Source organism: Tamandua tetradactyla, chromosome 5, assembly GCF_023851605.1.
Source record: "Tamandua tetradactyla isolate mTamTet1 chromosome 5, mTamTet1.pri, whole genome shotgun sequence".
In the NCBI taxonomy this organism is placed as follows: domain Eukaryota; kingdom Metazoa; phylum Chordata; class Mammalia; order Pilosa; family Myrmecophagidae; genus Tamandua; species Tamandua tetradactyla.
The window spans coordinates 62,459,028-62,531,116 of NC_135331.1; the positions used below are offsets into that span (position 1 = coordinate 62,459,028).

At 37.9% G+C, this 72,089-nt stretch overlaps 1 pseudogene; it reads right to left on the reverse strand.

Moving 5' to 3' along the window:
• Window positions 1–25,773: 25,773 nt before the first annotated feature.
• Window positions 25,774–28,133, reverse strand: LOC143683117 (heat shock protein 105 kDa pseudogene; annotated as a pseudogene).
• Between the last annotated feature and the right edge of the window lie 43,956 nt (window positions 28,134–72,089).

Below are 72,089 nucleotides of genomic sequence, written 5' to 3' on the forward strand. Positions count from 1 at the left end.
ATTGGGCACTCAGCAGTGGCTGTAGCCAGGTTAGCCTTGGTGAGTGGAAGTCCATGTTGCTGAGCCCATGTATAATCTCCATCCCTACCACCATGACCACTTTGTTCATGAGCCCATTGGGCAATAACAGGAGTTGCTGGGGAAAGAGGCTGACCGGTATCCATAGAACGGGTCAGCTTATCCACTTGATTATTAAAATCTTCCTCTGCTGAAGTCACCCTCTGGTGTGCATTCACATGGGACACAAATATCTTCATGTTTTTGGCCCACTCAGAAAGGTCTATCCACATACTTCTTCCCCAGACCTCTTTGTCACTAATTTTCCAATTATGGTCTTTCCAAGTCCCTGACCATCCAGCCAAACCATTAGCAACAGCCCATGAGTCAGTATACAAATGCACCTCTGGCCAGTTTTCCTTCCAAGCAAAATGAACAACCAGGTGCACTGCTCAAAGTTCTGCCCACTGGGAGGTTTTCCCCTTACCACTGTCCTTCAAGGACACCCCAGAAAGGGGTTGTAGTGTTGCAGCTGTCCACTTTCGGGTGGTACCTGCATATCGTGCTGAACCATCTGTAAACCAGGCCCGAGTTTTCTCTTCCTCAGTCAATTCACTGTAAGGAACTCCCCAAGAGGCCATAGCTCTGGTCTGGAAAAGAGAAGGTAATGTGGCAGCAGGAGTGGAAACCATGGGCATTTGTGCCACTTCTTCATGTAACTTACTTGTGCCTTCAGGACCTGCTCTGGCTCTATCTCGTATATACCATTTCCACTTTACAATAGAGTGCTGCTGTGCACGCCCCACTTTATGGCTTGGTGGGTCAGACAACACCCAACTCATGATAGGCAACTCAGGTCTCATGGTAACTTGGTGGCCCATGGTTAAGCGTTCAGTCTCTACTAAGGCCCAGTAGCAGGCCAAAAGCTGTTTCTCAAAAGGAGAGTAGTTATCTGCAGCAGATGGTAAGGCTTTGCTCCAAAATCTTAAGGGTCTGCATTGTGATTCTCCTATAGGGGCCTGCCAAAGCTCCAGACAGCATCTCTATTTGCCACTGACACTTCCAGCACCATTGGATCTGCTGGATCATATGGCCCAAGTGGCAGAGCAGCTTGCACAGCAGCCTGGACCTGTCGCAGAGCCTCCTCTTGTTCAGGTCCCCACTCAAAATTAGCAGCTTTTCTGGTCACTCGATAAATGGGCCGGAGTAGCACACCCAAATGAGGAATATGTTGTCGCCAAAATCCAAAAAGACCAACTAGGCGTTGTGCCTCTTTTTTGGTTGTGGGAGGGGCCAGATGCAGCAAGTTATCCTTCACCTTAGAAGGGATATCTCGACATGCCCCACACCACTGGACACCTAGAAATTTTACTGAGGTGGAAGGCCCCTGTATTTTTGTTGGATTTATCTCCCATCCTCTGACATGCAAATGTCTTACCAGTAAATCTAGAGTAGTTGCTACTGCTTGCTCACTAGGTCCAATCAACATGATATCATCAATATAATGGACCAGTGTGATGTCTTGTGGGAGGGAGAAACGATCAAGGTCTCTGCGAACAAGATTATGACATAGGACTGGAGAGTTGATATACCCCTGAGGTAGGACAGTGAAAGTATACTGCTGACCTTGCCAGCTGAAAGCAAACTATTTCTGGTGGTCCTTACTAATAGCTATTGAGAAAAAAGCATTTGCCAGATCAATAGCTGCATACCAGGTACCAGGGGATGTATTGATTTGCTCAAGCAATGATACTACATCTGGAACAGCAGCTGCAATTGGAGTTACCACCTGATTGAGTTTACGATAATCCACTGTCATTCTCCAAGACCCATCTGTTTTCTGCACAGGCCAAATAGGAGAGTTGAATGGGGATGTGGTGGGAATCACCACCCCTGCATCTTTCAAGTCCTTAAGAGTGGCAGTAATCTCTGCAATCCCTCCAGGAATACGGTATTGCTTTTGATTTACTATTTTGCTTGGTAGGGGCAGTTCTAGTGGCTTCCACTTGGCCTTTCCCACCATAATAGCCCTCACTGCACGAGTTAGAGAACCAACGTGGGGATTCTGCCAGTTGCTCAGTATGTCTATGCCAATTATACATTCCGGAACTGGGGAAATAACTACAGGATGGGTCCGGGGGCCCACTGGACCCACTGTGAGACGGACCTGAGCTAAAACTCCATTGATCACCTGGCCTCCATAAGCCCCCACTCTGACTGGTGGACCAGAGTGATGTTTTTGGGTCCCCTGGAATTAATGTCACTTCTGAACCAGTGTCTAATAATCCCTGAAATATCTGATCATTTCCTTTTCCCCAATGCACAGTTACCCTGGTAAAAGGCCGTCGGTCTCCTTGGGGAAGACTTAGAGGAAGGTTAACAGTATAAATTTGTGGCAGTGTAACAGGTTTCTCCCCCATAGGGACCTTGCCTCCCCTTCATTCAAGGGGCTCAGGGTCTGTAAACTGTTTCAAGTCTGGAAATTGATTAAGGGGCCGTGACTCCATGTTTTTGTAATTCAGGTTAGACTTCTGTTCCCTTGACCTAGAACTCTTTTGTTTATACAGCTCCAACAAGAATTTAGTATACTGCCCTTCTATTGTATATCTAGGCACCCCATGATTTCCTAGCCAATGCCACAAATCTCTGCGTGTCATATAATTTTGATGCCTCCTTTGAGTTTGTTGTCTATTATAATACCCACGTCTACCCTGTCTTTGGTGATTAAGTGCTGCCACCTGGCTTCTGCCAACTTGGGATCCTGTCATCCCTATTGTGTTTAAGGATTCCAGCTCAGTGACAGCAGTTCCTACAGTAATATCTGATCTACAGAGAAGTGCAACCGCAGAGCTCTTGAGGGATGATGGTGCTAGTCTCACAAACTTATTTCTCACTGTTCTGGTAAAAGGTGCATCCTCTGGACATTCCTGGGGTGTAAGAGCAGGCTTTGCATGATAAATCCACTCTAACATCCCAATCTCTCTAAGCCTCTGGATCCCCTCATCTACATTATACCAGGGCAGTTCTGGCATTTCAACCTCAGGTAATGTTGGCCACCTTTTGATCCATATTTCAACCAACCACCCAAACAAGCTGTTAACACCTTTTCTAACTGCTCTAGCTATAACATTGAATGCAGAATCTCTGCTTAGTGGGCCCATATCAATAAATTCAGGCTGATCCAGCCTTATATTCCTCCCACCATTATCCCACACTCTTAAAATCCATTGCCACACATATTCCCCTGGTTTCTGTCTATATAAATTGGAAAACCCACACAGTTCTTTTGGAGTATAACGTACCTCCTCATGTGTGATACTTTGTACCTCACCTTTAGGGGCCTGTTGGGACTTTAGTCTAGTTATAGGTCTAGAAGAAATGAGGGGTGGTGGGGGTGGGTCATGAAAAGAATTAGAAATATCTTCCAAGCCATTTGCTTCAGGGCTTTCATTTGCAGTTTCATCTGGTGAAACAGGATTAATAACTCTAGGGATAATCCCTTCAGGAGGAGGTTGGGTGGCCAATTCCTCAAGGCAGGCTGGAGGTGGGGCAGCTATGTCCTCAGGGCAGACTATTACAGGGTTATCTAAAGAAGGCTCAGCATGGTCTAGGGTTTCAACCTCACCCCCAACATCATTATCAATCCATATGTCACCATCCCATTTTTCAGGGTCCCACTCCTTTCCAATCAATGCCCTCACTTTAACGGCAGAGTCCTTAGTGTCTCTGAGCCCAGTCAGAGTAGAAAACCATTCATAAAAACCCATTTTTAAGATTCCATTCCTTAAGAACCACTCCTGGTACCAAGATGTATTAGTTAGGGTTCTCTAGAGAAACAGAATCAACAGGGAACACTTGCAAATATAAAATTTATGAAAGTGTCTCACGTGACCGTAGGAATGCAGAGTCCAAAATCCACAGGGCAGGCTGCGAAGCTGATGACTCCAATGGATGGCCTGGATGAACTCCACAGGAAAGGCTCACCAGCCAAAGCAGGAATGGCACCTGTCTCCTCTGAGTCCTCCTTAAAAGGCTTCCCATGATTTCATTTAGCATCACTAATTGCAGAAGACACTCCCCTTTGGCTGATTACAAATGGAATCAGCTGTGGATGTAGCTGACGTGATCATGACCTAATCCTATGAAATGTCCTCATTGCAACAGACAGGCCAGTGCTTGCCCAATCAGATGAACAGGTACCACAACTTGGCCAAGTTGACACCTGTCCCTAACCATGACACCAATGTTACAAATAAACTCACCGCCCTCTCCTCTATATGGAACATGACTTCCAGGGATGAGTTTGGCCCTGGCATTGTGGGATTGAGAATGACAAAAAGGGGGGAAAGAAATGGAACAAAATTAGATTTCAGTGGCTAAGAGATTTTAAACAGAGTTGAGAAGTCATTTTGCAGGTTACTCTCATGCAAACTTTAGGCATATATTTCAAACATATGACAACATGCCGTGCCCCAACTAACAATATTCCTGAAAACCTTAGGGGGTGCCCTGGGACTTGTGTAGGTCTCTATAAAAGTTTTCCATAGTGAGTTTATTTTTTCCAGTGACTTTAGGCCTCTGAAGCCTAGACTAGATAAGTCCTGAAATCCAGAGGTGTCGGTCTCTCCAGGAACAATAGCTAGTTTTATCCCTCTACCCCAGAAGATCAATACCTCTTTTCAGCACAAAGAAGTTAAAATGGCATTGCCCAGATATCACTGAGAGAAAGATAAGACTGAGAGAAAGATCAAATGAGAAGGAGGTTGTGCTGGTTTGAATCTGTGGTGGACCCCAGAAAAGCCATGTCCTTTAATCCTCATTCAGTGTTGCTGGCTGGGAGCATTTTGACTGCTCCCATGGAAATGTGATCCACCCAATTGTGGGTGGTAACTTTTGATCAGATAGCTTCCATGGAGTTGTAACTCCAACTATTAATCCTTTAAAGGAGGAAACATTTTGGAAAGAGTTCCTTTTTAGAGCCACAAGAAAGCCACAGAACCTCAAAACAGAGAGCCCACCAGCCAGTAAGCTTTGAAGCTGAAGAAGGAAAACACCTCCTGGGGAGCTTCATGAAACAGAAAGCAAGGAAAGAAAGCTAGCAGACTGTTGCCATGTTCACCAATTGCCTTCCCAGTTGAAAGAGAAATGCTGAACGGCCTTGGTTTTCTTGAACCAAGGTATCTGTCTCTGGATGCCTTAATTTGGATGTTTTTATAGATTTGCTTTAATTAGGGCATTTTCTCAGTCTTAGAACTGTGAACTAGATACTTATTAAATTCCTCTTTTTAAAAAACCATTCCATTTCTGGTGTATTGCATTCCAGCAGTTAACAAACTAGAACAGAGGTGTAACTGAGAAATTAGGATTTAACAAATGACTGAGACTACTGACTCATTAGAGAGATATTTCCTTTTAGTGTCCAATGTTTTAGAATACCCGGAAGGAGATACCTGAAGTCGTTGAACTGTAATCTAGTGTTCTAGTTTGCTAACTGCCGGAATGCACCACAGCAGAGATGGAATGGCTTTTAATAAAAGGAGATTTATTTTGTTAGTTCTTCAGAGGAAAGGCAGCTAACTTTCCACTGAGGTTCTTACGTGGAAGGCAGAGGATGGCCTTTGCTGATCTTTTCTCCAGGCCCCTGGGTTCCAACAACTTTCCCCGGGGTGACTTCTTTCTGCATCTCCAAAGGCCTGGGCTGAGCTGCAAGTGCTGAGATGAGGAATGCTGAGCTGCTTAGGCTGTGCTACGTTGCAGTCTCTCATTTAAGCACCAGCCAATTAAGTCAAATGTCACTCATTGCAGCAGACACGCCTCCTAGCCGACTGCAGATGTAATTAGCAACAGATGAGGTTCACGTACCATTCATTGGGGGCCGCAGCAACAAAACTAGGTATGCTCACCTTGCCAAGTTGACAACTGAATCTAACTAACACATCTGGTAGCTCTGATTTTTGATAATGATTGTACAACTACATTGAAAAACAAGTCAGTGCCTGTATTTGTATGGATTTACTTCTGGATGTTTTGTTTTGTTCCACTGATATATATGTCAGTACTACACTGTCTTAGTTAACCAATCTCTATTCTGTCTTAAAATTGGGTAGACTGCAATACTAGGGGTCAATAAGAGGGAAGAGTAAGAAGTATGGGATGTTTTGGTTTTTTTCTTTTTTCAGTTCTTGTTCTGGAGTAATGTGAATGTTCTAAAAATGATCATGCTGATGAATATCTGATTATATAATGATATTGTGAGCCATTGATTATATACTTTGGATGGATTGTATGATATGTGAAGATGTCTCAATAAAATTTCATTTAAAAACACAGAAAAAAATACACGAGCATTAACTTTCTGAGGCAACTCCCATAACTCAATGCTGATAATCAGACACAATTATTACTACATGTTGCCAATGAATCTATTATTTTAGATTTAGGGTGGTTCAGTGTGCAATGATGTCTGACCAGCTGTAAGAAATCAGAAGAAGCAAGTTTCAAATTAAAAGGGATGTTTAGCAAAAGGGTTCACTGGCATGCAGGAAAGTAACTTCTCTTTCTATTACTTGGCATTCTTAAACCACCTCTGGACTGAATATAGTTTGCACTTTCTTCTTTAAAAAAATAAAATAATAAAACAGGAGCATGAGATATGGTTTTCTTTTAAGAAAACCAGGTTTCCAGGTTTGGGCATCAAGAATGGATGTGTTACAGAGTATAAATTATATAGTTGTAGTAGCTCTCATTCATATTGCAATGAAATACCTGTGTACTTGTTTAATGGCTGTCACTCAGCAACTACCATCTCCCAATATTATAATCTCTGTGACGACTGGGATAGTTGCTACCTGCATACCATCTTGGCACCTAGTTTAAGGCCTTGGATGGTGCTTGCTCAGTAACGAATTGTTGATTCATTGAGTGAATGCATGGGTCCACAGCTAAGAACTGGAAAGAACATGAATCTCAGCCCAAGTGACTGAGCTCACACTCTGTCCTCTAGTGATTATTTGGAATTTGTGACAGAATAAAATGTCATAATCCATGGATTATGGATTATTATTTCTCAGTGAATTCAAATATTGTTATTTAATTAGCTATGTTTAGTGATTAGCTTGCTCAAGTCACTTGATCTGTTCTTGTGGTTTGATTTCATCATTTCTTCTTAATGGAAATGCATTTATATCACAGCTTATACATATATCATGATTCTTTTTGAGACCTCATGGCTAGGGCCAAGGATTCAATTCTCAGAGGGAGGTAGTAGATTTTCCAGGGAGATTTTCTAGTAGAAAGTCCTTTGCAGTAGCTTGAAGCTGAGTGGACCTCAGAAGACCATGTTCTTAAAGCTAATCCATTCCTGTGGGTGTTGGCCCATTGTCGGGGGGGACACTTTTACTAGTTTATTTAAGCTGAGACATGCCTCAGGTGGGTCTTAATCTTACAGAGTCCTTTATAGGATGATAAAATCAGACAAATATACAAAAGCTGAGAGAAAAAGCCACAGAAACAGAAAGAAAGCCATAAAGCCAGAAACTGAAAGTAATGAAACCCAGAAGAAAAGGGAGAGATAAGCAAATGCCATGTGCCTTGTCATCTCACAGAGCAGTCTGGCATCATCTGATGATGCTTTGACTTGGACATTTCATGGCCTCAAACTGTGAGCCTTTAACTAATAAATCCCCCTTGTTAAAAGCCTATTTCTGGTATATTGCATTTCGGCAACTTTAGCAAACTAAAACAGTTCATGTCACTGTTCTAAAGAAAAGTCCTGAAGCAAATGTGAGCAGATATTGGTTGTTAACTGTCTTGAACCCATATTCATCAGTTAACCAGTTGGGCTACTCATTTCCCAGCTATTATGTGAGAAATTATATTAAACATTCTCTAATCCCCTGTGTGGGCTTGAAAGGATTATATCCCCAGAAAAGCTATGTTTTAATCCTGATCCATCTTGTGGTTGGAAACTTGATTATGTTATCTCAACAGAGATATGGCATGCCTGATTGTGGGTATTAACCTTTGATTAGAGGAAGGTGTGACTCTAGCCTTTCCAGTTGGGTCTTGATAAGTTTACATTTTGGGGTGGGCTCGGTAGCGGAGTTCTTGCTTGCTATGCTGGAGACCTAGGTTCGCTTCCCAGTGCCTGCCCAAGAAAATAAAAAGAGGAAACATTTTGGAAAGAGCGTCAGAGCCATGGGAACCACAAGAGCCCATGCAGCCAGAGACCTTTGGAGATGAAGAAGGAAAATGCCCTCAGGGGAGATTTATGAAACAAGGAGCCTGGAGAGAAAGCTAGCAGATGTCACTATGTACCATGTGCCTTTCCAGTTAGAGAGAAACCCTGAACATCATCAGCCTTCTTGAATCAAGGTGTCTTTACCTGGATATAGTAGTTTGGACATTTCTATAACCTTGCTTTAATGTGGACATTTTCACAGCTTTAGAACTATAGACTTGCAACTTAATAAATTCCCCTTTTGAAAAGCTGCTCCATTTCTGGTATGTCACATTCTGGCAGCTTTCAAACTAGTGCATCTCCCTTCTTGTGTTAAACTTTTGTTGAATTAATAGTAACTGAATGATATAAATTTATGTTCCTTAATTATCAATATAATTCCACGAGATAGAGAGGAGGAAAATAAGACAGGGAGGAGATTGAATCTAAGCCTGCCTAAATTCAAAACGTAATCATTATTTAAGGAAGACTGGATCACGTGGTGGAACAAGCACCACTATCAAGAAATAATAATTGTAAATACATTTCCTATTAAAAATCATTCACTAATGGTTAAAAGAAGAGAGCTACACTTAGTCTTTATGCTAATAGAACAGAAAAATTAAACAGGTCAAAGTTGCTTCTGAAACATTGTATATATAATGTAGAAATTATTTGAATAAGATTATATGATTAATTCTCTAGGGTGCAATATTCAGGTACTAGGCTAGAAATCAAAAGACCTTTATTTTGGTACTAACCTATTTATTTATTCTGCCTTAAAATGAAGTGATTTTTCTTCAGCATAATGAAGATGACAGTAAGTATTCTATCTGTGTAGTATTTTTATGAACATCAGTTATGATAGAAAATATTACTGTGATTAATATAGTTTGTAATCTGAAACTTGTATGCAACACAGACTAATATTAGTGTCATTCAATGCAGGCTTTGGGATCCTAGAAATGAGGAAAAGCATCCTGAATTGTTATGAAATTCCACTCATATTTGTTATGAGTATCGAAATCATCATAAATCTTCAGCCCTACTGAAGATTTATAAGAGCTCTTAAGATATATGTGAGGCTTAACTTTTATGATTCTATGAGTTATTGATTTTTTAAATGGTGTGATCTCTTCAAAATACAACTATGAATCTTACTAGCAGAGTGGAATCAGAATTCTCAGGGTGTTGAAGTAGCCTGGGTAACCATTTTCCTTCCTCTTTGGTGGTGAGACGCATCCAGGCTGGTATTACTTTTCTTAGAGCTTCACGTGTTTGGTGGCTTGGAGCTATGCACCCCAGAAAAAAAACATTATTCATCTTAATCCAATCTTGTAGCTCTGAACTCATTGTACGTAGAAAATTTTGATGAAGATACTTTTGTTAAGGTGAGGTCCAGCTGAAGCAAGCTGATTCTTAATCGTATAACTGGAAGCCTTACAGAGAAGACCACAGAGAAAGAGAAGCTATGGGGAGCAGCTAGGAGGTGGAAGTCAACTGAACCTGGAAGAGAAATGAAAAGATAGCACCATGTGCATTGCCCTGTGACAGGAAAGCCAAGGAGTTCCAAGGATTGCCAGCTATCCAGAAAATACTGATCTGGGGAGAAAGAAGCCTTTTGGACTCTGAAGTGGTAAGCCAGTTAATTCCTGTAGTTAAGTCAACTTATTGTACAGTATTTGTTTTAGCAGCTGGGAAACAAAAACAATCTGAGAAGGAAAATCATAGAGGATATAGTGTCATAATAATGACCTAACGTTTTTCACTATCTTTGCTCTAAATTTGGTAAAACTGACAACACGAAAGAATCCAACATTGAATTTTGTGGCCTCCACTGAAGCTAAGACACATTCCCCCAATGAAATGTATCCCCACAATCAACAAGGAAAAAACAGAGGAAGCAAGTCTTTTTGAGAAACTCGTACCAGGTGAATGTGGCAGATCTTGGTACAGACACCAAATCTGAGAAGCACCCATGGCAAAATGGCTGGGGATAGGATACCAGGGTCATTGTTCATAATGCCGATTCAGCTGCCATGCCTATGAGCAGATCAGTGGCATAGTTTGAATATTGTTTCTCTTTGTATAACTTCTAAGTCCAACTTTCTGACAGTCCTACAACTTCTGAGCGCTAGCTAACCTCCACTAACAAATTTCTGTTATGTTTCAACTAGTGTACTCTGTCCTTGTGGCTAATAAACCTGACTAAAATAAGTTGCATTATTTTAAGGCTCCACATAGTAGGCTTGTGATAACAAGACAATGGTTCCTCAAAGATGTCCACATCCTCATCCCCAGAACCTGTGAATAAGTGAAATTGCTTAGAAAGGGATTTTTGCAGATGTGATTCCATCTTTGAGATGGGAAGAGAAACCTGAATTACCAAGACACACCTAATCTAATCACAAAAATCCCTAAATGAAGAAAACTTTTTTCTTGGCAAGTGTCAAAGAGAGAGGGGAAAGATGTCAGAGAGATGTGACAGAAGAAAAGGCAGAGGGGATTTGAAACATGAGAAGGATTCTAGCCACCATTGCTGGCTCTGAAGTTAAAGGAAGGGGGACATGATCCAAGGAATGTGAGTGGTCTTTAGAAACTGGAATGGTCCTCAACTGAAAATCAGCAAGGAAACAACCAAATGGAACTGAATTCTGCCATAAATATGAATGAGTATTTCCATAACCCCCACCAGATTTCTTGTGTACAGAAATGTAAAATATTAAATTTGTTTTGTTTGAAGCCATGCCATTTATGATCTTGGAAAACAAATACATGGCTATAACAACTTCTAAAGTTTATGGAACAACGTCTGAGCCAGGTATTGTTCCAGTATATGGATAAAAGCAGGAAACATGAGTCAGTCCCTGGAGACATTGATAGAATGGGAAGCCAGAGTTGTATGCAAAAAGTACAAAGTTTAAAATCACACAGTTGTTTAAGCTATCAATTATCAGGTATGCTGCTCTATTATTCAGCCAGCATCAAAACCACATGGGCTATCAATATTCTTTCATTTATCATTTGACTCTTGATATAACCAGCTTCATGTACTTGAACACTCCTACTCTGTAACCTCCCATATTCTCTTCCTGTCACTCATTCTTTTCTTTGCTGGAACCTCAGTATAACATTACTAGCTGTGGTTTTGGCCATATTATAATCCAGTAATGGCTTGACAATGATTTTACTTCTTCTCTTGCTGACTGTTTTATTTCACTGTCTGCAGCAGCCTATCTTATAAGATTCCCACTGTGAACTCTGCATCGAGATGCTAACTCAGAAGGATCTTTCTGTTTAATATACAGGAAGCAAAGCATAAAGCAGAAATGAGTGGTAAGATTGGTAGACAAGGATCAGAAGACTCAGAATTTAGTCAATGCTAATGACATTGGAAAATTGAATTCCTAATGCTCCTATTTCTTTACATAAAAAATTTGGATAAGGGCATTCATGGTGGCTCAGCAGGCAAGAATTCTTGCCTGCCATGCCAGAGGACCCAGGTTCGATTCCCGGTGCCTGCCCATGTAAAAAAGAAGAAAAAAAAAATTGGATAATAATAACACTTCATAGATTGCTAATAGTCCTAAATGAAGTAATTTTCTTAAAACTTTTAGTATAGTTTTTGGAACATAGTAAATGCTTTATAAATTAGTCTTTTGTTACTGGTCTGTGTATAGGGCATAGATGGTAATGTACTTTGTGTGCATGGAAAGTATGTTGAAAGCAAGGAGAAAGGGAGATGCTTCTACTTAATTTTTTTTTAACTAGAACTGTCTTCGTGAAATTAGTGTTTTGACCTTTGAAATGTATTTGATCCTCAATGTTTATTTGATAAATTTATATATTTAATACTCTTTTGAGTTTTACCTAACATAAATATACTTTGAAGACTCTTTGAAATGGAGAATACCATGAAGGAAAAATTAATGGTCTAAAGCCATATTTCCTAAAATATAGTTCATGGCACTTATTGGAATGGAGAATTTCAGGTCCCATAAAAGACCTACTGAAGTAGAATCTGCATTTTAATGAAATTCCAGAATAATTCATGTGCATGCTAAAGTTGTGGAATCACTGATCTAAAGCAGAAACAGTACTACTAAAAATTGTCATTACATTAAAGTTATGCTCATATCTCCTCCACATTGTCTCATCATTTACAAAATGGGGACAGTATACTAGCTACTTCATAGAGCTAAGATGAAGATTAATGACCCATGTCATTATTAATTAGATAATAAATGCAAAGCTCTCTGTTAGAGACTTGCCCAATAATAAGTGCTTATCAGATGTAAATATGATCAATATTCTTCTTTATAAACCCATCCTCTATATAAATCTTCCTTCTCCTTTTCCAACAATTCTGTTTAAATAACAACTACTCACAACACTTTGTGTACTGTGAGGCAACTATTTACTGGAATTAGCATCTACAAAGGATTAAAAAGCAAACCAATGCCCCTTTTTGTCCCAATTTTTGGCTGGACAGAGAGAATAAGATAAGAAACAGGGTCTTACTTTGATCTAATAGTTACTGATTTTTAATATAGATTGACTTGTTGCCTGTGAAAATTCTTCAGCTCTACATATTTAGGCTTGTGAAAAATGAGAAGGAAGTCAGACATAAAATCTTAAATGAGAAAAGGTATAAACCAAAGACGTGTAGTTTTATATCACTCACAAAAGTATAAGCACAAAATAGAAAAATGAGGGTCTAGTTAGAAGTCAAGACAAATTGGGTTTACATTCTGACTCTTTTTCTTTCTTATTATATGACCTTTGGCAAATCACTTAACTTCTCTGAAGTTGAATTTCCTCATCTATAGGATCTACCTTAAAGAATTGTGGTCCTTAATAAATGTAAACATCTTTTTGATGGTGTCTGGCATGTAGTAGACATCAAGAGTAGTCTACTTTTTCTCTCTTTACAGATGCTGAGATACATAAATGGAATATGTTTAATGTAGGGTTTATGTAAATATTGACTCACATATTGTCTCTGTGTTTTCCTGCTTCTCTTCACGTTGCTTTACCAAGTTACTTTTTCTGCAGTCCCACTTCTCCATGGACAAACCAGAAATAAAGACTCTTATACAAGTACGTAACAAAAGGATTCAGTCATAGACTTACAGAGCAGCCTGGGGCTAAATAAAAGTATCTGGGTGCATGAGAAGAGGAAATGGAGGGTAAAAAAGTGACCGCTTAGGAAAAAAGGAGAAAAGATACCCTAGACTTTGAATGCAATAGAGGAAACAATATTTTACTTCCAAGAAACTAGCGAAACAAGAAAAAGGGGATGACAATCAACATTCTTCTAAGTAGGGATTCTTACCAATGTATCACCTAGAGAAAAACTCTCGTCAGCCATCCTGGACCCTCCAGTATACCTGAAGAGCAGCTGGGGGATTTAGGCAGCATCTTAGTGACTAGGATGGGACCAGACAGAACCAGAAGTTTCACTATGAGTCCTTGAGGCACTGCACATCCTGTCAAGGATTGCTTCTTTTAGATTCTTGAGCCAAAAGAAGGCAGAGACAGATAAGGTGTCTGGAAGAAGACTAGGACTGAAGCTAAGTCTTTAAGTGGCTCTGACAAATGAACATGAAAGCCTTGAATTTTTGCTTCCCGGATTTAAGTGACTACTGGGGCTTTAGGAAGTCACCAATCGCTTGGAAAATTCTAACGAACATTATTTTTATAATGTGTCATTTGTTGTAAATAAATTATTATACTATATTATTCTTCTAATGTATTTGGATACATAGTCGCACAGGTCATTTGGACCAATGTTCATACTGAAGACTACTTCAAAGGATGGGTGAATTTTTTTTTTTTCATCTCCATGAAAACATCGCAGAGTTAAAAAGGCAGTAAAAAATTGAAAGGTCAATATTTAAAGGTAGAAATTTAAATATGGTGGGTGTTTGGTGGCACTTTTACACTAGGGGCACTGCCTGATTCTCAAAGAGAAAGCTCAGTGTTTGAAAAGCTAAGCAGTGCTTTTGACAAGCTCTGAAGAGTATGGGGAAAACCTGGGTGAACAATAAGCAGATTGGCTGTCCCATAAATTGATTTCAAGTTTCAAATGATCTCAAAATTGATATCATTCCTAGTACCTCTGGCGGCTTTTAAGAGTTTAAAAAGCTCTGCTTATTATTTTCCCTGAGATAAGTGATAAGATTGTAAATTTTGGCAGATTATAAGAAACATAAAAAAAAAAAAGAGCAAATGGAAGTTCCAGAAATTTAAAGCATGAAAACTGAAATTAAGAAACTAATGGATTGGTTCAACAGTAAAATAGGCAAAACTGAAGAATTAGTGAACTGGAAATAGGTTTGGAGAAAATTTCCAAATGTCAGGAAAAAGAGACAAATATTTAAAATGCAGAAGAGTATTTAAGAAACAAATGGGAAAAGTGGGATAATCAAGTACATGTGCAATTTGAGCCCGAGAAGAGGAGGATAGGAAGAAAAAGGCAAAAGCAATATTAAGGAAGATATAGTTTCTAAGAATTTTCAGAAACTGACCCAAACAAGCAAACAACCCAAAGAGAACTTAAAAATGCCAAAATAGAATAAATAAAAAAGCAAACCTCCTAAGCAAAACACAGGAACATTTCTGGAGAAATGAAAAGAATCTGAAAAGAACCAAAACATATTAGCTTCAAAGGGGCAATAATTAAATGACAGCAAACTTCTCAAGGAAGCAATGAAAGTCACTAGACACTGAAATGTTATCTTTTGAGTTGTGAAACAAAGCAAGAGAAAAAATCCATATGTGGGAAACTGAGAAACTTCCAAGTATCCCACAAATCAAAGAAAAATCCCAATGGCAATTTGTGGGAAACTAATAGGTTTAAATTCATATCTTAGAAAAAAATAATGGCTGAACCAATGATCTAAGCCCCCACCCATATAAACTTAAAATTCACAAACTGGAAGTAATGCTCACAAGATTACATATTGATGAACAAAAAAGAATGAACAAATCTAATACCAAGAATTGGGTATTTGCAAGCCCACACAATTGATAAATGCCTGGCATTATTCTCTGAAAACTAAGAAAGAAAGAGAGGAAGGAAGGAAGGAAGGAAGGAAGAAGAGTGGGTCAATCAGGAAATAATGAACTGAGCTGTAAGCCAACAAAAGTATTTGTTTGGGGGTGGTAGTTAGATTCAGTTGTCAACTTGGCCAGGTGAGCATACCTAGTTTTGTTGCTGCGGACATGAGACAATGGTACGTGAACCTCATCTGTGGCTGATTTACACCTGTAGTCAGCTAGGAGGTGTGCCTGCTGCAGTGAAGGATGTTTGACTTAATTGACTGGTGCTTAAATGAGAGACTGCAGTGTAGCACAGCCTAAGCAGCTCAGCATTCCTCATCTCAGCACTTGCAGCTCAGCCCAGGCCTTTGGAGATGCAGAAAGAAGTCACCCCCGGGGAAAGTTGTTGGAACCCAGGGACTTGGAGAGAAGGCCGGCAGAGACCATCCTGTGTCTTCCCACGTAAGAAAGAACCTCAGTGGAAAGTTAGCTGCCTTTCCTCTGAAGAACTAACAAAATAAATCCCCTTTTATTAAAAGCCAATCCATTTCTGGTGTGATGCATTCCGGCAGCTAGCAAACCAGAACAGGGTCTTAGAAGTGCAATTCTGGGAAGGCAGATTTAGGTAGCAACCTAAATTACATCCAAGTTGGGATTATCAGGCAAAGGGTTTTAAAGGAAAAAAGAGAAATTAAAAAAGGAGAAGTTGGTTAGGGCAAGGATCTGAGAAATTGGTTAAGTTTTTAAAGAAAGGGAGTGGTTTGTTAGATGCTTAGGTTTCACTTATAATAACCAGTTTCAGGGATGGTATAAGGGCTCTTCTGTATGAAGACCTCTCCAACTCCATTTCAGATCTCTTAGCCTATGTTACTCCCATTTTCATTCACAGAATAAAGAGCAAAAAAAATCTAATACCATAAATTTTAGACTTTTAAAAAAGATACCAAAGATCCAAGAGGATACTACAAGCAACTTTACTTTAAATTTTAAACTTTAGATGAAATACACAAACCTAGAAAAATATAACTTTCCAACACTGACACAAGATGAAATAGAATAACCAAAGAGTTCTATAATTATAAAAAGTCCCAGATGACATGATCAATGAATTTAACCAAATATTTAGGGAACATTTAATGCCAATCATACTAAACTATTCCCAGGAATTAGGGAAATAGGAACAACACTTAATGATACAGTATGACAAGAGGATTATCACTTGGAAGAGTTACAGATCAACTTAAATTATGGACATAGATGCACATATATTAAGATACTAACCAAACAGATTCAATGAAAATGAAAAAGGGGAATACATTGGAATCAAGTGGTTTTTATCCTATGAAAGTAAGGTAAGCTTAACATTTGAAAAATAATCACAGCTTTCTTTTTTATTACCAGATTAAATTATTTGATTGTAACATATGTAAAAAACAGTAAATTAGACATTTATTCAAGAATGAAACTCTTAGGAAAATAAGAATTGAAGGAACTTTCCTTAATATGATACAGAATATGTACAAAAAGTCTGAGGTTAATCTCATACCTAATGATCAAATGCTGAAAGTTTATATTTAAAATAAAATAAAAATATAAGGATGGATTGCTGTTTTTATTGAATATCTTACTAGAGATCTAACCCAATGTAATGAAAGCATGAAAAGTAAAAAGTAAAAATGATTGCAAAATAAGAAATAAGTGTCCTTATTTAAATATGGCATAATAATGTACATATAAAAGAGAAATAAATCTCCAAATAAAGGTGAGAATTAACAAATGAGCTTATAAAGTTTACTGGATGCAAGCAAAATATACAAATATCAAAAGTATATCTACTTACCAAACATGAATAGCAAAATAGAGTATCTTTTAGAAGACACCGTCTTCAATGCATAAGATATAATATAATAACTACTTAGAAATTAGACCAGTACAAAAAAAATCACAAAAACTGTACAGACAACTTAAAATATTATTGAGAGAAACATATATACTCAGCTTGGAATCGGAAGATTGCATATAGAAAAGGTGTCAAATTCCCTGCAAATTATTACATTGATAAATCACAGTCTGAGGCAAAACCCCAAAGGGTATTTTGTGAACATTACCAAGCTGATTCTAAAATTCAGTGGCCATAGTTAGACAAGACCTTCTGGATGAAAAATAACATTGTTAGAGGACTTTCAGAAAGTCTCTTTACAGTTCTATTGTAAATAAGAAACTGTGTTATTAAAGCAATTCAAATGCGTAAGCCAATAAAATAGAACAAAGGACACATGCTTATGTGGACACTTGGTTTATGGGGATACTGCAGAGTAGTGGAGGAAGTATGATCTTTTTAATAAATCAGCTGTCAATTTGAGAAAAAAAATGACATTTGACCTCTATACCTCACAAAACCCCAAAGTAAATTCTGGGTGGATTTGAATATCTAAAAATTATGTCCTAGAAATACAGCTTCCAGAAGATAATAGAGTGGAATATTTTAGCAATATTGGGATGGGGAAACATTTCTTAATTAATACCCCCAAAAGCAATAATTACAAAGGTAAAGAATGATATATTTGGCCACATTAAATTAAGGGCATCATTTCAGAATACAGTATCATTAACAGGTTAAAAATAAAAAACAAAGTGAGAGAAAACTTTTACACATATAACTTACAAAAATTTAGAGTATACAAAATAACCACCTAATAGAAAAATGACTAGAGACATGAAGAGGTACTCTAAAAAATGTCAAAATCTATAAATGTACGAAAGTAATATTTTGGGAAATATAAAGTCTTCATTGAGCTACCATTTGTTTTAGTTTCTGGACTGCTTAAGTAAACCATGAAGTGGTTTGGTTTAAACAATGGAAATTTATTCATTCTTGGTTTTGAGGCTTGGAAAATGTCCAAATCAAGGCATCATCAAGGTAATGCTTTCATCCCCAAAACCAGCTGCCATTGATCCTCAGTTCCTTGATCATATGGCAAGACACATGGCAACATTTACTGGTCTTTCCCCTCTCTTGCTTTCATAGATTTCATCTTCTTGCTTCTCTGATTTTCTCTCTGTCTGGATTTCATCCTCTTATAAAAACTCCAGTTATGGGATTCAGGCTCATCTGCATTAGGTGGGGGCACACCTTAACTGAAGTAACCTCATCAAAAGGTCCTACTTACAATGGGTTTACACCCATAGGAAGGGATTATAATTGAGAACATGTTTTTCTTGAGCACATACAACTTCAAATCACCACAGCATTTTTTACCCAACACCCAACTCTAAAAGTGTAAACACCAAATATTGGAGAATCTATGGAGCAAGTATCGAATACTCCTGATGGGAGGGTAAATTGGTGCAAACATTTTAGAAAACAGGTTAGCGTCATTTAGTAAGTTGCATATCTGCATATCTCATGATCCAACAATTTCATTCCTGGGTATATATCATCAGAAATGAATGCATAGAGAGATTGTATAAGAATGTTAATTGCTGACCTCACATAACAGAAGTTATATAGCAATGAATATAAATGAATTTTTGTGATGCAAAATAACATATATGAATCTCAAATATGTGTTAGATACCAAAGAATGAATATTGTACTGTACCTTTTATTAAACTATTAAAACTGTCAAAATTAAACAAACTATGGGGGAGGAGTTACTTTGGGGGAGGAGAGAGAAGTGAAGGATAAAGAGGGGCATAGAAAGATTTCTGGGTGCTAGTTGTGTTCTATTTCTTGACCTGAATGATTGTTACATGGGTGTTCTTGATTTACAGAACTATAGATTTTTTTGTGCACTTTTTTGTATATATGTTATACTTTGCAATACAAAAGTTTTCAAATATCGATTGTTGCTATAAATGAAATGCTTCTTTTTATCTTCTGGTTGCAAAAGTTAAGAGAAGGCTATCCGGTACCAAAAGAGTATTAATCTATTTGCTTATTTGTACGTCGTATGTGCTTTTGTGTTTGTAAACCCATAGTAAGAATCCTGGCATGATTGTGTCAGTGAGAAAGGACAAAACTATCCACCTGGCAACACCTTGACTCTTTCAGGCCAAGAGAGGTTATTTAGAAAATTGCCTCTTTCAGTGAATTAAATGAGCCAAATAGGTTTGTATAGCCTTACATGCCAAATGAAAGTGATAAACCTGCCCCTACATTTAGGATTAGGCAATGGAGGCTGACTTGTTTGAAAAATTGATTTTCATCTGCCAGAAAAGGAAAACAGTGTCATTTAAAAAAATCCAAGCAAAATGATAGTCACTGCTTTTCACAGAATGTATAAGAGCAGTGGAGGAAATGCCCCATTCCTTTTATGGATTTTTGGCAGATAACATTTACTCCTGCACAGCTACATGAATATTATATTGAAACCAGCTACCTCAGAAAATTAAAATCTGTAGCTTTCATCAGAAATTCTTTGCTATATTATGACATATGTAGCCTGAACAGGCTTATTGTCTTATTGCCAATTAAATCACTAGCTTGTGTATAACCCAGTGAGCTTTTGACAAGTTCATGCTGTTATAGCTGTACTACTGTATGAAGTACAATAGGGGGTTGAGCTATTATCTGGTTGACTAATGGTCACAAAGATCCACACTGAAGATAATTATGAATTATTCTGCTAATAAAATTAAGCATAAATTTCTATGCATTTAGAATATAAAATCAATCTAATCAAATAAACTAATATTTGTTTAGCATTTTTGTTTATTTCTCTGTCATTAAAAAAACTAGACTTAAATTTTATTTTCATTTATAAAGTCATTCATCTTTAATTTATTTTAGGAAGAATTTGGTCTTTCTATCCATAAATAAAGGTACATCAATGAGAATATGGTTTATTATTTAATATATTGCAAAACAATATGGTATTTGTGCTGGTTTGAAAGGATATATAGACCCTAGAAAAGTCATGTTTTAATCCAAATCCCATTTCATAAAATGGAAGAATAATCCCTATTCAATATTGCATGTTTGAATCTGTAATTAGATCATCTCTCTGGAGATGTCTCCAAATCAGGAGTGGTTGTTAAATTGGATTAGGAGAGATGTATTCCACCTATTTGGGTGGGTCTTGATTGGTTTACTGGGGTCCTATAAAAGAGGAAGCATTTTGGAGAATGAGAGATTGAAAGAGAGCAGAGAATGCTGCAGCACCACGAAGTAGAGTCCATCAGTCAGTGCTTTGGAGACGAAGAAGGAAAACACCTCCTGGGGAGCTTCATGAAACAGGAAGCCAGAAGAGAAAGCTAGCAGATGACCCTGTGTTTGCCATGCGCCCTTCCAGATGAGAGAGAAGCCCTGACCATGTTCGCCATGTGCCTTCTCACTTGAGAGAGAAACCCTGCACTTCATCGGCCTTCTTGAACCAAGGTATCTTTCCTTGGATGCCTTTGATTGGACATTTCCATAGACTTGCTTTAATTGGGGCATTTTCTCAGCCTTAGAACTGTAAACTAGCAACTTATTAAATTCCCCTTTTTACAAGCCATTCTGTTTCTGCATTCTGGCAGCTAGCAAACTAGAACAATATTACAACAGTAATTATGGAAACTGAGATAATGAAAAAATAAAGCATCAGGCTAGAATTACAAATGACTTGAAGTCTATGTACCATTAGTATGCAAAACTTCAATAAATACTAGAGAGAGCTTCTAGAAACAAAATTCATGCAAAAAAAAAAAATCAAGGTTTTCTAGGTGTTTTTCAGACATTTTATCCCAACAATTCATCAGTGGGGACAGGGAATCAACCACACACAGAGACACCCAAAATATTAAGAAAATAAACGTGTAGCAATACTGATAGTATTCAACTGCTAAGAAGTTAAACCATTGTAATTACCAGCATAAGGGATGTACCTATGTCTGAGAAGGTGGTATTTAGGCAAAAGTAAACGCGGATGAAAAGTGTCCTCCACTGAAAGAGGAAAATTTCCTCCCATAAAGCAGATACAATAAATTAAAGAAGCAATGCAATTTTGAAGGCTTTTTAAGAAAATAAATAGACAAGCAAAACCTTTCTGCCTACATTCGCTTTACCCTTTACATACATCCCAAACGTTTTGAATAAGGGTATATTTAATTATGCATCGGTCTGCTATAAAATGTAAATGGAAAAACAACAGAGATTCGATATGAGGACATGGTCAATCTTCAGGGGCTTTTGAAACCTGAATTCCTCTCAATGACTTTGTTCCCATGATCTTAGCATGTATATTTAGGGCTCAATAAGAATTACCTTATTTATACAACACAAGATACAACACACGGAGAAACCAGTGGTTATGGTACATTTGTTCTAACACTAAATCTCTATTTACATACCTGCAATCATAAGCTACCATGCCTCTGCTCATGTTGAGAGTCGGGTCATCTTTTCCAAGTTTAGAGTTGGGTCAGATACAGTATTAATATACAGCACAGGGGTTTTGGTTTAGTTTTGTTTGTTTTTAAGGAGTTTTCTTTTATTGATTGTGTGTTCATTAAGGTAAGTCCATCATCTTGAGAGATTGTTGGTCTTGGCAAAAAAGATTTTAGAGGAACTTGGGAATGGAAAGTATTAAGCAATGTATAAGGTTAGTCAAGCAAGATTAAATGTGGAATTGTTCCTTTGAGAATCTTGGTGTTGATGAAAAAAACAGAACAGGACATTGCTTAGGGCATGATATGGGGTTGAGATAACATGGTAAAGATTTTAACTCACTTTTAATGACAGTAAAAGACCAGAGATCATCAGGAGAAAACAAAACAAAACAAAACAGAAGAGGATGTAGTTGAAAAGGCAGAACTTTGTAAAGGATGAAAGAATAGATAATATAGAACAAGGTCTAGAATTCATGTTTGGACCAGAAAAGAGAAACTTCTCTTGAAACTTGGGACAAAGAAGTACAGTTGAAATTGGAGTGTGTTTCTTGCTCTAAGACTCCATTTTCTTTGTGAAACAGAAAATTAAATGATGTGCTAAAAATAAGAGGCCACACGTTATTTAGGAACATGAGAAAAATGAAGCACATTTTCACTTAGTGGAATGCAGAGGGAGTAATTCACAGATATTAAAAAGTATCCCAAGCAATTTTGAGAGCATTGAAGTAAAAGCTCATGTACCTGTGATGCTACTGACCTATGCTGTGAGCAATTTCCTCCAAGGGGTCTCGATGGTGTGGATGCTAATAGAAGTCTGAGCTGTTCCAAAATTGATTTAGGTTTTCATTTTTACTCATTATAAATTTTATTGAGAACATATTACTCACCAGTCTCTGGGTTTTACACAGGAATGTCAGAAAAAATAACACTTGGTACTCCTCTATGTTGGTCAGTGTTCACCCAGAGAAGCAAACACTTGGGGAGATCACACACAGGATGAAGCTCTATGGACAGGGGTTCAGTTGTTGTCCGTAGATGTATTTCTTCTCTCTCTCTTAAGAAGACCACAGTGGCTGATTCAGTCAGTCCCACCCAGGTTATCCAGGATAATCTCTCTTTTACTTAATGTCAACTTATTAGGTTCTGCAAAATACCTTCACAGCACAACTAGATTAATTTTTAATTGAATAGATAGGGACTGTAGCCCAGCCACACTGACACATCATGAATGTCATTACACCACATTATGTTTATTTTCTAGTTCAGAGTAAAACAGGTGAACAGATGATGCCATGAGAGGGTGCTTATGTTGTGGGCACTTATAAACACAGTCCAGGGGCATCAGCAAATGAAGGATCTGTGATGAGTAGAAGTTAGCCAGGAGAGGTTGGAAAAGAGGGTGCAGGCAGAGGAAGCAGCTTACAAAGGTTCAAACAGAAAAACAAGTAATTCAATTTACCTAGATTTTAACATACGAAATGGGAAGAGATGAGGAATCAGTTGAAGAATCAGCTTCTTCAGTCAGATTATAAGGGGCAATGTATATTACAATAAGGCTTTCAGACATTATCTTGAAAGTTATGCAAAGCTTTTGGGGTTGTTAACTGAGATAATGCATTTAAATTATCTATCACAGTGTTCATTAGATTAGTGAATTCGATTTTATAAAACCCACCGAATGTACTATATTTTCAACCTATCTTTAAAATGCTTCAAGTATATGAAGAGAGAGAAAATCATTTTCATTTTCTATCTCCAAAATCCAATTTTATACTAGGGCTGATTCAGCAGAGTAGAAATAATTTTGACATTTGTGGTTTCTAGATGAGGTTTAATATAAGAATAAAAGTACTTGTGGGAAATTTGTGTTTGTAGATGTACAAGTTTATCTTGAACAGTTTCAGAGTATGAGGAACCATTTTACAAGAGGAAAAGGCAAACATTTGGTACCACACTGAAAGATTGTATCAACAAAATAGGAAAACTCTGCTCTTATCATTAATATAGACTTGCTCTGCTGTTACTCTTAAGCACGGAAATAATATCATAATATTCAGCCCAAGTACTTTCCAAGTCTAAGATCAATGCCAGTGGAGATTGGGTGATTTGTGGGGTTGTGGTGTTGTAGCTGAAAAATAAGAGAATTTTAACATTAACATGTCAATTGTGGCTCTTTTCTAGTAATTCTTAAAGGGGGTAACTCTTAAAAGTGCCATATATAATTTCATTTCCTATTTAAATTTAAAAGAAAGATTAGTCTATAATATTCATAATGAAGGTATCTTGCTGTTTTTTTAAGATTTTGTATAATTTTTTATTGTGAAATATGTAAGTTGGTTTTATGTATGTTGATTAACATTCACAGTAGACATTGTCAAAGATTACATGGTAATTAATGCTATATAATAAATATTTCAACTCAATCACTCTTGGAAGTTGGTGACCAGAAATTTCATGATTAATTTTATAAATTTAAAACAATCTTTTACTGGCATGAAAATCCTAGGACAAATATGATGAGAAAAAAAGTGAATGTTGATTTTATTAATGTGAATGAGCTACTTCAAATTAATTAATGTTTAGAACATATGTCAAGGCTCAAAAAATTAAAATTGTTAATTAAGAAGGAATAATCAAATTTCCTTTACTTCTATTATTTAAAAACTTACAATTTTGAGTAATTATGATAATCACAACTTTATGTCTTTCAATCTTTAGGATTTTTCTAGAAGTTAACATTAAAATCTATCATGAAATGCATCAAGTGAATCAGGTAGTTATAAGATTAAAAATCTGAATTTATGTAATCTAACTTTGTACATATGGGTATACATGTTAGTTGTCACAGTCAGGTTCATGTATCAACTTGGCCAGGTGGTGATACCTGTTTGTCTGGTTGGGCAAGTGCTGGCCTGTCTGTTGTGATGAGGACATTTCATAGAGTTAAATCATGATCATGTCAGCTGCATCCATAGTGGATTCCATCTGTAATCAGCCAAGGGGAGTGTCTTCTGTAATGAGTGATGCTTAATCTAATCACTGGAAGCCTTTTAAGGAGGATTCAGAAGAGACAGGTTTCCTGTTTTCAGCTTTTTCCTGTTTCAGCTGGCAAGCCTCTCCTGTGTAGTTTGTCCAGACCCTCCATCGGAATCATCAGCTTCCCAGCCTACCCTACAGATTTTGGACTCTACGTTCCCACAGTTACATGAGACACTTTTATAAATTTTATATTTACAAATATTTCCTGTTGATTCTATTTCTTTAGAGAACCCTAACTAATACATTAGTTTTCACAGTTCATACTTTATTTATAATTCTGTTCATTTTGTAAGCATATCTTTGGCATTTCTCTGTAAATTTTGTTTCTGGAATACATTTTTTTTTCTGTAGATTTGAATTAAATTCAACATTTGGGACTAGACTGTTGCCTAGAAAGAATAAAATGGCACTTTAAGCCATTGAGAGACACTGTAATATTATTAAGACAAAATATTTTAAGATATGAAAAGTTCATATAAAGTAAAATTATATCTACAATTGGATAAAGTGAGAATTGCATTTCAAGGGATTGCTGCATAAACTTTAGCTGGAAAGGTATTTCCCTGTAGTTTAGCATTATTAAATTGTAAGAGTTATGGCACTTTTGCATTTTCTTTGGAAATATTTATCATTGATCATGTCATACATGAAATTTGATGACATTCAGCATGATGAGGTATATTGTATTCTTGGGGCCCAAATTTTTCCATTGTGGGTTTCCTTGAGGATTGGATTATATTTTCAATATTTCCTAGTATAAAAATAACAGATAAACAACATTGCTTTTAAAGGCATAGGATCTATTGATTAAAAGTTTTAATCGCAATGCCCTGGAACATTTTTTTTTCCTCTGAAAGACAAAAGTCAATTTCATCTTTAGTGATGCAAATGGTAATACTGCACAGAAGCTTAGTATGAAATTCACAATTTCATAGGAATCTGAAAGTTACCAAGGCAATTTTCCTTTTTAGGATCAAAAAGAGTACAGACTTTTAAGCTTTTTATTCTTCTGTATATTATACAACATTTCTAAACATTCTTAAGAAATGAAATATGAATAGTCTCAGGATGTTAAGCTCACAAACTAGGCAAAAATATTTTATTCACTTTCTGTAGTTCAAGTCCACATTAGCTGAGCACTTTTCATCAGGGTAGCAGTTAGCATTCTGATGTGGAGGCTCAACACCAAAATCATCTGGGCTAAATCTTCTTCCTTTTTATCAACATTTGAGCTGTTTGGAGTCCTTTCCAGTTTGGACTGTTTTGATTTTTGGCTTGGGTTGTGTTATACTGGGATCACAAGTGTTATTAAATTCCTTCTTTTTTTTTTTAATTTCCTGACTTCAGACAAAGGGATCATGCTCCAAATTCTTTTATACCCTGTGCATTCATGATATTGTTCATCCAGTCCACCTCTTCACTGACAGACTTCTCAGTTGTCTTCATTTCAGACTCATCCATATAGTTATACTTATCCTTATTTCTGAAGTCAGTTGTTCTCTTGGCATAGTGCTAGAGCCTCTGTCCTAATTTTTCAAATATTTTTGGCTGTTTCCCAACTTCCTGAAACCAGATTTTAATTGGAGTGCCGGTTTTCATTAAGTCTTCCAATTTGTCAACATAGGCTTGGTAAGCTTAGTCTTTACCTTCTCCATAGAGCCGGTCTTCAGTCTCTGTGAAGAGCTTTAGAAAACGCTGATGACCCTGCTCACTTAAGAATTTTTCATATGGTCCACAAAGCTGGTCCCTGAACTCGTACATATATTCTTTTACCACATTTTTATCATGTCTTTCCTTTTTCCAACTTTCCCTGCAGTATCATCCTACCTTCTGTCTCAATATATGTGTCAAGAAGGTTTTTCCCTAACCACTAGACCAAGTTGGATTCATTGACCTTGTCAGTGTCTGGGATTTTGTTTTCCTCTGAGGTAAATTCAGATGAAGGGGGGAGCCTGTGAGGTTTGTTACCATCAGTACCTGGGGCAGTGTTTTCCAGCTTCACTGGTTTTGCTGGATATTTTTATCACTGTTGGGGTTTTCTGGTGGTCTCTGAGTTAGACATTTCATGTCCACTTCAACAGGTGACCCTTCATTTTCTTCAGTTGGGACCTTCTCCACCATAATTGCTATAGAGATGGTGAAAATACCATGGCTATTAATCTGCACTTTGACTTTCACCTTCGATTTTTCTCCATCTTTCTGGGCAGAAACATTTTTGACTACAAAGTGGCCTATTTTGCTTCTCTATATGGAATTCCTTGAGGATCAGAATAGAAAGCTTCTAGCTCCACAGGGCCCTTTCTGTAGAAGCTGAGCACTTTGGAGAAAGGTTTAGCATGGTTGCAGCTGAACCCTTCATGAACACCTTCAGTGTCTTCTCAATCGTGATTCCAGACCAGAAATATTACAAAAGGAATTACATCTGTGACAGAAAACTCTCTAACCTTAAATGCCAGGGAAAGACTTGTGCACTGTAATGCACATCCTCTGGTTCCTGCTTCATCTGAATTAAGGATTGGGCTAATGTCTTTTCCGAAGAACTCTTCAGCTTTGCATTTCACAGCTGGAATTTGTTTAGTACCTCCAACGATCTCAACAGCTCTCATATATTCTACTTTTAGCTGAGTTTGTTCCATCAGTACATAAAGATATACTTGTATTTCTTCTGGAAGTTCAGCATAGAGCTCTTCAAATTGTGACTTGTTCATCTTTCCCCCAAAACATTTTTGTATTCATAAAGCACTTATATCGATTGGGATGCCTGTACTGTTTGAGCTCATTAGCCTTTGTAACTTTTTACACTCCTGATACAGAGTGCTTGAATTTAGGATTTTACATTCAATTTGTACTTGGTCTTAAATTCTGCACAAAAAGATGTTCCATTAATTTTTTGTCAAAGTTTTCTCCTCTCAAGAAAGGATTAAAAGCGTTTCCCAGTAACTTCAATTTTCCTTTGTTAAAGGCACAGGCAGACACTTGAAAAGCCCAATGTCCCATATCAACAGAATCCACTCTCTGGTTTCTCATACAGGCTGGGAGATCTTGCATATAAACTCCACAATTCAAAGCAACAGCAGTCATATCATTCCTGAGTCTCAAGCATTGTTTAGGCCAACAATCTGTGCAGCATCTAACACAGATCCCCTCTTCATATCCAGGAAGAAGAAGGGGACTGAAATAACACAAACTGTTACCAGTTCCTTGAGGTTGTTTTCAGCAGTTTCCTTTAATTTGGTCAGCAACATGGCTGTTATCTGTTCCACACTAAACAGATGTGCTTCATCCATGTACATTACCTTTATTCTAACACTGTCATTTTTCATCGGAACCAAATCATCGTTACAGTTTTCCTTTTCCTTTTGAACAATGGGGTCATTGAATGCTCAACCATGAAACCTGTTAAAGTTAGACACTGTGTTCTTTGAGTGATTTGCTTATCTTTAGCTGCAACTCCAATTGTTCTGTTTTTGATCCAAATGACAAATTAGATATTTCGTGATTACAATCTGCAAATATGACTGACAATTAAAATATCTGATGCAAGAGTTCTTTGTGGGGTAAAATAATAGCATCATATATTTTTTTCCCAAAGAGTATACATGTTCAATTTCACTGACATTTAATAGGACATCTGTGTCTTTGAAAAAATAACTCGATTTTAAGTTAATGCCAAATAAAGACATCTCTCTCTGGTTTTGCAAAATATGGAACATTTATCTTTCTTGTTGTGACTTGTAGCACCATATAAATATGATGTAAATTGGATAGTAACAGAGTAAAACATGTTCACATTATGAACATTTGTTTTCTAATACTAATTTGTTGAAGATAAACTTTCTTTATTCACCATATATACTTTATATTTTAATATGTGTCATTAAAAATGAACTGAGGGCTGGCAATAGTGGCACAGGCAGAGTTCTCACCTGCTATACTAGAGACCTGGGTTCAATTGCTGGTGCCTGCCCATGAGAAAAAAAAAATGAACTGGAAGGTTAAAAATGTTCTTTAAAGATCATTATCCAGTTTCCAGAAAGTACTGAAACTAAATCGTTCCTGACAGATTGGTATCATTTCCATCTTTATAGACCTCAGGAAAGAGAGGTTGTGTATATTTAACAATTCTCCCTGTGAGGAACGTTTAATTTTTCCTCATCTAAAATGTTCATGCATCAGTTTCAGTTTATTATTACTATTATTATTATCAATTTTATTTTTGGTTCTGGCCTGAGCAGAGGGAAAGAATAATCTTTCTCCATTTCGTATGGTAATGTTTCATATTTATGAAATCATCTCTAAATTACACCTCAGGTTTCTCATTCTTAATATAAATTATTTTATCATCTCCATCTTTGACTTTTCTACCAAAAATTTTGTTCTTTGTATTCTGAGTCTGTTTTACAGATAGTTTAGATATAATGTACATTAACATAAATCATGTCTGTAAATATCAGCCTGTGCATCTATTACCACTTTATTAGAAATCAGCTAGATATATTGTTACCAAGATTGCAGAGTATGTTGGGATGGAGTAGTTTCAAACCTCATATTAGCATATGCCAGTTTTGCTTTGGGGAGCCTTAAAAAGGAGAGGCATTTAAAAATGAACCTGAGGGCTCACCAAATTTAATGAATATGTTTGAAATGGTATGAATTAGATTATGTGCTATAGTAAGTATACAAAATTCATTTGAAGGTGAAGTCTGGGGGGACCCCTTAAAATTAGGCAGCTATTCACTTGAGCAGCTAAAATTGAGGCAATATAATTGAGGCGATACTACTTATATAGAAAGATGATCAATGTGTATTAAACTGTCATGAACATTATCTCAGGGGTGAAGCGGAATAATTGACTATGAAAGCTGAGAAGCTGGAAACGTTTCAAAACGTGGACCTGGTTAATAAGTGCAGTTCCATATGTAGAATTTCATCGAGGTGTTCACATATGGTTTGCACATCTTATAAAAAGCTATACCTTCATTAAAGAAGAAAGCATAATGGAGAAAATGAACAGCTGTTTGAAATACGAACATTCAAAATTAAAATCACAAAAGCAGATGCTCAAAATTAAGGTGCTGATTTGCATCTGCAGTGTTTATAACAAGAACAACTCTCAGTAGCCTGATGGAGAGCAGCCTTAGAGATTTGTCCATGTAATGAAGGTTAACGACTTGTCGAAGCAGTAACAGGCCAGCTAGTGCATATCTGTGTGTGTGGCTGTTTGCATGTGTGTGCTTGAGTATATGTATACATCTGTATGTATTTGTGTATTTTTTAATTGTGTAAGTAATGTAAGTTTATCAATGATAACATTAAGCCAACACAGAAAGATATGAAGTTAAATAAATTAAAAGCAACATTATTCATTTCAAGATCATATTCATCAAAACTACTCCAATGGGTTCATCATAATACATTTACTTGAAAGTAAAAATATATTCCCCAAATTTCCTCACAGTTTCCACTTGGGGAAATATCTAGCATACTTGCGTTATGGAGTAATTTCTCTTTTGAGGTATTAAAAAAAAAACTGTAAGAGGTATGTAATGGTAAGAACTCCCTTTTATTCCTGGGGAAACTAAGGCACAGAGTAAGAAGCAAAAAGGAAATGATATATCTGGGACTTTATTCTAGACATCTCATCTCTACACCACTCTCTACTGCTTGGCTTTAAAATATTATAACATAAAATATAATAATTAGAATTAGTTTCCTACCAGCATGTCCTAGTGCATGTTTTACAAGTTCACCCCATAGATGACAACTCGTTATCCCTTCTTTTTGGGCATTTTTGGTATTTGTATCCTACTTTTTCTTGGTGTCTAAATCCCTGTTCTTTTATCTGAGTGTTACCCTTAGTAGCTGAACACTTTCCCTGAAAAAAAAAATTATGACAAAGGGTACTTTATAAATTTGAGACATTAGATAGAAAACGATGATGAAATAAATATTATCAGAAAAGCTGTTTAGTCATGGCTTAGCAAAGTTGAAAAAGCACTCTCGGGTATCACACAGACAGCCATTGTCCAACCACTGCCCACCTTCTCCCTTCCTCCTCTCTTATTGTGTGATGATATTTCAGTTTCCATCCCACAACTTGGGGGAGATGTAAGTCTAATGAGAAGGTCCAGCCAGATCCTAAATCTGGAAATTGGAAACAGGCAGCTCCAGATGCTAATCAAGGCAGGAATGCTCAGTGGCTACACACAGAGTGGATAAATACTACATTCAAACAGCATAGCTTCATCTTCTCGAACATGAAGTGAGACATGCAGAACTGCCATCCACTGATACTGAGTGAGCAGTTGGCCCCCCTGGAAGACCAGCCATGATGGGGTCTCTTCTGTTCTTTTGGACCCTTCATGCTGTGTAAGTAATGCAGTGGTCATTTCCTGAAAGTTTCTGTTGTGTACTGAGCCTGTGTTCCCATGACACTGTCATGTAGTAACTTGCTCCATGGTTCCTTTGGGCAAACCATTTAACCTCTCTAAAAGTAATTCCTCATCACTACAATAAGAATAAGAACATCTCCCTGGAGGGTTGTTTGCAAGAAATAAATGATGCAAGATAATATGAAATTTTTAATATTATGCCTGGCATTCAGGGAGTACTGGGAAAATGTTAATTTACCAATTTTTCTCTTCACTTACCAGTTGATAATGAAATAATCAGCTACTTAAGAAAATATTCTTAAATTAAATGCTGGCCATCAGGAATGAGGTGGTTTTCAGGTATTCTAATTAGGGAGGGTATTCTAATTAGCAGTAGAGAGTGGTGTAGAGATGAGATGTCTAGAATAAAGTCCCAGATATATCATTTCCTTTTTGCTTCTTACTCTGTGCCTTAGTTTCCCCAGGAATAAAAGGGAGTTCTTACCATTACATACCTCTTACAGTTTTTTTTTTAATACCTCAAAAGAGAAATTACTCCATGTGGCATATTTCTCAGGGACTGGAGCCTAGCCATGCTTAAAATTTTTTAACCCTTCTCTCCCTCTCTACATTCACTCTCTGCCCTCCGTACCTGTAACTCCCCTCTCTGTTCCCCCCTTCCCCCTCTTGTTGTAGACCGCCCACTTCCGCAGCTCGCCACAAACCCACAGCCTTTCCTGTTTTTCTCCTCGCTTCTCTATTCCTAATTATAGCTCCACACCTGCCTAAAGCTTAGCAATTGCTGCCTGGCTTGTGTGAGTGGCTGTCTCCCTCTGACGTGTACGCCCAAGACTCCACCCCTCCCCGAGAGTACTTAAGCCCCACGCTTACCCCGCTCTGGGTCGTCCGAGCCCCTGGGTCTTCGGACCACAGACGTCTCACTCCTCGGGTTCCCGGGTGGCCCATCCCGGTGTGTATCAATAAAAGCGTTAACCCGAATCTGGCCTCAGTGAAGACTTTTCTCGTGACCGCCGGCTGGGGAAAGCGCCGGCTCCAGCTTACCCAGGTTAATTCCCTGCGAGCTCGCCCCAAACCCACCCAGTGTACCGGTCGCGTGGCCCGGCTGAAGCTATCAGCGGCAACTCCATAATGCGATAAACCCAGTAAGAATTTGGTTATTTTTGTGCTAAACAAAATTCATCTTCCTGATGCTGAATTTGCTGACATTAACTATACAAAGGAGAAGGAAATCAAATTAGGTAAGTTTGGATAGGACCAGCATTTTTTCCTTTCCAATATAATTAAGATAAATATATGGTTTTTCACTATCACAGGTATTCACCCTTCTGAAATTTGCCACTCCTTTCCTTAACTTTGGTCAGGTGGCTGGTATTTTCCATTGGATGATCTTTCCCTCCTTATCTTTACCAGGTAGTACTCTGACTGTTTTCCCTTACCTCCCCTCATTTCTCTAATCTCTCCCATTAAAACAAAACAGACCAACAGCAACAACCTTAATGGATTTACCAGGAAAGTATGGTATATATTAATTCACACTAATGCAGTATTAGAAGACACCATGTTCATGGGCCTTTCTGTTGTATCTAAGAAAACTCTAAAACCCCTCTCGTCCCATACACACCAAGCATATTTTCGGTGAGGAAAATCTTATTTTCATTGTGTAGGAAAGTGATTTCGGTTACAACATCACATGTATGAAAGGAGTTTTCATTGATATGGGAAGTGTATTAGTTCTATATTAATGCATAACAGATCACCACAAACTTAGCAGCTTAAAACAACACATATCTGTTATCTCACATTTTCTGTGGTTCCGGGGTTCAGGTTGGCTGGGTCTCCTGCTCAGGCTTTTACTAGGCTATAATGAAGGTGTCAGTCCCCGCTACAGTCTCATGTGAGCCTTGACATCCTCTTACAGGCTCACTGGCCATTGGAAGCGCTGGGTTCCATGTGCTGTAGCAGTGTGGCCTTCAGTTCCCAGAAGCCATCCACCATTCACTACCACATAGTATTCTCCACATGACAATTTATTCTTCCAGATCAATGGGAGTGCATCTCTGCTACTTTAAATACCTCTGAATTCTCCCCTCTCTGAGTCTAAATCTGCTTTACTCCACTTTAAAAGTGGTCCCTAGTTAGATCAGGCCCTCCCAGCTAATCTCCATCTTGACTAGCTTAATCCCTCTTAACTAGCTTAATGTCAACTGATTACAGACTTTTATTACTACCACAAAATCCCTTCCCCTTTGCCATATAATTTAACCTAAGCAGAAAAGTGGTATCTGATCACATTTACAAGTCCTACTCACATATACGGGGAGGGGATTACACAGGGCATGTGCTCCAGGTGTAGGAATCTTGCAGGACATACTAAACTTCTGCCTATCACAGGGTATCCTAAATTTGTCAAAATATCTCAACATCCTTTCTATTAAAGCCAACCATTTCTCTTCACTGTTAGCCCACAGGGCCTTTTTCCTCAAGCAAAAGTATCTCACTACACTGGAACTATTTGATCCTAACAACCCCTAACTTTGGGTATTAAATAGGACTCCCATTGAAACAACTGAGAACTCAAACTAGTTTATACAAATGAACAGTGTTTATTATACGGACTCGGGATCAATTTTCATAAACTCAGGGACATTCAGACAGATGAGCATCTGAATGAAGCATGTGTCTCTGTGGGAAGGGATCGAGTAAACATAGAAATTGCTCTCTGTACAACTCTAATTCTCATCTCCATTGATTCTTCTTTCTCCAGTCATGCTTTCTCTGCATACTACCCTGCATTGATGGAGTGCAAGAGGCTCAGTTAGGGAAATGCCATTATGACCCCAATGAAATACTATTGCATACCTAGTACAATGGCAAACACCTGAAAATTCAATCCAAGAAAGACTCTCATACATCCCTGATAGGAATGAAAACTGGTACAGCCACTTTGCAAAACAATTTTTATACTTCATATAAAGTGAGTTGTACATTTGCTTTACAAACTAGGAATTTGACTTCTATATATCTGTCTACCCAAGAGAAATGAAAATAGCATGTCAACACAATGATTTATACACTAATATTCATAGTAACTTTTTAAATAACTACCCCAAATTTGAAAAATGTCAACATCCACCCCTCCCAGTGGATGTATAAAATAATTGAGATATATCTATATAATAAAATATTATTCAGAAATTAAATGGATCTAAACACTGATATATGTCATGTGATAGACTGAATAGTGCCACTTCCCCTTCAAAGATCCTACATCCTAATCCCAAGAACCTGTGAATGTTGCCTTACCAGGCAAAAAAAAAAAGGAGTTTGCAGATGCAATTAAACTAACGATTACCCTGGGTTTTCCATTTTGACCTGGGGCAATCAGAGGTGTCCTTATAAGGGGGAGGCAGAAGAACAAAGAGAAAGAGAAAATGATGTAACAACAGAAGCACAGATTGGAGTGATGCATCCAAGAGCTAAGGATTGCTAGCAGCCTCTAGAATCTGTAATAGTCAAAGAATGGATGTTCCCTGGAGCCTCCAGAAAGAAACACCCCAGCTGACTTTAGCCCTTTAATACTCATTTTGAACTGTTGACTGCCAGAACTATAGAAGAATATCTGGTTGTTTTAGCCATTAAGTTTGTGGTAATTTGCTAAAGCAGCCATGGGAAACTAATATATGCAAAAATATGGAAGAACTTCAGAAGCATTATGCTAAGTGAAAGATCCTATAAACAATCTATATAGTATAATGATTCTGTTTTAGGTATCCTAGAAAGGGGAGAAGTGTAGAGTCAGGAATCTGACCAGTGGCTAGGGTGAGGGGAAGAGTTGGACTGTAAAAATGCAGGGAGAGAACTTTTGGGGTGATGACAATATTCGCTGTCTTGTTTGTTGTGATAATTACATGAATGAATAAGTTTGTTGAATTACATACCTAAAAAGAGTAAATATTATTTTATGTAAATTTGTCCCAACAAACAAAAAGTGACCAGTAAGTTAAAAATTATGCTGCACAAAAATGACAGCCAGACACACTCTTTCCTTTAAAAGAGGAGATACAGTTTGCTGAGAAAAGAATACATTGACTTTTGGACTGGCTTTTACACCTTTCCAATGTGTCACCTTTTCACCAAAACAATCTGCTTGAAATTTAACTATGGTATTTCTCTAGTAACTTGTTATCCCTGTCCAAGAGTTCCAAAGTAAATTCCTGAAGTAAGGTTATTCTGTTTGTTACAGAAATTTCTACAGTTCTATTTGCTTATCTTGACTGAGTTAAAGTTACCGATATTTGTTTTTGAGAACTCATAGCTGGATGAAATTAGATTGAGCATTGGATTTTGTATATGCAATAGAGCTTACCCAACCCTATCAAATCTGATCAAAAAATTTTTCTCAACTGTTATTTCCTTGTCTTCTCCTTTCATTTTGAACCTCATTTCTAATATTTATGGGATTAATTTTTCATTCTGGAGTTGCATGTTCATTGAACCTGGTACTAAGAAAATTTCACCTGTATTCAGGATTTACATTTCCTTTCTCTGTCTTTCAGGGCTTAGGTTACATTTAGACCAAGAGCCTTCAAAGATCTAGGCAAGTACAGTTTACTTAGCACAACTCTTACCTTCTTTATGCTTCTTTCTTCTCAAGTATCTCTTTTTTATTTGGGTTCAGAATTTTTTGCTTTCTTAGTGGTCTTCAGAGCAAGAAAATCCATTGAGTTTTAAAAATTATAGCTTAGTATTCCTATTTTTTTCCAAAAATAAAAGAGATTCATGTTTACTTATAGTTAATATAAGAATTGATATTTGGCTCACTTTCTTGAGCCAGTAACAGCCATGGGTATAAGCAAGGTAGCCACAGAGAGGAGTGAGCATTCCACACAAAAAAAAAAGAAAAAAAAAGGTTTCTTTCCCCCAATGTTGTACAATTGAATAGATTTATATATTTTATAAACCTTAGTAAAAAAAAAGTCCCAATACATAGTAATGAGATGAATCAAGACCATGGCAGTCATTTGACCACACAGATATTTTCTGGTAATAGGGAAAAGCACCAAAAGGGCTTTTGAGTTTAAAAATGAACCATGAACTTGCAAATCAAAGTATTGAAATTTGGTTACCTCCTCTATCATGATAAGTGGCTTTCTGTTGTACACCTAGAAAATATTTTCTGAAATATAAACACCATCTGTCCCTTCAAAATAAAAGTGAAGTTTTGACAATGTATACAGAAGTAACTGCTTTGGGAAGAAACTTGCAGTATACAGACTCTGCATACTCTGTATTGAATACAGAGTTTTGAAAATCTTCTATCACTATGAAATTTATTGAAAAGTACATAAGCATGTTGCCTGTAAAAACTCACGCATCTTTAAACTAAAACAAATAGAATAAATAAACCTTAGCATTCAGGATTTTCTAACTTCTTTTATTTTTTTTTGTTTTCATTTTGTGCATGGGCAGGCACTGGGAATCAAACCCGGATCTCAGGCATGACAGGCAAGAACTCTGCCTGCTGAGCCACCGTGGCCCACTGTCTAACTTCTTTTAGGATCAACCAAAAAATTATCCAAAAGGCAACTTTCAGGGGATTTTGAAATTCATTGCAAAACCATAAAATAAATTATTTCATAAGAACAACTGACTGAAATCAGGAAGGATGAAAAATTTCTAGCCAAATTTCATATATATTTGCATAACTGGCGAGTGAATTTTAAAAATATTGATTCTTTAAAATTTCCTCTATTTGAAAGAGTAGGTCTTAAACAGATATACATTTTCAGAGTACAAAAATATTACTTAGAAGTTCTTAGAAGAATTTCAGGGAGAAATCAAGTATTAATACTTCCACATTACCTCAGTCTCTGCTTATTTTCTGATAAAATAATTGTATTAGAATGTATACACAAAAAGGATCTTACTTAATATTTGGTTTGAAACTTGCATAAATTAAAAATAACATTGAAGCTATAAAGCTCATTTATTTCTATTTATATTATTTGTGTACTTATGATCCGTAGTATTACAAAAATGTATATTATTTTATAGGCCCTCCATTGTACATGGTGCTATGCTTATACAAGGAGTGAATTAACATTAAATTATGTAGCATTTTCCTGAGCTCTATGTGTAAGTTAATTAAATAGACCCTCATCCCCTTTCTCCCTCCTAGATCTGGGAATTATTAGAAAAAAAATTAGATCTTTGGAAAAATATTAGGATGGAAAGAAAAGATTGATAATTCTCCCACTTTTTTGGTGGATTATTATTTCTTTTACTTGCAAAATTCTCCTGGAGAACTCTACATGAAATTAATCCATTGTGATGTTTGCTTATAGAAAATAAAAATAGGGACTACAAACAGGGTTATATCACACCACACTTTTAAAATTTTAGCGTTTAACAGGAGGGTTTTAGTCTAGTGCTTTCTTTTAAGAATTGGGCACGTATTTGTCTCATTCATATTAGATTCCCTATTATAATCTTTTCTCCCTACCGTAAAACACTGACTTTTCGGCTGGACCACTCTCCTCTTTCTATTTTTGTTCAGAATTGAGTAATTGTGTTTGTATCTTTTTGTTAAACAAATCTCATTTGATTACTTGACCAAATCATTCTATTTGTATACAGAACCCCAAGGGACTAGAATTTAATTCCTTGAGAGTACTTTGCATTCTTGAGTCAGGAGCAAAACTAAAGCAATTTGATGATCAGAGGCACCAATGCCTGAAATCTTGGATAGAGCTGACAGATACGCTCTTTGTTCTATTAAAAGCTTGATTTTCTCAATCACCTCCAAGAGGGACTGAGAGTGAACACAATTCAGAACATCAACAGAAGCCTTTTGGGTCATTGAGGAGAGAACATTAATGGTCTCCTACTAATTCTTTAAAAACCTAAATTTAAATGAATGCTGCTCTACAAGAACTTCTATTTTCTTTGCTTGTTTTGAAACAACAGTGTGAATTACCTATGACTACCTTTATTGCCAGTGTCATGTGGATGCTTTTGATTTTTGTTCTGATTCCCTAGTTAATATCTGAAAGAGAGGAAATTGTGTTAGTTGCTAATTTTCAATTTCAGTTCGGGTTTCCGTATTATACTTAGAATTTTTGTAAGTCTATAGTCACATGTGTTCAATCTCCTCCTCCCCACGAACTGCAGGTAACACAACCGAAAAACTATGCGAAGAGTGATCATTTACTAAAATTACGAAACGTATAACAAAATAAACATGGCTGCCAAATCCAAATGGACGAAAGAAGAAAAGGCAGCACAGAGCCAAAGCCAGGCTTGTAGGAGACCCATGTGTGGAGAGGGTTTAAATAGATGAATAGAAGTAAGTTTGCAGGCAGTGGATCTGGGGCATTTTTATGCCCTATGCACAATCACTAGAATTGCCATAATGAGATCACTTCAGAAGCATTGAATGTTTATTTTCATCTGACTTCCATAATTCTAATATTTTATTATATCAGGTTGGAGGTCAAAAATGGTTCCTTTTGCTTTTATTTTTTAAAATAACATATAATTATTAATATATGTTATTATATAATATGCTTTTACCCTGTTTCATCTATGCCCCGAAGTACACACAGGTGATTCCTGGTAGCACTGTCTCTTCTTCACAGTTAATCAAATGGTAATCATGGTGCTACTTCAGATCCTCCCAAAGTTCTCTTGAGATTGATTTGCCATTGTTTTGCTAAGTGAATGTGAAACAGCTTCTTGTTTCTCAGATTTTAAGACTGTGAGCTTTCTGCTTTTACTTTCTAGGAAATAGTACCTCAGGACTGTGGTAGTTAGAGTCAGTTGTCAGCTTGGCCAGGTAAAGGTGCCTAGATCTATTGCTGTGGACAGGAGCCAATGGCGTGTGAACCTCATCTGTTGTTGTTTACATCTGCAGTCGGCTAAGAGGCGTGCCTACTGCAATGAATGATGTTTGATTTAACTGGCTGGTGCTTAAATGAGAGAGCTCAAGGTAGCACAGACCAAGCAGCTTAGCATACCTCATCTCAGTACACACAACTCAGCCCAGGGCTTTGGAGATGCAGAAAGAAATCACCCCGGGAAAGTTGTTGGAACCTAGAGGCCTGGAGAGAGGGCCAGCATCCTGTGCCTTCCCATGTAAGAGAGAACCTCACTTGAAAGTTAGCTGCCTTTCCTATGCAGAACTAACAAAATAAATCCCCTTTTATTAAAAGTCAATCCATCTCTTGGGTGTTGCGTTCTGGCAGCTAGCAAACTAGAGCAAGGAAAGTGCTATCTGTGACCTTAAATTAGAAGGAGATATGGGTTTATGCCACTGAAGCTGCATCCTCTTACCTCTGTGGCCAGAAATTGAGATTTGTGTAGTCCCTACCTTAAATCCCTTAATATGTGCCCCAGTCCTGAAACATCTAAACTCGAACTTTCTAAACATCTATATTTGGCTGGTAATTGGATTTTTAACTTTATTCCAACTTAACCTTAGGACTATCAGTTGGTTTCCCAGACCTCAGATTGTCTGATTTTCTACTGTATTAATCCGTTCACTGGCAAATGAACAACTCTAAACTAAATGAGTGTAAGCATAATTAAAGGGAAATATAGTGGTTTTCATAGCTGGTAATCCTCCTGCCCCTCCTGCCCCATATATGCTTTCCAAGCTGTTCACTTTTCTCTATAGTTCTTTGGTTATATTGTGCAGAGAGACCTTCTCCAATTTGAGGGAAACTGGCCACTGCTTGCACAAAATTCAGGTTTGCCTTTTTAGAATCTGAGAAGGATGCAGAAGGTGAGCTGCTTCCTGCCAGTAGGTGCCAAACAATGTCAGTAATGGATTGTAGCTCCTGGTTTACGTGCTCATGAATGGATCATTCCTTTTTTTCTGGTTGCGGAATGCTGCCATGATGGAAAAGCCTGAGTCATTTGTACTCTCCTGCAGTCAATAAGAAAACAAAGGACTGGTATCAGAGAAGGGTGATGACAAACAAAACCAGCATACTTGCTTTTTCTTAGACCTTTTTAAAAAAATTACATTATTGAATAACCTATTCCCTAGTTTTAGTCCTCATCCCACCTCAGCTTAAGTAGCTGGACATAATATACTAATTATCTGCTGACGTCTAAACCAGAGGACTGTATATAGGATATTGCTGAAAAATAGTTGGATTAAAAATCACAATTCCTGTATCCCAGGACCAATTCATTAGAAACTCATGTGAATCCTTCGATTGGTCACATGAGGAATTTGTGACTCAGTTTACTTTCCTATAAATGGAGGTAATAAAAAGATTACATTATAAGGTTGTGTGGGAGCCTAGGGCCCAAGTATTTCCCTAAGATTCTGTGGAAGCTGAGCACACAGCAGCCTGTGTGACTTTGGGCAGTTAGTAGAAGTTTATCCAGCTCCCTAGGTTTATCACTAGGGAGGCAGATGGTCAACGCACGGCCTGGATATTACCGGGAACTTTGAACTGTTACTGTCTCCCATCAAGCAAGCACCTCACTTTACCCATATTCTCATACTCAATGGAATGTCTTTGTTCAAGAACCGGTAACTGGCCCTGCTGATTTTCACCTAATTGTGGTGTGCTGCTTCCACACATCTGTACCGCCACCTTTGGAGCTGTTTGATTTCTCTTATATGTAAGTTCCCTTAATATAGTTCACGTCACAGTCTGAGCCTGATGTTTTCTTTGCTTTTTTGGCTGAAAAAGCTCCATTGAGCCAAGACAATTGGCAAGCCAGCCTGGAAACCAAGGGAACCCCAGCTATTGACAGCGTGAATTCTAAGAAGGGAGACTTTCCAGGGTTGCCTGCCCTCCTGGGTGAGTGGGACCACAAGGAGGTATGGGAATGGCAAAAACTGCCCAGCTGGACCTTTAGTCATCTTGCAGCAGGCTACAGAACTATTAAGATTTCCTAAGAAAATGAAAAACCATCAGATCAGCACAGCTGTCACAGGGCCTATATAAGGGGCTGTGTGTTTGGCTATGGAAAAGGCCCTGACAGTAAAAGCTTCAGTTTACTGCCTGGAAGAGGAAATTAAGTTAGAAAGAGACATACAGATAGCCCAAGAAAACTTATAAGATGCATTAAACAAAAGGCTCTGCCGTGTAGATGGAAACTTAAAATTTTTGAAATATTGGTATGTCAGTGTGCTAGGGCGAGAGGGTGCAAGCTGCTCAAGGGGCAAATTAGATGTATCCTAACTTCCCCTGATTGGGACCACTGACTTCTCTTCAGATGATGATGAGCCCCAGTCTGACCGCATATTGAAAATAAGGAAAATGGGCTTGTTCATCCTCTGGTCCAACAAAAGGCTAAATCAGAATGGAATCAACACCATAAGCCCCAGGTTGGGGGACACCAGTGCCCCAGAAGCACCTCCTGACCAAAAGGGGCTGGTCACAATGAGGGATTATACTGTCTCTGAATGATGTGAAATTGAGAATCAGTGCAGACAGAAACTTAAGGAGGTCTTACCAAATTAGCTGCTGCATCTGTGGGACACTGGTGCACAGGGATATTATCTTTAGAGCCTGAAATAAGCAAATTGCCATTTTGTCCTACTCACATCTCCCTCCACCAATGTATGTATCTCCTGGCTGCCCAGGATAAATCTAATGCATTATTAAATTGGCTCATAACTCAGTGTAAAGAAACATGGCCCAATGTGGGGGACATAACCTCATGCCACCCCGCATTGGAATATACTTTATGAACCGCAGGATATACTAAAGAGGCTAAGAATGAAATATGTAATTTCTACCACTATCTTTATTGGGCCAGATAGTGAAACTTTTACTATGGTTATTAAAGGTGCCATTCTTAGTTAGTGCTTCAAATCAGTGGTATCTTTAGCCAATTAGTTTCTATCTTTAGTCAATTAGTCCCCATATTTAGCCCATCTCCAAGACTGCCCAAATAGTAGCAGATTTAGGAGAATATGAACACCTAAAGTGAAATGGAGCTGCAGTCAGAGGTACAGGCTGTGCCATAAGAACTACAGGCTGTGTCCCAAACCATGTGTCACACAAACAAATGTAGGCTGACAAAATAGCTGCAAGCACTAAAAGGGAAGATATTGATAGACAGCTGAATGCTGTGCTAATAAGATAGTGGAGTAAATTACCCAAAGAATAGAGATACACTAAACTTGAAGGCAGATCATTGAATGAAGTGATGAGATTCAGGCCAAAAAGCCCTTACAAAATATGGGGCCCTCCATCCTACCTACTGAAGAGGCATGACAAACACCTTTTTCCCTCATCCCCTCACATAGGGGATGAGTCAAGAGTCCCTAATAAGGGCTATATATGGGGACCCTAGGGATCAGAGACCACATTTAACTATTTGTTGGTCCTTGACTGATGAGCATAGGGTTTGGTATTGTAGGACAATACAGTGGATGCATGCTAATACACAGGAAATGGCCATGATCTGGAGGGCCTACCTTAACTATTATTGGGTATGAGACTCAAAATATTAAAGCAACACATTAAGTACTACTAACGCAAATTGGCCAGCTACTAGCCCAAAGATATACAGTGCACATATCTCCTATTCCAGAATATATATTGGGAATTGATATTTTTCAAAATATCACTTTGCAAACTTCTGTAGATTAATTCCATCTCTGGTACTGAGTGGTCAAAATCATCCAATAAAAGGACATGGTAAGTGGTTTCTGGTAAAGGTACCTCTCCCAGATACGCAGTGGCAGTGTGCCAATATAAGTTACTAAGGGGCCATCAAGAAATCACTTTCACCATCAAAGAATTAGAAAGAATGGGCATTATAATCCCCACTCACAGCCCATTTAGTAGCCCAGTCTGGCCATGAGGAAGACTGATGGTTCCTAGCAAATGACTATTGATTATAAAGAACTTAACAAAGTAACTCCTCCTTTGTTTGCAGCTGTATCAAATATGGCTATCTTGTTATAAGACATAGGTACTCAATAAGGCCAATTTCATTTTGTTTTAGACCTCGATAATACCTTTATCAGTATTTCTTTAGATCTCTCCAGCCAGCCTGCATTCACCTTCACATGGGAAGGACAACAGTGGACATTTACTTTGCTACCACAAGGGTATCTTGATAGTTCCACTATTTGTCATGGTTTAGTAGCCCATGATTTAAAATGTGGAAACCTCCAGTCAAGGTCACTCTTTTTCATCATATTGATGATGTTATGCCAACAATTGGAAACCACCACTATGGCCATATGGCCCATGCTGAGGATGGGCAGTAAATTGGGAAGCTTATGGGGGCCTGGATGCCCTGTCAAATTCTTGGGTGTTGTTTGGTTGAGTAAGACTAAAATTATTCTGTCAGCTATTGATGATAAAGTGCAAAATTATCCCATCCCAATACTCCTAAACACTTAATGATTTTCCTTGTTTTATTGGGAAATGGTAATTTCCATTTATACCCCATCTAGCACAAATACTGAAACCTTTGTAAACCCTAGGAAGAAAAGGAAAAAATGTTGTAATGGAATATTCCACAGTAGGCAGCCTTTGCAAAGGCTAAATGAGCTATCACACAGGCACAAGCTCTAAGGGGGTAATGGGGGTGGACCCAGATGTACCTTGTGAATTAGATGTGACCAATATAGACATTGACTTTGTCTGGGACATGTGGCAAAAGCAACAGGCAAAGCAAATTCTCATATATTCTTTTTTTTTTAAAATTTTTTATTAATCAAAAAAAAGAAAAGAAATTAACACAACATTTAGAAATCATTCCATTCTACAAATGCACTCAGTAATTCTTAGTATCATCACATAGATGTATGATCATCATTTCTTAGTACATTTGCATCGACTTAGGAAAAGAACTAGCAAAACAGCAGAAAAAAAATAGAATGTTAATATAGAGAAGAGAATTAAAATAATAATACTAACAATATATATATATATATATAAAGGAAAAAGAAAAAAACAAAAACAGAAGATACAAACACACAAACAAACAAACAAAAAACCATATTTCAGGTGCAGCTTCATTCAGTGTTCCAACATAGTTACATTACACTTAGGTATTATTGTGCTGTCCATTTTTGAGTTTTTGTATCTAGTCCTGTTGCACAGTCTGTATCCCTTCAGCTCCAATTACCCATTATCTTACCCTGTTTCTAACTCCTGCTGGTCTCTGTTACCAATGATATATTCCAAGCTGATTCTCAAATGTCGGTTCACATCAGTGGGACCTTACAGTATTTGTCCTTTAGTTTTGGGCTAGACTCACTCAGCATAATGTTCTCTAGGTCCATCCATGTTATTACATGCTTCATAAGTTTAGTCTGTCTTAAAGCTGCATAATATTCCATCGTAGGTATACGCCACAGTTTGTTTAGCCACTCGTCTGTTGATGGACATTTTGGCTGTTTCCATCTCTTTGCAATTGTAGATAATGCTGCTATAAACACTGGTGTGCAAATGTCCGTCTGTGTCTTTGCCCTTAAGTCCTTTGAGTAGATACCTAGCAGTGGTATTGCTGGGTCGTAATCCATTCTGCCATTCTATGTCTTTTGATTGGGAAATTCAGTCCATCAACTTTTAGTGTTATTACTGTTTGGATAATATTTTCCTCTACCATTTTGGCTTTTGTATTATATATATCATATCTGATTTTCCTTCTTTCTACACTTTACTCCATACCTCTCTCTTCTGTCTTTTCGTATCTGACTCTAGTGCTCCCTTTAGTATTTCTTGCAGAGCTGGTCTCTTGGTCACAAATTCTCTCAGTGACTTTTTGTCTATAAATGTTTTAATTTCTCCTTCATTTTTGAAGGACAATTTTGCTGGATATAGGAGTCTTGGTTGGCAGTTTTTCTCTTTTATTAATTTAAATATATCATCCCACTGTCTTCTAGCTTCCATGGTTTCTGCTGAGAAATCTACACATAGTCTTATTGTGTTTCCCTTGTATGTGACAGATTGTTTTTCTCTTGCTGCTTTCAAGATCCTTTCTTTCTCTTTGACCTCTGACATTCTAACTAGTAAGTGTCTTGGAGAACGCCTATTTGGGTCTATTCTCTTTGGGGTGCGCTGCACTTCTTGGATCTGTAAATTTAGGTCTTTCATAAGAGTTGGGAAATTTTCAGTGATAATTTCTTCCATTAGTTTTTCTCCTCCTTTTCCCTTCTCTTCTCCTTCTGGGACACCCACAACACGTATATTTGTGCGCTTCATATTGTCATTCAGTTCCCTGATCCCCTGCTCAAGTTTTTCCATTCTTTTCCCTATAGTTTCTGTTTCTTTTTGGAATTCAGATGTTCCATCCTCCAGTTCACTAATTGTAGCTTCTGCCTCTTTAGATCTACCATTGTAGGTATCCATTGTTTTTTCCATTTTTTCTTCTTTGTCCTTCACTCCCATAAGTTCTGTGATTTGTTTTTTCAGATTTTCTATTTCTTCTTTTTGTTCAGCCCATGTCTTCTTCATGTCCTCCCTCAATTTATTGATTTGGTTTTTGAAGAATTTTTCCATTTCTGTTCGTATATTCAGCATTAGTTGTTTCAGCTCCTGTATCTCATTTGAACTATTGGTTTGTTCCTTTGACTGGGCCATATCTTCAGTTTTCCGAGCGTCATCCATTATTTTCTGCTGGTGTCTGGGCATTTGATCAGATTTCCCTGGGTGTGTTACGCAGCTGGTTGAAAGCTTTTTCTGTGAAATCTCTGGGCTCTGTTTTTCTTTTCCTGCCCAGTAGATGGCGCTCGTGGCGTTCGTCTGTCTGCACCGCAGTTGGCCCGGGAAACCGCGCATGGAGGTGGGGGTCGCTGGCCAACGCGGCTTGGGAGAGTGCCGGTCCTAATTGCCCAGCTGGCCCGAAACGCCAAGCATGACGGGAGGGCCCCGCTATCCAACGTTCCCAGTCAGGCCGGTGAGCCACGTGCGTGGAGGGGACCCCAGTCGCCAGCCGCCCCGGCCGGGAAAACGTGCGCCCCTCGGGTAGCTCACCGCAGCAGATTCTCCCTGCCCGTTCAGCTGTTCCAGAATGGGGTACGCTGTCTTTTTGGTCTCTGTCGTGACTCCGGGAGCTGTTTCGTATTGTTTCTGTTTCTTTAGTTGCTTTTCTGGAGGAGGAACTAAGACCCGCGCGTCTTACTAAGCCGCCATCTTCTCCGGAACCTCATATATTCTTAGTATCACCTTTGGAGAGGAGTCAAACTATGATATAGCCCCTCAGAAAAACAACTGCATACTGCCTATAATGCCTTATTACAAGTTGAAGGACTTATATGATAGTCTCCTGTAACATTACAGACTGCCTTCTCCATGGTGGATGTGTGATGTCACCACTAAACTCCCTTCCAGGACTCAGCTTAGCATTTTGACCAAGTGGAAAGTCTATCCGCTGCAATGCAGTATTTTCAATGACCCCCTCTTAAATGCAGAAATGAATGATATTCTGGAACTGGTTTCATTTGTGTAAAAACAACATTTACCCCACCTGCTGATCCTCCAAGAGATGGCTATCTCTGTGTCCACCATTGGTGGATGTGACAGTATGCCTGAAATTATCTGGTATACTGATGGATCAACACACAGGCAGCCTGCTACCTGGATGCCACAATGGATAGCATTCCATAGCCTAGTGTGGCCACAGTTTGGTGGGGAACTGGAACTATGCAAAGTAGCCAGTGGGCTGAATTAAACACTGTATGGATGGTCATTGTTCATGAACAAGGAGATACACTAACTATTTGTGCAGATAATTGGGCAGTATATCAAGGCTTGACCATGTGATGGCCACATGGAAACAAGAAAAATGTCCTATTGTCGGTTGCCCCTTGTTGGGGAAAGAAATGTGGAAAGACATCTGGACAGCATGCCACAAGTGAAAGGTAAGCTGTATTTCATGTCGCTGTCTATAACCCTGATTCTTTACCTAGTAACATTGAAGCAGATGCTCTTACAAAAAATTTGTAACCTGTAGCCAACATTGTACAAGGCTGCTGCATAGTTACATAGGAAAAATAGAACACTGAGGATACTAGACACTGTGGAAACTGGTGCAGCAATTCCAGCTACCCATCACACAGCAACAACTAAAAGATTTTGTGGACAGCAACAACTAAAAGATTTTGTGGATGCCTGCCCCTTCCTTATGTTACAAGGCCCAAGGATGCTCCCTCATCAACTCAGCCACATTGGCCACAAACCAATTCCAGTCAAGAGGTGATAGTAGACTATGTTAGATGTCTTCCCTTATTGGAGGGTGCAAAATATGCCTTTACACCCTCCAATGGCCACTGGACTATTACTAGCCCTCCCAGTGGGGAAGGCTAACCAAAGAGCTACAATACAAAGCCTAGAAAAATTGAGTGCTTTCTTTGGGATCCCTATGCACTCAGTTTTTACTGGACAATTGACTTAAGCCTGGAGACCAAACATGATGTCTTATGGACATTTCACTTACCTTATAACTCCAGAGAGGCAGAGTTCATGGAAAGAATGAATGAGCTTTTAAAGAAACAATTTAAAAAATGAGGAACAGTCTTTGCAGCGATGGATCCATCTGTTATAACCAGCTCTCACCAGTTTCTACCCAAGGTTCTGAGCTGCTGCTCCTGCTCCCACTGAATTAGTGACTGTGGGGCCCTTTCAGGTATTACAAAAACAAGTAAAAGGATAAGCAATGCTACAGCTACAACAACGTAATCTTTATGATCTTTTCTGCACCATGAGCATTAGAAATTTGGGAAAATAAGGTCACTCGGCAATGGTCCTGGCCAATGCAGTTGCATTGGTTGGGAATCTTAACTGCATGAGCTACTGGGGAACTCAAAACTTAAGTACTAGGCCACAGTTTATGCACAAAATGCCAAAAATGGTTCATCTCACCAACTTGAGACTTTCCTCAAGGAACTGTATGCATGGCCCTATGGAAAGTCATTATGTATATGCTGACTATAGATTTGATTCTAGAAGTTTCCCTGCAATCACACAGGGAAAAAGTATGGTGTCTGAAACCTCCTAATAGTAACCCCCCTCCCAGGAATCCTTCTGAATACTAATGGAAACTTAACTTGTACATTGTTAGATCACTAATACCCAGCCCTTATTTTCCCCAGTAAACATCTTTCTTTTCATTTATAGCACTGTGGGAAATACACTTCTACCATGGACCTCTGCAGTAACCTACGTGTACAACAGGTCTCAGGGTTGGGTATTTACTGATTTACTGTCATCAGGTGCCACCAGCCTTCTGTGGACCACTTCGCCCACCAATTGAACAATGTGGGGTATGACGCTGATGTGGCAAAATTCTAACCAATGACAAGTTTAGAATGACTTCTCCTCTTTCCCCTCATCACCTCAAACTCTGCCTTCTAGCACTGTAATGTATCCACACATATACTCCTTAGTTTGGGAACAGGTTAATAAGCCCTAGCCTTTACATGGGTATTCAGTGTTTGGTGAATTAGGATGGTTTACTGCTGAAACTGTTACTGTAGATAAAGTGGCTCTGGTCTGTATGGAGCATATTAAAGGAAATAAAGATATGGGGTGCTGCCTCCCTGAACTCTGCAATTTAACCATCTGCTTGCAGAATGGCAACCACTCTAAGTGGCAAAATATTCCTAGTAAAAGTGGAGCCTACCCCTCTCTGAAGAGGGGCTCTGAGCTTGTGGGTAAAACAGCTAGCCCTACTTGCCCTATAACTGGATTGGATGATGCATATGGGGACAGCCTTATGTGCCAGCTACAATTTCTGACTCTCTACAACACAAACCAGTAAGCGGGAAATGGTAAAACCTAGATATACAAAAGTATTATCCTTAGGTATATTTGTTCCAGGAAGAGTCACCATAGTACTGAAAAACATGTAGCTGCTTTACACAACCACACCACTCATGTGCTTATTGAATCAAAATTAGCTATATCACTGCTAAATGAAGAAACTGCATAACTTAGAAAGGTGGTCTTGCAAAATAGAATGGCTCTACATATCCTCACTGATGCTCAGGGTGGCACTTGTGCTTTAATAAATGTCCATTTTTGTATAAATATACCTGATAATTTAAAAAAAATATCATACAAAGTTTAAATTATATACCAAACACTGAACATTTCTCTGATAATCCTCTGTCAAACTGGCTTAATTCTCTGTTCTGGCCATTATGCCACTTATTAATAGGACTACTCTCCTTACTTACTAGTCTGTTCATAATCTGTTGCCTATTATATTGTTGCTGTGGAATGTGGATGTAATATCTGCTGATAGTCACCACAGACTGCTGTATGGGGATGAATTGTGGGAACCCAAGGCCCCATTACTTCCCTAAGCTTCTGTGAAACTCAAGCATACGGCAGTCTGCCTGATCTTGGGCAGTTAGTCAAGTTTAGCCAGTTTCTCTAGGGAAGAAAGAATGTGCAGATGGGCAGTGTGTGCCCTGCTTGTTCTCAGGAACCTTGCAATGTTATTGTTCCTTACCAAACAAGCCCCTCACTTTACCCACGCTCTCATACTCCATGGGATGTCTTTGTTTGGGCCCCTATAACTGGCCCTGCTGATTCTCATTGAATTGCAGTGTGCTGCTTCCACACTCTGGACTGCCACCTTTGGAGTTGCTTGATTTCTCCTCTATGCAAGTTCCCTTAATAAAGCTCATGTCTTAGGCTGTGCCTGACATTTTCTTAGTCTTTCAGTTGGAAAAGCCATATTGGACCAAGCAGGTTGATTTGAAGACTAAGTTACGTAATGTATATTGATCTCTTAGAATATTTCCTGGCATACAGTAAAAGCAATATAAGCAGTAGCTTTCTCAGTTAATAATAACAATATCTCTAGGACCCAATTTTCTTGTGTGTAAAATCAAAGATAGACTCTAATAGGCTCACATAGAAATGTCTCTACAGCCTAGATATATTGCATAAATTAGTGAAACAGTATCTGAAGAAATGGGAGTGCCTGAGACAGGGAAATGTAAGGGCACATGGCTCATTTATAGGCAGAAGTCAGTGCTTGACTTCTGGGGGGAGGTTGGAGACAAGAAACAGAGACAGAGACATAGCATCGGCAGTGGGGAAAGGAAGATATATTAGTGGAGGAGCAGCAGGGAGAGTTGACTCAAGAATTCAACTCACACCTGCCTGGATTTGAGTAGAAGTTTTAAAGAGAATTGGGGGTAGAGTTAGGCAGGTTTCTCACAGGTGGGTCCTTGTGAATTTGGCACCCTTCCATTGGTGAAAACTGCTTTAATTCTGCAAGAGTGAAACTGTGGGAACATTGGGACAGGGGAGTTTTTTTATCACAGGAATGTTGCAAGTTCATAACTGCCCAGAAGGCAGATGTTTATGCACAAGGGTTTATCACTGGGTGGGGGCTGGAGAACCTCGAGATGTTGATTCTCTGCAGCAACATCTTCGTCCTTGCTTCTCTGGTTCAGCCCCCACACTACTCACCCTTGGCAACAGTTTTCTGAAATAAATGTATTTCCATTTGTTTTAGTTTGCAAGCTGCTAGATAAGTTCCAGAAATGGAACTGCTTTAAAAAAGTAAATTTATTATGTTGCTAGTTTACAGTTCTAAAGTCATGAAAATGTCCACATTAAAGCAGGCTATAAAAAATGTACAAACTAAGTCATCCAGGGAAAGATACTTTCGTCCACGAAGGCTAGTAATGTTCAGGGTTTCTCTCTCAGCTGGAAAGGCACATGGCAAGGTCTGCTAGCTTTCTCTCCAGGCCTCTTCAACGGCTTCCCTGGGGCTCTGTTATTCTGGTAGCTCTGTCTGCTCTAAAGCTTTTTTTCAAAATTGTTCTCTCTTAAACAGCTCCAGTCGGTAATCACACCTTGAATGGGTGGAGACACATCTCCATGGAAACCACCTAATCAAAAGTTACCACCCGCAATCAGGTGGGTCACATCTCCATGGAAACAATCAAAAAGCTCACACCCAGCAATATCAAATGAGGATTAAATAACTTGGCTTTTCTGGGGTATACAACAGATTCAAACCAGCATATCAGTCTTATCAGATCTCCTCACTTTTCAAGAGGAGTTAGATCCAAATTTTTATGTATGTGCCCCAAGTTGTAATTTGGGAATTAAAAAAAAACTCTTAGTGGTACTAATCAATAATAGCATGTCGGTAGGTGATCAGTCTCAAAATCTTTTCTAACTTTACATAACTGTAGGTAATGATCCTGTGATCTGTCTGATTTTAATCTACAGAGCTGAACAATTTTTATGTAAACTCTGGAATAGTACATGAGAACCAAAAAGTTAACCTAAAGATCTTCTAAAGCCAACCATATTTCTCCTATACTCATCTGAGGGAAGTCTGACCTTAATGCCATCCTTTTGTAAATTAACCCCCTTCTAGCAGTTTTCTTTTTATAGTGAAAAACACTGCCAAACAGACAAAATGAACAAGTGATTTTGCCTGAATCAGGAAAGATGCACCAATTAAACTTCAAGAAAAATTTAGAAGTTGTATTTACCTTCAATTAATAAGGACAACTGAAGTCAAAGACTTGTTTCACTAATTATGTTAGTGAACATAAATGGAGATTTAGGTGAAAGGCTACCAAAAGACAGAAAGAGAAAAAGAGAGTAGGAGAAAGAAAGAGAGACAGAGAGAGAAATTCTTTCTTATTGTAAGGCCACAGATATGTTATCTAATTTATCAGTGAATGTTTCATGATGTAATTTCATATTTGCAGTTTAGTTTTTCAAGATCCATGTTCTTCATTCAAAAAACCTGTATTCATAATTTTGGAAATTGCTGCTAAGTACTACAAGTCCTACTTTTGGTCAATCGAGTATGACGAGATTTTTCTACACATCCAGTTCATTTATTTAACTTGTTGGGCTGCAACAACATACTGTTCCACAAGCAATAGAGTGGCTGAAATTAAAAACAATAGCATCAAATTTTGCTGAGGATGTGGAACATCTAAAGCTTTCATATAGTGCTGGTGAAAATTTGAAATGAATCAACTATATTGCGGTTTTATATTTCCTTTTCATTTAAAAATAATTTGCCTATGATCTAGCTAGCAGTTCTACTCGTATGAGAAAGATTAACATGTCCACACAAAGCCTTGTACAAAACTGTTCATAAAAGCTTTTTTCATAATGACCAAAACCTGGAAACAACCCAAATAGATAAAGAAAATGTCACATCTCTATACAATGGAAAAGTATCTAGCAGATAAAAAGAATTAACTACTGATACATACAACATCATTGAAGAATCTTTAAAAAAACATGTTAAAAAAGAAGCCATTTACACAAAAGTACATACTGTAAAGTTTCATTGCATCAAGTCCATGAACAGATAAAACACATCTATGATAATAGATATTAGAAAAATGGTTGATTAGGAATGTGGAGATTGACTGCATGACTGCCTGAGGAAACTCTGGAATGACAGAAATGTTCATCTTAATTAGGATTGTGGTTTCAAAGGTGTATACATTTGTTAAAACTCCTTTCACTGTGCACTTAAAAGTCTATGCATTTAACTGTATATAAATGTTACCTCAATAAGTTAACAAACAGAAATATAGTTGTCTTAAATTTGCAGGAAAATTGGTGACTATGACAGTCTATATTTTTTAATTAAACCATCATATCACACACTCATATTTTTGATCAATTAAACTTAATTTTGGGTCTTGCTAGATATAGGGAGTAAAACATGTTTTCCTTGTGGATCCAAAATCAACAAGGCTGATTTTGTTTAGTAATCAAATTTTTATTGTTCATACTCAATAGTAGCATGGAACAGGCTATATTTCATGCCTTCACTTTAGACAACATTCCTAGCCACATGTCCTTGTGTTTTAGAGGTCCTGGCCCAGTAGATAACTCAGACTCCCTGAACAAATCATATTCCTTCATAAAACATTTTCCTTATGTTATATATTTTCTAGTATATCCTTCATAAAACATTTTCCTTTTATTATATATTTTCTAGTGTAATCTTTCCTAAAACATTTTCCTTTTGTTATATATTTTCTAGTGTATCTTGTGAAAACCTTTACTCATTCTTGAATATCTAATCCAAACATCATATCCTCTCAGTAGAATTAATTTTACATTTTCTAATATCTGAATTTGAGCCAGAATGGCAATTTGAAAACTCACCTATACTCTCTGAATTCTGTATATTTTTCCTACTATAGGATTTCACATATCAAATAAACTCAATGAGGATGGCCTTACCTTACTTATTTTTACAATCTTGGGGATAAGCACATATTCCTTCACCTAACTAAAGGGCTCCTAAATATTTCAGTTGTACCAAATTTTGTCTCATATCCAGTGCTATTTTGCATAGTATGACTTACTCATAGGTAAAATTAGTCTTCACTCTATTATAATGATATATTGAATAACAGTCATACAATGTTTCCTTGATTTAATTTGCAAAATTTTCCAGGATTTTGAAATGTTTCTTGATTTTTGAAAATTTATTTCAAGCACTGACTCACTTGAACCTGTACATGTTAGCTTCATTAAATAATTTCAACTTAGCCTTCACCATTCAATAACTTTATCTTCAATCATTTCACCACTGATGAATCACAAATTTATACTTGCAAACTAATTTCTTCTTTATAGATCTCTTTTTCCTTGTTTTAAGCAGTTTTTCCTAGAATTAAGTCCCATTTATTTAATTAACTCTCTGCTATATTGTCTTCAACATCATTTTCTTAACCACTGTGATCATTTCTTCATCATCATAGGAAAGGCAGTTCAGCTTAGTGGTCAAGGCCAGTGACTTTTCATACAGAATTACTATTTGATCTTAGTTAATATTCTGTATCTCAATTTCAATAGCTGTGGAAATAGTACCTATTTTATGTTGTTGTTAACGTATAACTGCTCAATGTATTTCAAATGCTTAGAAAAGTATCTGGCACACAACAAATACAGTGATATCATCATCAAAATAAAACTCTGTCTACTAACACATTTCCTTCAACATCATCACTAGACATCCTTTATTTGTTTGCTATGGGATTTAAGGATTTTAAAAGAAAGGAAAGAGGCAAGCTTTCCTAGTTTTATGAGATTTACAACCTAATAGTGAAAGTTAAACATTCCCACATAAGCCACAAGATTAATTACAAAGTAATACTGTAAAAAATTTTATTGCATATAAAGTTAAAATATAAAGCAATGAAAACGATGAATTTAGTCTTATCTTACATTTACACCTTCTCTTAGAGTCCGATAATTTAGAATAAAAAGGGATGGATCTAAAAATGTCAAAATTTTCTATTGTTATATAAACACAAGATATTATTTTTATCACCATTATCAGGTAGTCCAAATATGATATTCCAAAACACAAAGAAACTGAAGACCAAAAGAACTGAGTTGTCAACCCTAATTTAGTAGCAGACCAAGGACCAAAATTTAATTTGGCTGACTACCAATTAGTATTCTTTCAGCTAAAATTTTGTGAAATGCAGAGACTAAGGAGTTAGCAGAGTGAAAATGAGTTAAATTGGAGAAGAATGGAGTTTTGTTTCAGATAATTGGAGGTAAGACATGATTAAGAGGATGGCATAATTGTGTGATCTTGCTTGTGATAGCTGCTGTCTTAATTTTAAACTTAAAAATACATGAATCAAAAATAATGCTGCTGGGTGGTAATGGTGGTGCGGTGGCAGAGTTCTCACCTGCCATGCCAGGGACCTGAGTTTGGTTCCTGGTGCCTGCCCATATTAAAAAAATGCTGCTGCTAGTTTCTTGGGCTGGATTTTCATGTATTTACTATTCAAATTCACAAACGTATTTTCTTCACCATCATTCCAGCTTCTGCTCTATTTCTTATCTCCTTTTTTTTTTTCTGACATTTCCTTCAACACACAGCTCTTAAGGTTCATTCATCTAGGTGCATGCCTCACAACTTCATTCCTTTTTGTGGCAGCCCAGTAGTCCATTGCATGTATACACCATAGTTACCCCTTCAATTCCTGTTATTGTACCCTTAGGCCACCTCCATTCATTGTGGCTCACAAACACTGCCACCAGAAACACAAGTGTGCAAATGTCCACTCGTTCCCCACACTCAGTTTCTTCCAGTATATATTGAGCAATAGGGTTTCAGGATCATCTGGCAAATTCACCCCTAGCTTCCTTGGGAACAACCACACTGCCCTCCAAGGAGCTGTACCTCTCATTTCCTACCAACAGTGAATAGGTGATATCTCTTTCTCTGTGTTTTCTCTAGCATTTGTTTCTCTCTGTTTATTTTTAAATAGTTTTATTCACACATCATACAATCCAGCCTACCTGTGTAGGCATGCATTCACCACTTTAATCTATCTGAAGACATTTCTTTTCTTCCAGAAAGAATCCATACCCCTTTCCCAATCCCCCCAACTGTTGACATTTAGTTTTGGCTTAATGCCTTTGCTACATTCAGTGGAAGCATATTGTAATGTTACTGTTGACTATGGATCATACCTTGCATTGCTTGTACTTTTTCCCATATGCCACCTATTTTCAATACCCTGTAATATAGACATCCCTTTCTTCTTCCTCATATAAAAACATTTTTAAATTTGTGCATTTAATCACCATGATTGTCCACTCTAGGCAAAAACCATTTTCTCAAAATGGTCAACTACAGTAATTATTCTCACAACTTTGTCTTTATTTATCCTTCCCGATCTTATTTTCATTCTCTCACCTCCTCTGATATTGCTCATGCCAAGGTTATCCATGACGTCTAAAAGGTGCTGAATACAGTGCCCATTATTATCAGCACAACTTACTAGACATCTTATGAAATCCAATACTCAGCCTTCCTTTACTTGTTGTGGCAGATTGTATTTTCCAAAGATGATTGTACCAATGTATATCCCATCCCATAAGATCTTCCAACAAAGTAACGTTGATGCTTCTCCATTGTGTGATGGGTCTGTTTTCTCCCTTTGGACTTGAGTGGGCCTTTGAAAGTGCTTCAGTCAATAAACTGGTGGAATTAATGTTGAATGAATTATAAGACTAGGTCTTAAAAGGTGATGCTGGCTCTCTATTGGGAAACCCATCTTTGGTGCCCTGAACTTACATGTGAGATATCTAGTTACTTGAAGCCACCATTCTGAAGAGATTATATGGAGGTATATGGAGGTATATGGTATAGTAATAGAGATGTCCTAGGAGCTGAAGCTATCCCAGTCCCCAGTTGTGAATCTTTCCAGTGAAGGCACCAGACACTTGAATGAGTGAGACTTCACATGAATGCGATTTCAGCTTGAGGCCTTCAAGCTGTTCCAGCTGATACTTAACAGAACAGATAAGAACAGAGCCCTGTTCAGGTTTCTTATTCACAGGAAAAATACACATTTTTTTCCTTTTTAAGTGAACCAAGTTCTGAGTGTTTTATTACACAGCCATAGTAACCAAAACATTTGTCTTTCCTTCTCCAGTAGTAGACATTTTGGATTCCACTCACTCCCACCCCTCATCACTGGTTGATCCTTGTTTATATCTTTCATTGGTTCCCATTCCTGTACCCAATGTCCTATTATTACAGTGCTCCAAAATTTTGGATCTGCCCATTTTTTCTATATACATCTCCTAATTATTTTATTTCATCCAGGCTCATGACATTTACATGTTAATGACTTCCTTTACCCCACCACTTGCAAATCTAGCACTGATGTCTCCCCTGAGCCATATATTTAAAATGGTCTAATCAGAATCTTCATTTGAATAGTTAGTAAGGAACTAAACTTAGCACATTCAAAGCTGAGTTTTTGAGCTCTTCTTCAGGAAAAAGAGGATTCAGTTTTTGTCCACTCGATAGTCTTGCTTATCTCAGGAAATAGGATTATAATTCATCCAATTTCTCAATTGTAAAATTTAGAAGTAATTCTTGATTCCTCTCTATGCCAGTTTGAATCTATTTTGTGGCCCAGAAAAGCCATACTCTTTAATTCTCATTAAATATTGCTGGATGGGATATTTTTTACTGTTCCATGGAGATGTGACCCACCTTATTATGGGTGGTAAAATTTGATTAGATGGTTTCCATGGAGATGTATCTCCACCCATTAAAAGTAGCGTTGCTTACTGGAGTCCTTTAAGAGGGGACCATTCAGGAAAAATGTCAAAGTCAACAGAGCCCATACAACCAGAGACCTTTGGAAATGGAGAAGGAAAATGCCTTTGGGGAAGCCTTATGAAATGAAGAGAGAAAGCTAGCAGACATTGCCATGAACCTTTCCAGGTGACAGATGTGTTCTGGACCCATCAGCCTTTCTTGAATCAAGATATATTTTCCTGGATGACTTAGTACACTTGAAACTTAATAAATTCCCCTTTTTAAAAGCCATTCTGTTTCAGGTATATTGCATTCTGCCAGCTTTTACAAACTAAAACATTCTCCTTCTCTCAATGCTTACATCTAATCTATTTCCCTTTATCATACTTTTATAGCATATCTTCAATATTTTATTCATCTCTACTTTTTTCTAGTGCAAGCCACCATAATTTATTTCCTAAACTATGGAAATAGCCTCTTTAATATTCTCTTTACTTCCATTCTTACAACACAGTAAACTATCTTCCACATGGTACCCAGAGTGATCATATTCAGCAAAAATCTGATCACATTCTTGATCTTTCTCAAAACCTTTTGATTTATTTTTATGTGGACAGATTCTGTTTTTCCAAGATGGCTACAACAAGGTCTCCCATCCATATTATTGTTTTTTTAATGTGATCTGATATCCCTACCACTGAAAATTTGAAGTCTACATACCCAAATAATAAAGGATGTCTGGAGCAAGGCCTGGGACAGTTTCAACACAAAGTTTTCATGTCTTCTTCATATGGATTCAGAATGCTTCACTTCAGCTGATGCCACATGGAGGATGGCAGTTCTGTGAGCAAAAGTTTTGGAGTAGTTTATTAAGTAAAAATAGACAAGTGATAAAACATTGTCCATAAAATAAAACTCTTACCCTGCTCTACAAGGCCTTATATGATCTAGTTTCCACCTAGTCCCCAACATCATGTCATACTATTCTTACTTTGCTCACTCTGTTTCGATTACTACTGCTTTTCACTTTTCTCCTGCTTAATTTTTTTTTTAAATCTAGCTAGTTCCTGTGTTCAGACCTTGTCAACACCACACCCCTGATTAGAATATCATTCCTCCAGGTCTTATAATTCAAGTCTAAGTATAATGATTACATGTTCAGAAGTAGATTCTCTGAAGACTTAACCCAAAGTAATCCACCTAGAACTTAATACCATCCCACAATTTATTTTTAACTTGACATTTATCACTATACTTCTGTACCACCTGGATCATCACTATGAATTTCACCCCCCTTCAAGCAATCTTAAACAGTATAAATTTTCAGATAAACTTGACATATTTAGATACTTGATATTTTTCTGTTTGTATGTATCTTTTACTTCATGTAGGACAACCATAAAATGATTCTGTGTTCTTCAATTTTTGATGTTTATTTTGAGTTTAGTATTAACTGTTTAAAATCACTTTCAAGAAAGAAAACACTAATTGGTAATATTAAATAAAATAAGTCTAGTCTCCAAGAATTTGGAATATTGATCCCTGTCATTTGAATTTTCTGGCTGGTAAACCAAATACCATGCAATGTATTGACTTAAACAATGGGAATTTATTAGCTTATAGTTTTGAGGCTAGGAGACATCCAAAATTAAGACACCATCAAGTGATGCTTTCTCCAAAAAGACTGTGGGCTTCTGGAGCACGTGGTCAGTATGCCTCAGTCCTTGCCTTTTCTACCACATGGCAATGAACTTGGCAGCCTCTCCAGCTTCTCCCTTCTTTTCTGGGTTCAATTGTTGTTCAGCTTCTGGCTGCTCCCTGTAGCTGTCTTTCTTTCTGTGGTCTTCCCTAAAAGGTCTTCAGTAATAGGACTAAGACCCATTCTGAGTCAGTTGAGCCACAAAATAACTGAAGTAACCTTATTGAAAATCTTATATTTAATAGGATCACACCCAGAGGAATGGATTAAGTTTAAGAATGTGTTTTTCTGGGGTACCTAGCACCAAGCCACCACACCTGGCATAATAGAGTCATAGGTTTTTATCTACTCAGTGTCTAAAATAGAGAAATGATTTTAAATTGTTTTCTTGATATTTATTTCTTTGTACACTAAAAATCAAAAAAGGAGTGTGATAGTTGGAAAGATATTTGGACTAATCCTTCTCAACAAGAATTAGTTAGGTCTTTCTAGTCCCACAATAGGTGGGGGAAATTGCCCTAGTGATTTTCTCTTTGGGGAGGGGTAGTAGACTGAACTTCCATTAGCATACAATTCTGAAAGAATAAGAGGTTCTATTCAGGTCACAGCCTGGTTTTTTGCAGATTTCTTCAATGATCCTTCAGATATCCTCAGATAAATTCTACTGAGAGAGAGGTGCAGCAAGTCCATCTGACTTGAGACACATGAAAACAAGTCACAGCCTTAGGCCCAAAGACGAACTTCTACTCTGTCATCCATACTCCTGTTCTGAACAACTTCTACAGTTTGCTGTTGCATAAAATCCCCTAGAATTAGCATGTTGGTTGTCTCAAATTTTTTGTTATTTCTTGCTCATTTTGCTTACAACTTTATAATGATGAGAAATTAAAATTTCAATATATTTTGCACTGAAGTCTTATTCTATTAGGCCGATCATGATACAATTCCACTTAAACACAAACACAGCAATAGTAATCATTATTTAACTCTAGTTCTTAACAATGTAAATAAGCCAGCCCATGCTTTTATTAACCAATTTCCAATGTACACAAATAGTGACATATATTTAGCTTATCACAGTGCCTAATTCTTCCTGATGAGCAAAGTATTATATTTACTATTTATTGTGCTTTTCTTGCCATTGCACAAGATGTCTCATTAACTTCTTAAGCTATTATGTACAGTCATTTTTTTCATCACCCACTTCCAGTATTTGTTCCTTATCCATTTCATTAGGCTCCTTGCCTGCCTCTCTGTTCTATTAGTGACAGCCCATTTGGTGATCTAATTTCCTCAAATTATCTTACCTGCAGATAGTTGTATAGCATCTTCCATCAATCCTAACATATATTATTTGCTTTATGACATACTATGTTTATAAAATACATAAAATATGGATAGTATTTTTATTTTATAGATGATGAAATTGAAGTACAGAATATAAATTATTCACTGGAGGCCATGATTTGTGGACTTTGTAGTGATGGTATAATGGGAGGAAAGCAGAGGTGAAATGTCAGAATGGAGTAGGTGACTGATGCAGACCAAAGAAAGAGGGAATTGAATGGTCTGGGGCATAAAATAACCTAAAGAATAGTAGAGAGAAAAAAGAGGAGAAATCTTTAAATTAATATCTCCTCTTCCACCTAACTACAAAGTGCAGTTCAACTTGAAAACTCTTCTACCTCATTGCATAGGGAGAGATGGGAGAAACACAAAGCATTTATCTCTTCTTAAAGATTTCAAAATTGGCAAATTTCCTAAAATATTAAGAGAAGAATTACTATGAACATGCTTAGATCTATATCAGTTATTGATATTTTTCCTCTTACTTCCAAATACATTGCATAAATTCAATTTCACATATCCTTTAAGCTTGTCTACCTAATATGTAGGTAGAATGCTGACATATTTTACTTAAGTATTAATCACATATATTTTAGAAGCCTAAAATTAAACATTTATTATACTTTACCTGTCTGGGGAATAAAAGTGATTTCCAATAAAGATGACAGTCCCTAGTTTATCACCTGCATGATGATATCATCAACAGTAGATATATGGATACTATTGGTGCCACTTTTTCTAGTTTATGTTCCCTTTTTCCTGTCCATTAGCTTTAAGTTTAGGTCCCTGTTATTTCTTCTTTCTTGTTCATAGGGGAAATGTGAAAGGCTGAAGACTTTGTACATGATGCAAATCCAAAACTGAAGTGACAAAGCTACCGCAATATATCTAATGAAATCACTTAAGCAGAGTTTCCATTAGGGCCCTCAGGAGTAGATACTTCTGTTACTAGGAAGAGGAAAACAAACCAAAACCAAGAAATAAGTAGAAAATCCATTTATTTCCACTAACAATGAGTCCGGCAGTCTTATAAATGGTGAGAACCCAAAAGTAAATAACCAGCCTCAATCATATGGAGCTTACATTCTAGTATGGGTGATAGATAATAATAAATAAATATAGATGTATTAGTTAGGGTTCCCTAGAGAAACAGAATCAACAGGGAACACTCATAAGTATAAAATTTATAAAAGTGTCTCACATGACCGTGGAAACGCAGAGTCCAAAATCCGCAGGGCAGGCTGTGAAGCTGAAGATTCTGATGGAGGGTCTGGATGAACTCCACGGGAGAGGCTCGCCAGCCGAGACAGGAAGAAACTGTCTCTTCTGAATCCTCCTTAAATGACTTCAAGTGATCATATTAAGCATTACTCATTGCAGAAGACACTCCCCTTTGGCTGGTTACAAATGTAATCAGCTGTGGATATAGCTGACATGATCATGATTTAATTCTATGAAATATCCTCATTGTAACAGACAGGCCAGCACTTGCCCAACCAGACAAACAGGTACCACCACTTGGCCAAGTTGACACATGAACCTAACCATGACAGTACACCCCTTGTCAACTTGGCAGCTATACATACTACCTTAAACCATACCAAATTTCTAAATAAAAAAAACAATAAAACACATTTTTTCTTTCACCTAACAATACTCAACTGTCCTATATATAACTGGAAACACAGTAAATCTCTCCAGAATAGGATGCAAATCCTTGGGTAATATTCATTCTTAAACTTGATATCTTACAACTTAAATGGCATAACATGAATGAAACAGCATTACAGTCCTCGTTTCTGTAACTGATCACGTGGTCGAAGTTCGTATTTATCACTACTTTCTTCCACTACAAATTCCATGTTCCCTTTACCCTCAGCAAGTACTTCAGCTGGCTGTGGTTCTTTGCCTGTTGGGGTAACCCAAACCTTCATTCCTGAAGTTTCAGAGCCATTGGTAGTCCTGTCTGAATTGCGTTGTTGCAGTTTTCCATTGATTTTAATCACAGGGCATGGTAGTAATAAAAGATGTCCTAGGGGATCTCCTATATTCCAAGAAAACTCTTCTTTACCTTCATTATGTAGTTGCAGTCCTACTTCCCCCCCATAGTCAGGGTCAGTCATCCCAGCCAGTAATGTAAGCCCCTTTTTGGCTTTTTGATTCAGAGGCATAAGAAGCACAAAGTGACCAGGTGGCAGTCTTAACTTCCAGTTCAATGGAATCATTGTTGTTTCTCCTGGAGGAAGCACTCCCCATTTTGGAACTAAAACCTGTAGATCAGAAGAGCTCAGGGTCACAGGGACAGGAAGCAAAAACTTTCCTAGTGGATCACTAGGGGTAATAGTGAGTGGTACCACTCCCATTTCCACCCCTTGGTTCCTGGACCCATGGATTCTGGCTATGGGAGAAACAGCAACATACAGAGGATGCTGATTCAGAGCATATACACCTTCCTGGAGAACATTATCCCAGCCTTTCAAGGTATTGCCACCTAGTTGGCACCCTAAGTGAGTTTTCAAAAGTCCATTCCACTGCTCTATCAATCCAGCTACTTCTGGACGATGGGGAACATGGTAAGACCAGAGAATTCCATGAGCATGTGCTCTTCATTTGCTGTGAAGTGTGTTCCTTGATCAGAAATAATGCTATGTGAAATACCATGATGATGGATAAGGCATTCTATAAGCCCACGGATGGTAGTTTTGTCAGAAGCATTGTGTGCAGGTAAAGCAAGCCCATATCCAGAGTATGTGTCTATTCCAGTTAGAACAAATCGCTGCCCCTTCCATGAAGGGAGTGGTTCAATGTAATCAACCTGCCACCATGTAGCTGGCTGGTCACTTCAGGGAATGGTGCCATATTGGGGGCTGAGTGTGGGTCTCTGCTGCTGGCAGATTGGGCACTCAGCAGTGGCTGTAGCCAAGTCAGCCTTGGTGAGTGGAAGTCCATGTTGCTGAGCCCATGCAAAACCTCCATCCCTACCACCATGACCACTTCGTTCATGAGCCCATTGGGCAATGACAGGAGATGCTGGGGAAAGAGGCTGACTGGTATCTACAGAATGGGTCATCTTATCCACTTAATTATTAAAACCTTCCTCTGCTGAAATGACCCTGTGGTGCACATTCACATGGGACACAAATATCTTCATGTTTTTAGCCCACTCAGAATGGTCTATCCACATATTTCTTCCTCAGACCTCTTTGCCACCAATCTTCCAATTATGGTCTTTCCAAGTCCCTGACCATCCAACCAAACCATTACCAATAGCCCATAAGTCAGTACACAAATACACTTCTGCCCAGTTTTCCTTCCAAGCAAAATGAGCAACCTGGTGCACTGCTCGAAGTTCTACCCACTGGGAGGATTTTCCCTCGCCACTGTCTTTCAATGACACCACAGAAAGGGGTTGTAGTGCTGCAGCTGTTCACTTTTGGGTGGTACCTGCATATCATGCTGAACCATCTGTAAACCAGGCCTGAGTTTTCTGTTCCTCAGTAAATTCACTGTAAGGAATTCCCCAAGAGGCCATAGTTCTGGTCTGGGAAAGAGAAGGTAATATGGCAGGAATGATGACCATGGACATTTGGGCCACTTCTTCATGTACCTCACTTGTGCCTTCAGGACCTGCTCTGACCCTATCTTGTATATACCATTTCCATTTTACAAAAGAGTGCTGCTGTGCACACCCAACTTTATGGCTTGGTGGGTCAGATAACACCTAGCTCATGATAGGCAACTTGGGTCTCAAGGTAACTTGGTGGTCCATGGTTAAGCATCAGTCTCTACTAAGGCCCAGTAGCAGGCCAAAAGCTGTTTCTGAAAAGGAGAGTAGTTACCTGGAGCAGATGGTAAGGGTTTGCTCCAAATCCTAAGGGTCTGCATTGTGATTCTCCTATAGGGGCCTGCCAAAGGCTCCAGACAGCATCTCTATTTGCCACTGACACTTCCAGCACCATTGGATCTGCTGGATCATACGGCCCAAGTGGCAGAGCAGCTTGTACAACAGCCTGTACCTGTTGCCAAGCCTCCTCTTGCTCAGGTCCCCACTCAAAATTAGCAGGTCTGGTCACTTGATAAATGGGCTGGAGTAGCACACCCAAATGAGGAATATATTGTTGCCAAAATCCAAAAAGTCCAACTAGGTGCTGTGTCTCTTTTTTGGTCATAGGAGGGGCCAGATGCAGCAACTTATCCTTCACCTTAGAAGGGATATCTCGACATGCCCCACACTATTGGGCACCTAGAAATTTCACTGAGGTGGAAGACCCCTGTATTTTTGTTGGATTTATCTCCCATCCTCTGACACGCAAATGCCTTACCAGTAAATCTAGAGTAGTTGCTACTTCTTGCTCACTAGGTCCAATCAACATGATATCAATATAATGGACCAGTGTGATGTCTTGTGGGAAGGAGAAATGATCCAGGTCCTTGTGGACAAGATTATGACATAGGACTGGAGAGTTGATATACCCCTGAGGTAGGACAGTGAAAGTATATTGCTGACCTTGCCAGCTGAAAGCAAACTGTTTCTGGTGGTCCTTATTAATAGCTATTGAGAAAAAAGCATTTGCCAGATCAATAGCTGCATACCAGTTACCAGGGGATGTATTGATTTGCTCAAGCAATGATATCAAATCTGGAACAGCAGCTGCAATTGGAGTTACCACCTGGTTGAGCTTATGATAATCCACTGTCATCCTCCAAGACCCATCTCTTTTCTGCACAGGCCAAATAGGAGAGTTGAATGGGGATATGGTGAGAATCATCATCCCTGCATCCTTCATGTCCTTACGAGTGGCAGTAATCTCTGAAATCCCTCCAGGAATTCAGTATTACTTCTGATTTACTATTTTGCTCAGTAGGGGCAGTTCTACTGGCATCCACTTGGCCTTTCCCACCATAATAACCCTCACTGCATGAGTTAGAGAGCCAGTGTGGGGATTCTGCCAGTTGCTAAGTATGTCTATATCAATTATACATTCTAGAACTGGGAAAATAACTACAGGATGGGTCTGGGGGCCCTCTGGACCCAGTGTGAGATGGACCTGAGCTAAAACTCCATCGATCACCTGGTCTCCATAAGCCCCCACTCTGACTGGTGGACCAGAGTGACGTTTTTGGGTCCCCTGGAATTAATGTCACTTCTGAGCCAGTGTCTAATAATCCCTGGAATATCTGATCATTTCTTTTTCCCCAATGCACAGCTACCCTGATAAAAGACCTTCAGTCTCCTTGGGGAAGACTCGGAGGAAGATTAACAGTTTAAATTTGTGACAGTGTAACAGGGTTCTCCCCCAAAGGGACCTGGCCTCCCCTTCATTCAAAGGGCTCTGGGTCTGTAAACTGTTTCAAGTCTGGAAATTGATTAAGGGGCCGTGACTCTGTGTTTGTGTAATTCAAGTTAGACTTCTGTTCACTTGACCTAGAACCCTTTTGTTTATACAGCTCCAACAAGAATTTAGTAGACTGCCCTTCTATTGTATTTCTAGGTACTCCATGACTTACTAGTCAATGCCACAAATCTCTGCATGTCATATAATTTTGATGCCTGCTTTGAGTTTGCTGTCTATTATAATAGCCATATCCACTCTGTCTTTGATGATTAAGTGCTGCCACCTGGCTTCTGCCAACTCGGGGTCCCATCATCTTCATTGTGTTTAAGGATTCCAGCTCAGTGACAGCAGTTCCTACTGTAGTATCTGACCTGCAGAGCAGTGCAACCACAGAGCTCTTCAGGGATGATGGTGCTAGTCCCACAAATTTATTTCTCACTGCTCTGGTAAAAGGTGCATCCTCTGGACATTCCTGGGGTGTAAGAGCAGGCTTTGCATGATAAATCCACTCTAACATTCCAATCTCTCTAAGCCTCTGGATCCCCTCATCTACATTATACCAGGGCAGTTCTGGCATTTCAACCTCAGGTAATGTCGGCCACCTTTTGATCCATTTTTCAACCCACCATCCAAACAAACTGTTAATACCTTTTCTAGCCCCTCAAGTTATAATGTTGAATGCAGAATCTCTGCTTAGCGGACCCATATCAATAAATTCAGACTTATCCAGCCTTATATTCCTCCCACCATTATCCCCCACCCTTAAAATCCATTGCCACACATATTCCCATGATTCTTGTCCATATAAATTGGAAAATTCACACAGTTCTTTTGGAGTATAACGTACCTCCTCATGTACGTTGTACCTCACCTTTAGGGTCCTGTTGGGACTTTTGTCTAGTTATAGGTCTGGAAGAAATGAGGGGTGGTAGGGGTGGGTCATGAAAAGAATTAGAAATATCTTCCAAGCCATTTGCTTCAGGTCCTTCATTTGCAGTTTCATTTTGTGAAACAGGAATAATGAATCTAGGGCTAATCCCTTCAGGAGGAGGTTGGGTTGCCAACTCCTCAAGACAGGTTGGAGGTGGGGCAGTTATGTCCTCAGGGAAAACTATTCCAGGGCTATCTAGAGAAGACTCAGCATGATCTAGGGTTTCAACCTCACCCCTGACATCATTATCAATCTATATGTCACCATCCATTTTTCAGGGTCCCACTCCCTTCCAATCAATGTCCTCACTTTAACGGCAGGCACCATGCAAGATTGAGATTTCAGTTTAGTTGTAAAATTGCTACTCTAACAATGAGATTATGAGTCTGATTTTCAGAGATCTCCAGTCTACGGCTACAGGAAGTAAGATTGTCCCTCACGATACTCATAGAAATGTCTACATCTGTCAGATGGTGCTTAAGCTTCTCGTTTTAAGTCTTAAGCCCTTCCCTTTAACTCCTTAATGTAGCCAGTGTATCTAACAACAACCAACCAATATCTCTATACCTCTTATTTATACAAAACTCTGTAAAGGTGTCAAAAACATTATCCCCCAGAGCCTAGCTTAGTACAAGCAAAGCATTAGGAGAATCGAATGGTGATATTTTGACTATCTCTTTTGCCAACTCACTCCATAGATTGGGAGTGTCATTCTGATTATGGGAATCATAATCCTTAATGTTTTTGAGTCCAGCTAAAGTAGATAACCATTCATAAAAATTCAGTTTTAATATCCTGCTTCTTAAGAATCATTCCTGGTACCAAGATGCATTAGTTAGGGTTCTCTAAAGAAACAGAATGAACAGGGAACACTCACAAATATAAAATTTATAAAAGTGTCTCACATGACCATGGGAACGCAGAGTCCAAAATCTGCAGGGCAGGCTGTGAAGCTGATAATTCCAATGGAGGGTCTGGACGAACTCCACAGGAGAGCCTCTCTGGACAAAGTAGGAAGAGTCTGTTTCTTCTGAATCCTCTTTAAAAGACTTCCAGTGATCATATTAAGCATTACTCATTGCAGAAGACACTCCCCTTTGGCTGATTAAATGTAAATTTACAAATGTAATCAGCTGTGGATGTAGCTGACATGATCATGATTTAATTCTATGAAATGTCCTCATTGCAACAGACAGGCCAGCACTTGCCCCACCAGACAAACAGGTACCACCACTTGGCCAAGTTGACACATGAACCTAACCATGACAAAAGATATTACAAAATATAGATGTCCTTCCATTTATTCAGGTCTTCTTTGATTCTTTTAACAATTACTTATAGTTTTCTGGGTATAGGTCTTTTGTGGCCTTGGTTAAATTTATTAGGGACTATTTGATTCTTTTGGTCACCATTTAAATGGAGTTTTTTTCTTGATTTCTTTCCCAGATTGCCCATTACTAGTATATAGAAACTCTACTGATTTTTGTATATTTATCATAAGATAAATATAAAGATAAATCCTGCCACTTTGCTGTACTCATTTATTGGCTAAAGTAGCTTTGCTGTAGATTTTTCGAGATTTTCTATGTATAGGTACCTATCATCTGCAAACAATGAGTGCCTCTTTCCAATTTGGATAACTTTTAATTTTTCCTTTTTCTTGCCTAATTTCTCTATCTAGAACTTGAGCACAATGTTAAATAACAGTGGTAACAATGGGCATCCTTGCCTTGTTCCTGATCTCATTGGGAAAGCTTTTGGTTTTTCCCTGTTGAGTATGAAGGATTTTCACCAAGAAATGATTTTGAATTTGTTAAAATGCCTTTTCTGCATCCATTGAAATAGTCATGTGATTTTTTTGCTTTGATTTATTGATGTGGTATATCATATTAATTGATTTTCTCATGTAAAACCAACCTTGCATTTCTGTAATAAATCCCATTGGTCATGGTGCATTGTTCTTTTAAGTTCTGATAGATTCAATTTGAGAGTATTTTGTTGATGGTTTTTGCATCTATTTTCATTAAAGAGATTGGTCTCTAATTTTCTTTTCTTGTAGTATCTTTGTCTGGCTTTAGTATTAAGGTGATGTTGGCTTCATAGAATGAATTAGGCATCTTTCTCTTCTTTTCAACTTCTTGAAGAGTTTGAGCAGGATTGGTACTAATTCTTTCTTGAATGCTTGGTACAATTCACATGTTAAGACATCTGGTCCTGGACTTTTCTTTTTGGGAGCTTTTTGATGACTGATTCAATCTCTTTACATGGATTGGTATGTTGAAGTCATCTATTTCTTCTTGAGTCAATGTGTGTTGTTCTAGGAAGTTTTCCATTTTGTCTACATTGTCTAGTTTGTTAGCATATAGTTGTTCTTCATATCCTCTAATTAGCTTCTTTTTCCCTGCAAGATCAGTAGTTATGTCCCCTCTCTATTTTCTGATTTTACTTATTTGCATCCCTTCTCTCTTTCTTTTGTCAGCCTAGCCAAATGTCCATTAATTTTAATGATTTTCTCCAAGAATCAACTTCTAGTTTTGTTGATTTTGTCTATTGTTTTCATGTTCTCAATTTCATTTATTTCTGCTCTAATATTTGCTATTTCTTTCCTTCTCTTGGCTTTGGGTTTAATTTGTTGTTTTTTCTTGATTTCTTCCAGATGAACAGTTAATTCCTCAACTTTTTTGCTCCTTCTTCTATTTTATGTTAGTCATTTAAGGCAATAAATTTCCTTCTCAGCACCACTTTTGCTGTATCCCATAAGGTTTGATTCATTGTGTTTTCATTTCCATTTGCCTCAATATATTTATTGATTTCCCTTGTAATTTCCTACTTTGCCCACTGGTTGTTTAATAGCATGGTGTTTAGCCTCCAAGTATTTGTGAATTTTTCTACCTTCCACCTAGTATTGATTTCAAATTTCATTCCATTGTGATCTGACAAAGCTCTTTGTATAATTTCTGTCTTTTTATATTTTTTGAGACTTGCTTTGTGAACCATCATGTGGTCTATCCTGTCTACCCCATGAGCACTTGAGAAAAATGTATATCCTGCTGTTGTGGGATGTAATGTTCTGTAATGTCTGTTATTCTAGTTCACTATTCAAAATCTTTGTTTCTTTGTTGATCCTCTGTCTAGATGTTCTAGCCACTGATCAAAGCAATGTACTGAATTCTACCACTTTTATTGTAGAAGTGCCTCCTTCTCCCTTCAGTGCTGTCAATGTATGTCTCATGTATTTTTGTGCATTCTGATTTGGTGCATGAATAGTCATGCTTATTGTGTCTTCTTGATGAATTGTCCTTTTATTAATACAGAGTGTCCTTCCTTGTTTCTTGTAATTGTTTTATGTTTGAAGTCTAATTTGTCTGATATTATTATAGTTATCCCTGATCTTTTCTGTTTGTTATTTGCACAAAATACCTTTTTCCAACCTTTCACTTTCAACCTACTTTTGTCCTTGGGTTTAAAGTGAGTCTTTTTAAGATAACATATAGATTGGTCCTGTTTTTAAATCTATTCTGTCAGGCTATGTCTTTTGATTGGGGAGTTTAATCCCTTAACATTTAACACTGTTACTATAAAGGTAATTCTTTTTTTTCTACCATTTGCCTTTTGTATTTTATATATCATGTCTAATTTTTTTTGGGGGGGTGCATGGTTCAGGAATTAACCCTGGGGTCTCCCGCATTGAAGATGAGTATTCTATCACTGAACCACTCATGCACCATGTCTAATATATTTTCTCTCTCTTTACCCTTACTGATGGTCTTCATTTCTACATTATTCTCCAAAACCCTTTCTCCTGTCTTTTCCTATCTTCCTGTAGTTTTCCCTTTAGCATTTCTTGTGCAGGTTTCTTTTTCACAAACTCTCTCAGTGTCTGTTTTCTTAAAATATTTTGAACTCTCCCTAATTTTTGAAGGAAAGTTAAGCTGGATATAGAATTCTTCAATGACAGCTTTAGTCTTTCAGAATTTTAAATATATTACACCACTACCTTATCACCTCCATGATTTCTTCTGAGAAAATCACACATGATCTTATTGAGCTTCCTTTGTATGTGATGGACTACTTTTCTCTTGCTGCTTTCAGGATTCTCTCTTTGCCTTTGACATTCTGATTTGTAAATGTCTTGGAGTAGTGTATTTGGATCAATTTTGTTTGGGGTACACTGCACTTCTTCAATCTATGATTTTATGCCTTTCATAAGAGATCAGAAATTTTCAGTGATAATTTTCTCAATTATTCTCTCTGCACCATTCCCCTCTCTTTCCTTCTGGGGCAACAATAACATGTATATTCATGTACTTCATGTTGCCATTTTATTCCCGGAGACCCTGCTCATATTTTTCCATTCTTTTCCCTATCTGTTCTTTTGTGTGACATTTTCAGATGTCCTGTCTTCTAGTTCATTAATCTTTTCTTCTGCCTCTTCAAATCTACTGTTGCAAGTATATACACTGTGCATTGTGCTTTTCATCTCTTCTATTGTGTCTCTTTCCCATAAGTTCTTCTATTTGTTTTTCAAGCTTTTGAGTTTTTCTTTATGTTTTCCCAGGTCTTCTTTATGTGCTTTATCTCTTTTGCCATATATTCTAGTTTGCTAGCTGCCAGAATGCAATGATACCAGAAACAGAATGGCTTTTAAAAAGGGGAACTTAATAAGCTGCTAGTTTACAGTTATAAGGCCAAGAAAATGTTCCAATTAAAACAAGTCTATAGAAATGTTCAATCAAAGGCATCCATCCAGGGAAAGATACCTTGGTTCAAGCAGGCTGATGAAGTTCAGGATTTTTCTCTCAACGAAGAAGGCACATGGCAAACACAGTCAGGGCTTCTCTCTCAGCTGGAAGGGCACACAGCGAACATAGCATCATCTGCTAGCCTCTTCCCTCCTGGCTTCTGGTTTCATGAAGCTCCCTGGGAGGTGTTTTCCTTCTTCATCTCCAGAGGTCACTGACTCATGGACTCTCTGCTTTGTGGTGCTGCAGCGTTCTCTGCTATCTCCAAATCTCCTTCATTCTACAAAATGTTTCCTCTTTTATAGGACTCCAGAAACTTATTAAGACCCACCCAAATGGGTGGAGACATGTTGTCACCTAATCCAACTTGACAATCACTCTTGATTAAATCACACCCCAGGGAGATGATCTGATTACATTTTCAAACATACAGTATTGAATAGGGATTATTCTGCTTTTATGAAATGGGATTTAGATTAAAACATGACTTTTCTAGGGGACATACATCCTTTCAAACCAGTACACCATATATTCCCTCAGTTCATTGATTTCATTTTTTATTTGATTAAACATGTTTGTTTGAACATCTATAATTAATTGTTTCAGCATGTTTCTCATTTGAAATGTTAGTTTGTTTCTTTGACTGGGCCATAGCTTTGGTTTTTCTTAATGTGACTCATAATTTCTTGTGGGTATCTAAGTATCTGATTTCCTTGATTAATTTATTTTGGAGGACATTTTCATTCTTTTATATAAGGTTCTCTTTTTGGTTGACTTTGTTTTCTATCAGCTCTTTGACATTCAGTTCAACTTATTCTAGACCTGAGCATAGCTTTTGTTTGACTTATCAGAATTTTCAGCTCCTGTTTTACTTGTTCTTGCCTTGACTATATGGACCTTTTTTTGAGGAGGAGGATCTCCCCTAATATGATTGACCCTGATCAGAT